Raw genomic sequence first — 53,948 nt, 5'->3', positions numbered from 1 at the left:
CAGAGAAAGATTGGTCAGCTTTCCTGTGCTCAGCTTTTCTACGCCAAGAAAAACAGTTTCAAATAATCAACCCTGACCTGGTTGGACTTTACTCCCAGAAAACAAATACTCTGGAGTCCAGCCCTGAGAAGATAGCTTCTTTCACATCAGCCCAACCAACCAAAGGCTGGGAGAAGCAATCAAATAAGGCCTCCTGGATGAACTGGTGGAAAAACATGTCTGTGAATGACTACTTCAAGTACCTCACAAACCAGGAGTCAGATTTCCTCCATGTAATTTTCCGAATGCATGAAGAGGAGGTTCCTGTAGAGGTAGCAGCGCCTGTCAAAGAGACCTTAGTGATTCAGCGTCCTCCTCCCTTAATAGAAGATGAAGAACCAGACTTTGTGCCAGGAAAGTGGGATTGGAACACAGTGCTACAACACAGGCTACGAGCTGGGAAGCCCAATATCCTGAGCCTGCAGAAGCATCTGGAACAACTGTGGTCCATACTCGAGGTCCCCAACAAGGTCCGACTGGACATGGCCATTAAGTACAGCTCCAATGCCCGCCTGCAGCAGCTGCCGTCACTAGTGAAGGCCTGGGAGCAGGCTGTGAAGTCCATTCAGCTGCGGGAGATAATTCTAGGAAAACTGGAGGTGTTTGAGCGACAAGCCTCTGACCCCAATCGTTTCTTCCAAAAAACTAACTTGGACCTACATCACCTCCTGGAGCAAGATCAGTTCCGCAGCTATATCCATAAGCAGCTTAATCAAATGGAACCTGCCTTGATTTCCCTTCTAGAGGAGATTGAGCAAATCTTTGATGAGCCAGTGACCTTCAAGGGCCGGCGCTACCTGGACAAGATGAAGCGAGACAAAGTGGAGATGCTGTATTGGCTCCAACAGCAGCGGCGATTTCGAAACCTGATCCAGGCCCAGAAGACCTCCCTCCAGTCATCCCTGTTCAGAAATAACAGCAGCCAGCCTTTAATTGCTCCTGAAAATACTCCCACTAGCCTTTAACCAAGCCCTGTACCCTCAAATCCCTCCCTTACCCCAACTCTTCACTTATGACAACAGCTTTACACAGTAAAACTAAAATCTTGTATCTCAAGAACAGAGATGGTACCTCAGAGTTTTTTTGTAATGGGAAAGTCAAACAGAAGGAAAAACATCACTAATTTCGGAATAATCCAGTTTAGCATTCTTATGACATTAAATTGATGGTTAGAGATCCAAATCAAAAGGCTCAATGCCAAAATAGTTAAAAACTAGGGCTCCAGAGTTAGTCAGTATGGGTTTAAATCCTGGCCATTGTGATCTTAGGAAAGTTACCTAACTTCTCTGCACTTGGGTCATCATTTGTCTAATGAAAGAGCTGGTCCAGGTTGTCACTTCTTCCAGTTTTGCATATTATTGGTTTATATTAAACCAGGCTTGAGACTCTATCTCAAAAACAAAAAACCTTGATGCATTCACCCTTGATTGTGCCTGCTCTCATCACAGGATGCCCCCCATGCTACTACTAGCTTGGAAACTCTTTTTTTTTATCGGTACCGGAGATCGAACTCACGACTGCCTGCTTCCAAAGCAGGCGCTTATGCCGCGGAGCTAAATCCCCAGCGCCCTAGCTTGGAAACTCTTGAGGCTAGCTCCATGTATTACTGTGCACAGCTTAGGCATTGTAAGAAGAGGTCTACTTCTTCGCAGTTGGCAGCTATTGTAAGATTGGGACATCTTGGAGCCCACTTAAACTTTTAGATGTCAAAGTGTTCTACCCTATTCAAATAAGCATCCAAGCTCATTTTTTTAAATTTTATTTTTAGTACTAGGAATCAAACTCAGGACCTTGTGCTTGCCAGGCAGGCACTGTGTGATTGAGCCATATCCCCAGCGTGGCCCATTTTTAAATTGATTTTTTTCTTGATTTTTCAGAATTCTTTATGTGTACAGGATCTCCTACTGCTGACTTTTTATGAGTTCGGTAAATGTAATAATAATGATAATTAACATTCACCCATGCTTTTCACAACTGCTTTACAGTTGAATGTAACTTGCCCTTAGCAGTCTGGGGTTTTCAGGTTGCTTTGATCTGGTATCAAGCTGTAGTGGGCCATTGCCTTACGCCAGGCCTCCATGCAGCTGAAGGCACTGTTCCATTCTGGCAAACTCAGGTATGTTGAGAATCAACACTTTGCCAACATCGTGCTGAAGTGCATTAAGAGGATGTTATTTAACCCTTGCAGCATTCCTGCACAAAATGAAAAGGTATTGTCACCTCGCTCTGGGAAACCGGATTCTGACAACTGGATAAAAATCAGCCTCTAAATTATTAACACTTTTTCATTAAGCTTTAGTTTTGTTCCAACCACAGATCTGGAAACCTTTAGACAAACAACTCATATCTGGGCTAGGGAGGATTTATTGTAGCCCTCTTGCTACCCAGGCAGGAGCAGAGCTTGAGTCTACAAGAACATGATGTCTTCAGTTTGCTATTGCATTAAAGAGACAAATGGCCAGGTATGGTGGTGCACATCTGTAATCCCAGCACTTGGGAAGCAGAGGCAAGAGGATTGCTGTGAATTTGAGCCCAGCTGAGGCTACACAGTGAATTCAAGGCCTGCCTGAACTACATAGTGAGACCTTGTCTCCAATAAATAAATAAATAAATAAATAAGTTAATTTCTTTGTATATTTTAAAATATATTTATAAGGCTGGGGATTTAGCTCAGTGGCATAAGTGCCTGATCGTGAGTTCGATCCCTAGTACCAAAAAAAATTTTATATGTATATATATATATATATATATATATATATATGACTGAGGCCATAACTTAGTGGCAGAACATGTGCTTAGCAGCTATAAGCCCTGGGTTTGACCCTCAGTAGCAAAATTTATGTGCCTATTTATTTAAACTAACCCAAGTTATATCACATGTTAACAGAAATAGTATATTTTTATGAAAAATGAGGATATTTTCCAGTCTTATAGTGGCACAGACCGAGAGACTGAGGCAGTAGGATAAAAAGTTTGAGTTCAGCCTGGACATTTTAACAACTTTGTGAGATATGGTCTCAAAATAAAAAATAAAAAGAAGCAGCATGCCAGTAATCTTAGCATTTGGGAGGCTGAGTCAAGAGAATCATTGTGAGTTTGAGACTGTGTGGGCTACAAAATGAGTCCAAGGCCAGTTCAAACTACATAGCAAAATCCTGTCTCAAAAAACAAAAACAAGAGCTGGAGATGTATCTCAGTGTGAAGAAAAAAGTGTATTTTCTAAAACAAAAAAATGTGAAAAGTGTGGCTGTTTTACGCTTTTGCGAATCTTTTCAATGTCTGGTTTAATAGAAGACAGTGATTCTCAGTTCTGCTTTTGCATGCAATCTGTTAAATATCACACATCATGTGTCCTCTGGGAAACACTCTATTTGGGGAAAAGGCAGTATTTTATCATGTTGTGAAAATAGCTTTGACCTCAAAAAAACCCAGAAAGGTGCCAGAGGACCCTCTTCGTGTTTTTGTTTTTGTTTTTCTAACAACAAAGGAGCAGGGATGAAAAAGGCAGAAGTGTGAGTTCTGGTTGAGGCAGTGAAACACCCTAGGACAGGGACAGTAGAAGAGGGGGAAGGGTGGCTGCCTAGGAAACCTTGTTCATTTATGAAGTTCAAGGGCAAGCCACAGGTAAAATTACAATTTAGAAAAACAGTGGGGGAAGCTTTTCATTTTTGTTTTTTGAGTCAGGGTCTCACCATATAGCTGAACCTGGCCTTGAGCTCACTATGTAGACCAGTATGACCTCAAACTCTCAGTGATCCTCTGCTTCTGCTGCCCTAGTGCTAGGAGGTTATAGTGCTTCTTATCAAGCAGACTGGCCTTGGTGATCTGGCTGCTCTGGAAGCTAAAACACACAGAGCTAAAGCCAAAGGCACACAGGTGCTAGTGGGGAGGGGTGGAGCCCAGGTGTAATAGACCACACTACACCACTAAGCTCACAGGCGTCACTCCCTCCTACCCCAGAGTTTTTTTGTGTCCAGCCATTGTTTTTGTTTTTGTTTTTTACTGGTACTGGGAATCAGATTTAGGACCTCGCACTTGTCAGGCAGGTGCTGTGCTGCTGAGCTATGTCCCTGGCTCTAGACCACTTTTATTTTATACCATCATCTTCCTTAAACTGACCCACTTTTAAAGTTACTTAAAAAGGAGATTGTACCAGTCATAGTTGTGCATCCCTGTAATCCCAGTACTCAAATAGCCCGAGACAGAAAGATTGCAAGTTTGAGCCCAGCCTGGGCAATTAACAGTTTAGCAAGACCCTATCGCAAAATAAAAAAATACAGCCAAGCATGGTGTCATATGCCTGAATGCCATAATCCTAGCATTCAGGAGGCTGAGGCAGGCAGAGTGCTGCAAGTTCAAGGACAATCTGGGCTATAAAGTGAGTTTAAGCCAGTTTGAGCTATATACTGAGACCCTTTCTCAATTTTTTTTTATTATTTTGAAGGTAGTAAAATACAACAGAACAAAGCCAATTGAGACAGTGTAGTGAAATTGGTACAGAACTTCACAGCAGGTTATTGGGATAACAGTAATATCACAGTATATCTTGTTTTCTTCACTATACTTGTTCTGCGAGACCCTATCTCAAGAAACAAAGCAAATTAATTAATGAACTAATTTAAAAGGATGAGCTAAGGATGTAGCTCAGTGTGAAGACCCTGGTTTCTTCTTCTTTTTTTTTTTTTTTTTTTTTTTGTCTTTTTGAGACAGGGTCTCTCTATGTAGTTCAGGCTGGCCTTGAGCTTACTTTGTAGCCCAGGCTGGTCTCACAATGATCCTCCTGCCTCAGACTCCCAAGTGCTGGGATTACAGGTGTGAGCCACCACGCCTGGCTAAATTGTGCTGAATTTTTTTTTTTTTAATCGGTACCGGGGATCGAACTCACAACTGCATGCTTGCAAGGCAGGCACTTATGCCACTGAGCTAAATCCCCAGCCCCAAAGACCCTGGTTTCAATTACCAGTGTCAAAAAAATTTTTAATTATATTTGTTCATATTTATACAGTGATTATCATCAGGTCTTCTCTAAACACCTTCCATGTAGTAATTCATTTAATGAATTACTGACAATACAATACTATTATTACTTCAAGGTCCAGATGAAGAAACTGAGGCACAGATTGCTTCTGTAACTTGCTTATGGTCATACAATTTGGAATGTGGCAGTCTAGATTCAGACCCTACTGGTCTGGCTCTCAGTCCAAGCTCTCAATCACTATACTGTCACTTAATGTAAAATAAGGAAACCAGGGCTCAGCAGCCCAGCACCAATCTGGCAAGCATGAGGTCCTGAATTCAATTCTCAGTACCAAAAAAAAAAGAAAGAAAATATGGAAACTACCCAGTTTAGGCCCTTTGGAAGAAGCAGAACATGATCAGATTTTCAGCTTTGGCTATTGTCCTCATGGGAAGAAAATCGTGCTTTCTCCCAGCCAGTTTGATTCCCATCAACAACTGAGGCTCACATCATTTATCAGTTCATGTACATTCATTAAGCTCCTCCTGATGCTGTTCATGTGGGTATGGGGAAGGGATCAAAGGAAGCCATGGAGACCCAGTGTTTGTTGTCAAAGACTTTAAGGTTTAGTGAGAAAGATAATTTCAATAATATGTCAACCAAAGGCTTCAGTGGGAGCCCACTAAGGGGACATTTGACAGAGCCGGGAGGTGAGGGATGCTGGTAAGGGAGGGTTTCCCAGAGGAGCCACTGCCCAAGTGGGATCTGGATGCTAGCAGGTTGAGCCGGAGTTATGAGGCTATTCTTGGCAAAGGGAAAATACTCACCTGGGACCTAAAATATCTGTCAGGATGATCCATTTAACATTTAGGCCAAAGCCATGCTTTTAAAAAAATCCATTACTAAATACAAAGTTCATATTCAGTGCCATTAAAATATATTCTGGCCAGGCAGTTGCAAGTCCCAGCTTCCCCATTCGTTGTCTGAGTGACCTTGGGCAAGGGATTCCAGCTCCTTTTCATTCATTTATCACTTTTTTTTTCAAGGGATAGGGATGTAACCCAGGACCTTGACCATACCAGATAAGCACTGTACCTCTGCACTCTCTCCACGCCCATGCAGCGTATATTAGATGAGCACACTATTGGGGTCTGGCACTGGGCTAGGCACTAAGGACACAGCAATGAACAGAGCTGACAAGTCTCTGTGCCCAAGCAGCAGATTTGGATAAACACCATGCCAGCATCTAGCAAGGAAGAGACTCGGGGAAGCTTGTGGATTACCTAGCACCCCAAGCCTCAGAGATACTCTTCCAAGAGCCTCAGCGGGAAACAGGTTCCATCCAGGCTGACCAAGCTCTGGGATCTGGGCATTACATGCCTCATTGATATGTAGTTTTATCTCATACCTTCAAGATATCACAGTTCTGTCTGTACAAATGCAGAATCCTGAGACTCAGAGCAATTTGCTCATGGTATTTAATGATTTGCTCAAGTGAGAAATCAATCTTTAAGACTTGTGCTGGGTAATGGTGGCACAGCCCTATAATCCTTGCACCCTGGGAGGCACTGTCACAAGTGCAAGTCCAGCCTAGGCAACTCAGTGAGACGCTGTCTCAAACTAAAAAGAAAATACCGAAAAGAAAAATTAAAAGAGTGGGGATGTAGTTCAGTACAAAGGCCCTGAGTTCAAAGTCCCCAGTGTGGCAATAAATAAATGAACAAAAAGTGTTTGATGAAGATGTTGAGATATTGAACTCAGGCTCTGCTAGTGGAATATAAAGCATTGTCTTGAGGGAAAATGGCCCAGCAGTTCCTTAAGAGTTAAACATGGAAGCTGGGTGTGGTGGCACACTGCTGTTGGGAGGCTGAGGCAGAAGGATCACTGAGACCAACCTGGGCTACAAAGTGAGCTCAAGGCCATCCTGAACTGCATAGAGAGACCCTGTTTCAGGAAAAAAAAGGGGGGGGGGGCTAGGTATATAGCTCAGTGGCGCTGTGCTGCCTGGTAAGTGCGAGGCCATGAATTTGATCCTTGGTACAATAAAATGAATAAATAAATAAAATAGAAAAGAAGGAAAAACAAAAAAGATGGATTTAGCTTAGAGGCATAAGTGCCTGCCTGGCAAGTTCGAGGTTGTGAGTTCGAGCCCTGGTACCAAAAAAAAAAAAAAAAAAAAGAGTTAAACATGGTGTATTATATGGTCCAACAATTCCAACTCCTAGAAACAGATCTAAGTGAAAACATATATTCACTCACAAAAGTTGCACCTGAATGTTTATACCAACTTTTTTTTTCTTTTGAGACAGTCTTTTGCTATGTAGCCCAGGCTGGCCTTAAACTCACTGTGTAGCCCAAATTGGGTTTGAATTCATGGTGATCTTCTTGCCTTAGCTGCCCACACCCTGGGATTTACAGATGTACACCGCCTCGCTCAGCTAACTCCTTATTTTCTTTTTGTACTTTTTTTTTTTTTTTTTTTGGTCTTTTTCCTTTTTATCGGTACCAGGGATTGAACTCATGACCACCTGCTTGCAAGCAGGCACTTATGCCGCTGAGCTAAATCCCCAGCCCCAACTCCTTATTTTCACAACAGCCTACATTAGAACTGCTAGGCCCTATTCTACAGATACAGACACAAGGGACCAATAATGGCAACCTCTCTCGTTCAAGTATAGATATCCTGGGGCGAGAGAAAGGACTCAGACCTATGAGGTTAGACTTGCTGTGGACCTTGGACAATTAATCTCCAAATCAGAGTCCACAAGGAAGTAGGTGGTGACCAGGGAACTCAAGATTGAGCCATAAGACATGACTGGCTCAACTATTATTTCACCCATCCCTGGAATGCCCTCCTGCCCTGCTCCTCCCTGCCCATTTATAGTGAGACATCCACTGAGGTCTATCTTTAATCCCTGGGAGGTGGGGTAGGGAGGAGCAGGGCAGGAGGGCATTCCAGGGAGGGGAGAGAAGACTGAGACGGAAACACCCCTCTATAGCCAAGAGAGCCCAAACTCCGAGGCTCTGGGCCAGGAGATTTGATGGAGGCAGCATACTCTGCTTGTCCCCAGCAGATGGAGTCCAAGTAAGGGGCCTTGCCAGCTTCTGACTCTGACTACCATCACCCATATGTCTGTATATCCCACCACTCCGCACCCCTGCCCTGCTCCCTGTGGAAGCCTGTGGCTGACTCCTGATATAGGACGTTGGGTTCCCTTGGACAAACCAAGACTCGTGCATCACAGCTTCCACACATGCTCTCCACCCCCGCTCCACAAATAGTGGTTCCAGCCCAGGCTCGGGTCTAGTCTCAGGTTTTGAATTGCTAAACCACATCTAACTCTCCCTTCGCCAGTAACAACAGCAGTGGATTAAGGTAGAAATTTACTGGATTCCATCGAGGGAGTGAAGAGGTCAGCCCCTCCCTATATCTAGGCCTGTGATCACCATTGATGACCTTTTGAAATTAAAAGATCAGCACTGGGCACAGAGGAAACACTGGCTCTGCATTATTACTATTGTCAGGTGAATCCTCTGATGGACAGAAGGAATGGAGAGGTGCAAAGGTGAGGTGATGGGAGGTCATTCTGGGATTAGGGTGTAACAAGACTCCTCCTAAATTGCTGTAGCTTGAGACCTTCACACAAAAAAATTAGTGAGAATGTGGATCAACTTATGCATTGAGACCCTGAGGCCTTTGGGATGGGGGTAGGAAGGCCAGTACTGTAACTCTTAATTTAAGGAAGACCTGGAGGTAAACCAGAGCTGCCTGCCCAACCAAGGCTCTGGGATAGCTACTGAGTACATTCACTCCAGGAGAGAAGTCTGGGCACAACACTTGGGTCTTAGTGCTTGCTTCCACAACACAGAGACTAATACTTGGATCTTAAAATCTCCATTCCTTCTGTCCATTTACCTGCCTTCCACCCCATCCCTTTACCCATTCAAGCATCTTTCCAAGCATCCATCCATCCATTCATCCGTCCAACCACCCAACAAAATAAAGTCAACTAAGGACCAAGCAGGACCATTTTTTGACTCTTTTTTCTTTTTTTAGTCTTTTTGAGACAAGGTCTCACTATGCAGTTCAGGTTGGCCTTGAGCTCTGTAACCCAGGCTGGTCTCGAACTCACAATGATCCTCCTGCCTCAGCCTCCTGAGAACTGCAATAATAGGTGTGCGCCACCACACCCAGCCATTTTTTGACCCTTGTTGACCTTAGTTTCATAAACTTTTGTGGTTTCCAATATTATCATACTTAATGCCACTTACATATTGCAATAAATACAAAATACGTTACTGCAGGGCTGGGGATTTAGCTCAGCGGCATAAGAGCCTGCCTTGCAAGCAGGCAGTCGTGAGTTCGATCCCTGGTACCGATAAAAAGGAAAAAGACAAAAAAAAAATGTTACTGTAATACTTTTACAAGGAACTTTATAAGTTTTAAAAATTTGTCTGGTTTCTGTAACTCAACTTGCAATTTCCTGTGATGTTTAAAGTACCATCTTGAATCCTCCAGATGGTCTTGGGTTGAGAAATCTAACTTTCAATCTTTTTCAGTTTGAGCTGAAATCTTTATGAATTTTAATAATCAAGTCAATAAAATGAATTTATTCTGGTGACATTCAATTAAATTAATAGCAATTAAAAATTTGAAGTCAATAGAATTTTTTTCTCAGTCTCCAACATTTTCACAACCCCCAGAAAGTTCAGCAGCCTATGGTATCGGATGGAGAAAATGGTCCAGAGGCTCAGGTAGTGTTACCACTCTGGGCAAAGAACAGACAGAATAATCCAGACAGGCCTCTATTACAGTTGACTGACTAGTAGGACATAAGAACAATAAGGACAGTAATAGGTGCTGGAAGACACAGAGTATTCCGAGACTGAGCAATGGAACTTCCTTTACTGGAACCTGTCCTGTGACCTTTTTAGCAGCTAGGAATGAGCCTGAGTTCTACAAGAGCAAAGAAATATCTTCAGGTAACAACTATTGCAAAGGCCTTGGACAGGAAAGTACCTAGCAAGAAGACAGAAAAACAGCCACTGCAGCAACAAGAGAAGCAGGAGATGAACAGACAGGAAGGCAGGGACCAGCATATGCCAGGCTCGCAAGCCACCATGTGGAGTCTGGATTTTATTCTATGTGCAGGAAGGGCTGCGACGTGTCCTGAGTTGGCCTCCCCAGGAAGCAGACTCTGTGAAGACAGAGATCAGCAGGCAGGTCTGTAGAGCAGGGCTCTCAGGATTAGCACTTGGGGAAGAGAAAGGAGGCAGACGGGGAAAGGAAACTGAACTACATATGATCTCAATAGACATTGCACGGAGTAGGGAAACTGGAATGGCCTTTTAGATTTGTCATTAGATACAGCTGCCTGAGCCAGGCATAGCGGCTCATGCCTGTAATCCCAGCACTCAGGAGGTTGAGGCAAGAGGAGCCTTTCGAGTTCGAGACCATCTGGGAGGCAGAAGAGGATTTTTTTTAGGCAAGCAGTAGTTGGTGGTGGTTTGGCCAGGAATAGTGGCCATAGGAATGGAGAAAAGTGGACTGATTTGGGCAATACCAGGAAATGAGATCCAGGGCACTGGAAGATGAGCTCCACATGGGGAATGAAAGGAAAAGGGAAATCAAGGACACAGCCAGATTTCTGGACTAGACAGCAGGGACAGCAGTAATGCCATGTACAGGGATGGGAGTCTTTTTTTTTCCCCTTAAATATTGAAGTGCATGTTGAATTTATTTGTACCTTATTGAATGTTTGTACTTTTTAGATTTTTTTTTTTTACTGGGGATTGAACTCATGACCTAATGCTTGCCAGGCAGGCACTTATGCAGCTGAGGTAAATCCCTGGCCCTGGGAGATTCTTGAGGTAGGGCAGGGATGGAAACATTGTGCAGTTTAATCCAACCTGGGCAACTGTGAGACCCTGTCGCAAAATTTAATCCAGCACTCAAGAGACTGAGGCAGGAGGATTGCCACAAGTTTGAAGTCACCTCCATAGTAGGTTCAAGGCAAGCATCAACTATATAGCAAGACCCTATTAAAAAAAAAAAAAACCCAAACATCTGGGCAACTCACTCAGGACCCCTTCTGTCTCTCTCTTAGACAGAAGCTTTCTTTCTCTCAAATATATTCTGCTCTTTAAGAAAAACCCAAAACAAAATAAATAAATAAATAAAAATTTAAAAGGGCCGAAGTGTAGCTCAGTGTGACAGTACTAGGCAGCATGAGAAAGGCTACAGTTTCCTTCCCCAGCGCTGCTGCACTACCCAAGAAATGTGGTTGTAGTTAATTTTGAGATCTAGGGATTTATAGCAAGTGTAGAACACAGAGGTCAGATCTCTGTTTCAATTTTTTTATATGTTTGGTTTTTGCTTCTTGCAACAGGATATCGCTGTGTAGTTCAGGCTGGACTTGAATTCACTATGTAGCCCAGGCAAGCCTCAAACTCTTAACAATCCTGCCTCAGGCTCTGAGTGCTGGGATTATAATCACATGCCACCAAACCCAGTTCTTTTTCAATTTTTGTGGCTCGTAGGATTTTCTTTCTTGCCTTTTTTTTTTTTTTTTTTTTTTTTTTAGTCGAAACTGGGGATCTCACGACCACGCGCTTGCAGGGCAGGCGCTTATGCCGCTGAGCTAAATCCCCAGCCCACTTTCTTGCCTTTTTAAAGACAGGGAGTTGCCGTGCAGTTCAGGCTGGCCTTGATTTTACTTTGTAGCCCAGGGTGGTCTCAAATTCACAATTTCCTTCCTGCCTCAGCCTCCCCGAGTGCTGGGATTACAGGCGTGGGCCACCACGTCGGCAGAGACCTTAAATTTCAAACAGGACAAAAAAAAAAAAAAGAGTGCCCAGGGGCTGGGGATTTAGCTCAGTGGCATAAGTGCCTGCCTGGCAAGCACGAGGTCATGAGTTCGATCCCCAGTGCCGAAAAAAAAATAAAATTTAATTAAAAAAATTTCAAACACGACTCAGACAGACGAACCATCTAGTCTCAACAGCGCCACCTCGTGTTTTCAAAAAGTCACAATAGCTGTAGACCCCAGAATTCCGTTGCCTGATTTGGAGGGTGGAAAGGTCAGATTAAATAAATTACTATAAGGGACTGGGGATTTAGCTCAGCGGCATAAGTGCCTGCCTTGCAAGCAGGCATTCGTGAGTTCGATCCCTGGTACCGGTAAAAAGGAAAAAGACAAAAAAAATTACTATAGCCTTTAAAAGACTTAGAGATAAAAGAACCTTCAAAATAAAGATGTAATAGCTAGCCTATGGGGTTTGAGTAATTATTTAAGAGACATAGGTGCGGGCATGGTGGCACACAACTATAATCCCAGCTACCCCTGTAACTCAGGGAGGAGGATCATGAAAATTTGAGCAAACGACAACATCAAAGTAACAACAACAAAAGTTTGAGCAGTCTGGGCAATTTAGCGAGATCCTGTATGACAATAAGAAATAGAAAGATCTGGGGATTAGTTCAGTAATAGAGAGTCCTGGGGTTCAATTCGAAGTATTACAAAAAGTAAATAAACAAAAAAAAAAAAAAGAAAAAGAAAAAGGACTGGGGACGTCTGGTGTAACTCAGTGTTCCCCGAGTTCAGTCCCCAGTACACACACAAACTCAGCAGCTTTACGGTACCTGTGCCATTAAAAAAAAAAAAATCAGTGTAATGATGTTGACAGCTGCCCTTCAATAAGCATACAGGAAGGCAGGCATTGTGTCTACACGATTTCATGTAATCTATGCACATGCAGCTCGGAGAGATACGTCCTGGGCTTCAGTGGATGATGGCAGAGCTGGGCTTCAGTGGATGATGGCAGAGTAAGGGACTCTGATCCGCGTCACAGGGGATCCCATTCGTATCAGATGCAACATTCCCTTTGAGCAAAAATATTTGACACTTGTTTTTACACATTGAGATCATGCTTGATGTGTGGCATCCATGTGGTCAATACTTACTGAATGAACCAAATACAGTTAATAGGTAATATCTTAGGAAAAGTAGCGTATACCTGTAATCCCAGCACTCAGGAGGCCGAGGCAGGAAGATGACTGAGAGTTACAGCCAGCCTGGGCTACAACATGAATTCAAGGCCAGCCTGAAATTCATAGTGAAACCTTGCCTCAAAAAGAAAAAGAAATCAGGGCTGGGGATTTAGCTCAGTGACTTAAGCGCCTGCCTGGCAAGTGCAAGGTCATGAGTTTGATCCCCAGCACCAAAAAAAGAAATCAGGGAAAAACAAAATGAAAATAACTTATACTAAAGAAATCTGCATTTCCTTATACACATGCTCAGTTGAGATCACACTAGAAGACAAGTGATCAATGTGAATTAGAACTGCTTCCGAGGCGACCTGATGCAGACATACTGTGTCAGAGACACAAATTTCTAAACAGGTGAACAATCCTTCAGAAAGATCTGAACTCCCACAAGGAAAATTCTGCCTTTGAATTGCATGTTAATAGCTTTCCAGGGAAATTCAGTGTATACTAAGACTGTGTATATAACAGTACATGTTAGGGGCTGGGGATTTAGCTCTGTGGCATAAGCACCTGCCTTTCAAGTGTGTGGTTGTGAGTTCTATCCCTGGTACCAATAAAAAAAGAAAAAGACAAAAAAAAAAGTACACGTTTAAATCCATAACAGAGTTCAGGTTCTTAGCCCAAATTTTTCGCTTGTATAAATAACCTGTGGTACACTGGAAAGTCATATGGGATGTGGGACAGTTCTATTATGTAAGACTGTCCCAACTATAGGTAGATGTCGAGCATCCTTGGTCCCATCTACTACAGATCAGAAGACTTGATAACTCAAAATGCTTATATACCTTTCTAAATCTGAAATTTAGGGACAAAAACCTCCCTTCAAGGGTTCTGCTGAAGCTCATCTATCCAAGCTCTGCTTTTCTGGTCTTCTCCCTGTGGGTTTCAAGAGATCTAGGTTTCTATATCCTCCTTCTTAGGACGCTGCATATGTATTTTTTGTCCTAGAAAGTTGAAACTGACATAGAAATGAGGCACATTTCTATCCTCTTTATACTTCTATAAAAAGGTTCAGAGAGGACTGGAGTGCAGCTCAACGGTAGAGCAAATGCTTTGAATGTGTTAGGGTTCAATCCCCAGCATGGAAAAACACAACAAAACAGAGACCTAAAGAGGACCTGGTTCATGGTCTCAGGATCACACAGCCACTCTAAAGGAGCAGAACCAGAATTAGAATCCAGGTCAGGTGCCTGCATGGTGGTGCACACCTGTAATCCCAGCACTCTGGAGGATGGGATGGGGATTGCCAGGAGTTCAAGGCCAACCTGGGTGACATAGTGAGTTCAAGGTCAGTCTGAGCTACATAGTGAGGGGTGAGGCCTTGTCTCAAAAACAAACAAGAAAATTCAGAAATCATTAAGAAAAACTTGATGGATACACAACTTTTTTTTTTAAAAAAGAATCCAAATCAGTTAATATGACTTTGATTTACATAGTAAATCTGTGATTCTGCCTTCTTTTCAAATCCCTCCTTGTTACCTCCAGTCCCAGAAAAAGAGATATTTTTTTAAAAATTCTGGGAGATGATGGCTGGGAAACCTGAAAAAGCTCATCTGCTAACTTTTTTTTTGTCTTTTTGAGATAGGGTCTTGCTCTGTAGACTGATCTTGAGCTCACTTTGTAGTGTTATGGTCTTGAATTTACAATGATCCTCCTGCCTCAGCCTTCCAAGTGCTGGAATTATAGGCATTTACGCCCACAACTGGCTTTACTGGGTAAATTTTTTTTGTACCAGGAATCAAACTCATGACCTTGTGCTTGCCAGACAGGTGCTTATGTTGCTGAGCTAAATCCCCAGCCCTTTAAAAGTCACCAGGATAAAAAACAAAAAAGAAAAAGAAAAAGGGGCTGGGGATTTAGTTCAGAGGCATAAGCACCTGCCTTGCAAGCAGGCAGTTGTGAGTTCGATCCCTGGTACCGATAAAAACGAAAAAGACAAAAAAAAAAAAAAAAAAGTCACCAGGATATGTCTAGGTATTGCTCTTTTTTTTTTTTTTTTTTTTTTTTTTTTTTTGGTACTGGAGATTGAACTCACAACTGCATGCTGGCCAGCAGCACCAGGCAGGCACTTATGCCACTGAGCTAAATCCCTGGCCCCTAAACTTTATGTAAATTGTCAATCATTCTTGCAGGGCAGGAGGTATATCCAGAGGGATGTGGGATAGATTCAGACCATCAGTCATTAACTACCACTCACATAAATCAGGGCAATGGAAACGCTGTAGCTTGTCCCATTTTGGTCTGGAAAGGTTAGTTCTGGTTGGCCATGACCTGAGCGCTGGGCCACCCCTACCCATTTTTATTCTTGTTTGCCTCCCAACCCCTGGGCTATGGACCAGTGCTAGTCTGTGGCCAGTAGGGAACGGAGCTGCACAGCAAGAGGTGAGTAGTGAGTGAGTGAGTGAAGCTTGTTTGCATTTAGTCTCCTCCTCCTGAGCTCTACCTCCTGTCAGATCAGCAGCAGCAAAGCTTCTCACAGGAGCATGAACTCTACTGTGAAATGTAGGGGATCTAGGTTGTGTAATCCTCTGACTCATCCTGAAATCATTCCCTCCATTTATCTTCCTTGAAACTGATATCTAGTGCCAAGAAGCTTGGGGCTTCCTGATACAAACCTTCTAAAGTCCTAGCAGCAAAAGAGGGTGAAATCAACCTTTACTCTGGGCCCTGGGGTCGAGCAGCCAGCAATTACCATTTAATTGCAAATCCACATCTTAACAGACATGCAACAAATTTTGTGTACTTCAAATATTTTGGATGTATATTCTAGTAGAAAATAAACTAACAGCCAACCCACGCTCTCCTGTGAGCCAGAAGCAGCCATGCAGGCTGTGAGGAGAACTAAGAAGCCAACCTGCACCTTCCTGTGAGCCAGCTGGCAGGGCTGGGAGACAAAAGAGCACTGCTGCCTCGCCCCACCCCAGTAAGCAACCAGCTGATTTGGAGGAACACACGCTGAGATGATAGCATCTGAAGTAAAAAAAAAAAAAAAAAAAATTTAATGCCTGGATTGTTTGATTTGCAGGCCTAAAGTTGGTAGTCTGAGCATCTATTTAGAGGATAGCAATATGCAACACAGCAACTATGGGAGATTTCCTTCTATCTTGTTTTTGAAATCCAATATTGTTCTCACTGTTCTATTTTGTTCCATTTTATTATTTTGTTTTATTTTCTTTAAAATTAAAAAAAGTAAACTAAAAATTAACTTCACTTTTATGTTGGGATCTCATGTTCGGTCAGCAGATCTATGTGGACACTTGACCCCTGTGTAAAAACTGATGTGCAGCCAGACATGATGGTACACACATGTAATTTCAACATGCAGGAGGCTGAGGCAGGAGGATGGCAGAACCTGGACTACATAGCAAGACCTTGTCAAAAAAGAAAAAATACACAAGGACATAAAACATAAGCATTCGGGGCTGGGGGTTTAGCTCAGCGGCATAAGTGCCTGCCTTGAAAGCAGGCAGTCGTGAGTTCGATCCCCAGTACTGATAAAAAGGAAAAAGACCAAAACAAAACAAAACAAAACAAAAAAACAAAAAACATAAGCATTCCTAGGATTTGTCAGCATATGTCATAGTCCTAAACCAAGTGAAGCAGAAGTCAAGGCTGCATATCGTCAACTACCCCTATACCCTGTACCTATCCCTATATCCTATACCCTGGGGTTAGGTGACTGATTTACTTAGTGCCTTGAATGTGATTGGCGAAGCAGTGCTCTGTTATCTGCTGGCTTTCAGTGGCATAGCAGTGTGCACCAGGGTGTCTGACAAGGCCAGGTTTTTTTCCCTTTTCTTTCTTTCTTTCTTTTTTTTTTTTTTTTTTTTTGGTCTTTTTCCTTTTTATCGGTACCGGGGATGGAACTCACGATTGCCTGCTTGCAAGGCAGGCGCTTATGCCGCTGAGCTAAATCCCCAGCCCCTCCCTTTTCTTTTTTTTTTTTTTTCTTCTTTTTTTGAGACAGGGTGTCACTATATAGCCCGGGGTGGCCCTGAACTCACAGCAATCTTCCTGCTTCTGCCTCCAGGGTTCTGGGATTACAGGCATGCATCACCACACCTGGATAGAGGCCAAGTTAAGAAAGAGAAACATTATGAATATTACAACTGGAATTTAACTCTGCTCCCATGTTTCAATAGCTCTCCAGTGTGGGAACCCAAATTACTGCATATCTTTTTGCTTCAGTTTTATTTTCTGCACCAGACCTATCTCACAGGGCCACGTGGGGTTAAAAGACCAATACTAAGAACTGCCCACGCTAAAAATACTGGGTGCTAATAAATAAATAAATAAATAAAATAAAAAAAATATTGGGTGCTCTGTTTGTCACCATACATATTAAATGTTAGACAACAGTGGGCTGGGGATTTAGCTCAGCGGCATAAGCGCCTGCCTTGCAAGCAGGCAGTCTTGAGTTCGATCCCTGGTACCAATAAAAAAAAGTTAGCTAACATTACTGCCACTGATAATATTTTTATGTGCCAGGCAGTCATAGAGGGACTGGCAGTCTTAGAAGGCATGATCCCATATCCCAGTATTTACAGCCTGGTGTGAGCCCACACCTTGGGTGTGGGTGGGGACTGTGATGTCCCTCTTTCTGAGCAATGGAACAGCAGAGGAGATGCATCCATGTGAGGATGTTATGCGAGACTGGAGTACCCTCATCCTCTCTTCCTGGCTTTGAGGAAGCATGGGCCATCTTGGGACAGCCAATGGGGTAAGGAGCTGCCAGTAGTTAATAAGCAACAGAGGCTCCGAGGCTGGTGGCCCACAAGGACCTGCATGTTGCCAACACCACAGAGCTGGGCAGTGAATCTACCATGAGTTGAACCTCAAAAGAAACCGTAGCTGGGTATGGTGGCTCACGCCTGTAATCCCAGTACTCAGGAGGCTGAGGTAGGAGGATCATTGTGAGTTCGAGACCAGCCTAGGCTACAAAGTGAGCCCAAGGCCAGCCTGAACTTCATAGAGAGACCCTGTCTCAAAAAGATAAAAATAAAATAAAATTTAAAAAAAAAGAAAAGAAAAGAAAGAAACCGTAATCCTGGCCAACACTAGGATTGCTGCCTTCCAAAAAAATCAGTGAATTGGTTCCAGGACTCCTGATCTACAGAAATGGGTGTGACAAACATGTGCTGCCGTAAGCCACTAACTTTGCAGGAATAGATAAATAACACACTCCTCGGGGCTGGGGATTTAGCTCAGCGGCATAAGCGCCTGCCTTGCAAGCAGGCAGTCGTGAGTTCGATCCCTGGTACCGATAAAAAGGAAAAAGACAAAAAAAAAATAAATAAATAACACACTCCTCTTCTCTGTCTCCAGATCTTTGTTCCTTCAGTCCTGCTCTATGTTGAATCACCAGTATCTCCATTTTTCTTCTCATCAGCCTATCAGCATGCTCTATTGACTCCATCTTAAACACACTCTTTTTTGGGGGATGCCAGGGATCAAATTCACAACCATATAGTTGCAAGGCAGGCGCTTATGCTGCTGAGCTAAATCTCCTGCCCTTAAATATACTCTTAAACTGGGTATGATGGTGCATACTTGTGATCCCAGCACTCTAGGAGGCTGAGGCAGGAGAATAGCAAGTTCAAGCCCAGCCTGGGCAACTAAGTGTGAAAACAGAAAATAAAAAAAGTCTGAGGATGTAGCTCAGTGTGAAGGCCTTTGTATTGCACAAAACAAAACACAAAGCAAAAACAAAACAACAACAAAAACACTTTTTAGTTGTCTCTTAGCCCTCTAATTTGTTTCTCCATTTTCCAAAGCAAAACTTCTTGAAATCCTTGTCTCCAGTTATTGGTCCCATGTCTCATATTCGCTCCTCAAACCATTTTTTTTTTCTTTTTGAGACCAAGCTGGCCTCAAATTTGTAGCAATCTGCATGCCTCAGCCTCCCAAATTCTGTGATGACAGCTGTTCGCCTCCACACCCAGCCAAACCAGCACACCCAGTGGGCCTCACAGGGCCCAACGTGTTACCCAATCCAGAGATCATGTCTCCTCTCGCTTGCCCTCTGGACAACATTTGACACAGCCAGCCCTCTTTCTTGAAATGCCTGCTCTTCTGGTTTCTGCACACTCTTAGCTTTCTTCCTCCCTTGGCTCAGTCACTTTCTCATTGTTGAGACACAAGACCCAACACCCACAATGTAAAGGAAGAGAGGCTTAATTTGCTCTTGGTTTCCATCTGATTAGCCAGCTCTGAGGCACAGACAAAATGGCAGAAGGGTATGGAGGGGCACAGCCACTTAGTTCATGGCAGCTGGAAGTAGAGTCAGGCAAGAGTGCCAGCATGGAAGGGGTGAGGGACCAGACATAGGCCCCAAGGGCATGCCCATTCTTATTTATTTATTTATGGTGCTGGGAATCAACCCCAGGGCCTTGTGCATGCAAGGCAAGAACGCTCCACTGAGCCTCGTCTCCGGCCCTCCAGAATCCATTCTTTTCTTATCTCCTCTGCTGCCCCCACTTTCCAGCTCAGCCTCTGGACAGGGTCACGCCCCTGAGCCTCATGGCAGTTACATCACTTACCCCTTGCAGCGCTGTGAGAGTTGCCTAAGGTAATGAATGTATGGGCGTTTGAAAACCATTCCTTCCCCATGAATCACTCGGCCTAGACAGCCGCCTCTCCCTCCCCACACATTCTTGTCAGGTGGCTCCAGACTTAGGGGGAGAAGACTGCTTCCCACAGAGGCTGAGTATAGCACCAATGCTTTCCCAAAACCTTGATCTAAGAAAAGTCCTGTGTTTTTGCAGGGCCTGCTTTTAATTCATTCAGCTTAGAGCTTTCAGGAAATGAAGTATGTGTGAGTGTGGGTAAGTGACTGTCCAAATACAAGTCCTATGGCAATGAGATAAGGCATTTGTCGTTCTGTGCCTGGCATATTTTTCTTCTGAGATTCTGCTCTGAGGACCATACTCATAGTCTTTGTCCTTTTACTAAATGAACCAGGCACTAAACAGAAGTTGGGGTGGATATGGCGGTGCACACCTGTAAACCTAGCACATAGGCGCTGAGGCAGGAGGATCTTCTCTAGATGGAGGCAAGCCGGGTTACATGATGAGTCCAAAATCAGATGAACTACAGAGCAAGACCCTGCAGCTCTAATTTGCACACCAAGGGAGCCATTCATTTACCTAATGAATATTTATCAAGCAAGTATCCAGGTATCTACAACCCTTGGTCCCTTACAGGAGATCATCAGTGCTGAAGAAAAAGCAGTGAGTGAGATAACAAGCAATGAACTCCCTGCCCTGCAGAGCTCTTGGACAAGAGCAGGACATCACTCCTGTGGGAGAGGAAGTTCAGAATGACTGGGAATTGCAGTGACAGCTGCGACAGATCACGAACATCTTCCTGAAAATGACTTAAAAGCTGAGAACTAAAAGTGTCTGTGACCTAGCAATCCCACTTCCAAGTATTTACCCAAAATATTTAAAATCAGGAGGATTTCAAGAGTGATTGGCACACCTGTGTTTGTTGTGGCACTATTTATAGCATCAGCCTAAAAGTCCATCAATGGATAAATGAATATACACAACGAAGTACTATGCAGTCTTGAAAAAGAAAAGAAATTCTGTCCTCTGTGACAACAGGGGTGGAATTAGAAAACATTACACCCAGAGAAATAAGCCAGGCACAGGAAGATAAATGCCTAATGTTTCTTTTGTACATGGAATCTACAACATTTGAATTCACAGACGAAAGTGGCATGGTGATTACTAGAGGCCAGTGGAGGGGGAAGTGGAGAGATAATGATCAAAGATACAGAATGAAGTTACACAAGAGGAATAAGTTTGATTTTTTTTCCTTTGAGGGCTGTTGGCCAGCACAATGAAGACAGCTAATAATCAAGATGCACATTTCAAAATTGATAGGAAAATAAATCTCAAATGTTCTCATCACAAAAAATGTCAAGTATTTGAAGTGAAGTGTAGGTTAATTGCTTTGATCTAACCACTTGACACTGTACTAAAGCACATAACATCACTTTGTACCCTAAAAATATTTACAGCTTAATTTGCCCATACATAATTTTCCCCTCTGAGATGGGGGTCTTGCTCTTTTGCTCAGCCTGGTTTTGATATCCTTGGCTCAAGCCATCCTCCAACCTTAGCCTCTCCAGCCTCTGGGACCACTGGGGTGTGACCACACCCAGCTCTGTCAATATCTAATTTTTAGAAAGATATCTGCAAATTGGGCTGAGGCAAGATCAAGTGCGAAGCTTTAGGCAAGAACCTGAACCTCTGAAAAGGTGCAAACAGAAAGGCTGGAGTGGGAGTGAAAATGGATCTTGCTGAGGCTGAAACTACCTTAAGGACCTAGGATGATCTCCTGTAAGGAACTCGGGAGCCTCAAAGAGCTTCCTTGTCCCAGGGGAGAGACACAAGCACCTGCTGGGATCCCATAGGCCCACTTGTCTCAGACCTCCGTTGGTGGCTAGGAGCATTCTGTTGGCTCAGTTGCTAATCTTCAACTAGTAATAACCTCTGCTGTCATTAAACAAAACTATGTGATCTTCAGTATCAGTTCTCCCCACCTCCCCACCCCCAGACTAACCCCTTGCTCCCTTCGGTGATTTCTCCAGTTCTCTTAAACTCTCCCTTCCCTATTTCCTCTCCCCTAACTGGGGACATGTACCAGGACGGCACCCTCTTCTCACCTCTCCCTAGACCATGACATCTGAAACACAGAACTACACCTACTACATTTGCATGTTCCTCTTGGCAAAACCGCTCATCCTGAGATGAAATCGTTCCCAGGCAAAATTCAGAGCAAGAAAGCGCAAACCCACAGGATAGGGAGTTGGGAAAGCCCATGGTTTGTGATAAGAACTGGTCTTCTTTTTAAAATAATACCCAGGGGTCAGGGGTTTAGCTCAGTGGCACAAGCACCTCCTTGGCAAGTGTGAGGTCATGAGTTTGATCCCTGGTACCAATAAATAAATAAATAAATAAACAAACCTATCAGAGAGTCTTTCACACACTCCATGTTTGCATGCCTTACCTGAATGTCTGTAACAAATTTATTTTTAATATCTTTAATGGCAACAATTCAGACAGGATGTTCCTGGCAACAGCACCTCCGCCAATGAGTTAATCCTGCCTGCATTCTCTAAGACCAACGGCTTTTGTTTATTTGTTTTTTCGTACCAGGAAATGAACTCACAACCTTATCCTTGCTATACAGGCGCTTTTGCTACTGAGCTAAATCCCCAACCCCTAACCAATGGCTTCCGTATCCAAGCAATTTATGTGAATTTCTCCCTTTTCATAACAAAAGCCTCCCTCAGCTTCCCTCTTTGGCTGCACCCGCGGGTTGCCATAATACGCATCTTGGACTGTTACGCTTTTGCTAGTTCCTGAATGAACTCTTTATACTCGGGAGATATTTTTCCTCTGCTGTTTCTTTTCGGCTTTGATATGACTGAATGCCTGTAGGAATGACCACACCCTGTGCACACTACATTGCTTGGGTTACTAAATGCATGCATGATTGCATTTCAGCACAGCCCGAGACACTGCTAGAATCTGGAAGAGTACCTGCCCGGCCACTGGTGAGAAGAAAGGCCTCAAAGGGGCGATCAAGCTGCAAAGCCAGGCGCTGGAGTTCATTGCCTGGGTTGGAGTTCTGCTCCAAGAGACGTTTGACAAACCACTGATCTCTATTTCCTCGCCTGTAAAATGGGGATAGCATCTGCTTTAAAAGATTGCCATGATGACCAGAGGGAGATGACACACAATGCCTAACATGATCAGGGTGCAATACCTGCCACATCAGCTTTCTAGTCAAACCAGCGCCCCTTCCTCGCCTTACACCCCCGCGTATCCCACGTGCCTCGCGTAAATAAGCGAGCGCGCAGGCGCCCGGGGCCGACAGTAATTGGCCACCCGGCCCAGGGGCAGTGCGGGGACACCAGCCTCGGCTCCAACCAGCCAGTCAGTTGCTCGCGGTGTCTGCGGGTTGGTGTCCGGGCCGCCGGCTTCGCGCTAGCCATGGCGCCCTGGCTGCGGCTCCTGTGGCTGCTTGGGCTGCTCCCGGGCGCCGCCCCCGCGCCTGCACCCGCCGAGCCCCGGGCCGCCGGCGCGGTGGTCTGGGAGCCTGCGTCCCGGGAGCTTTTGGGGCCCGCCCGCTTCGCGCTGGACGCGTACAACCGCGGCCGGGCTGCGGGGACTCAGGCGGTGCTGGAGACCGTGCGCGGGCGAGTCCGTCGGGTGAGGACGCGGGGCCGGGCGGGCGCCGGGCCTGGACCCGGGGATGGGGCCTCTGGCATACACTGGGGGTGAGGGCGGGGATAACCGAGCGGACAGCCTCTGGGAGCTGGGAACGGGCAGGGGCTAGGGGGGCGCGCGGGCCCAAAGAAGGAGGGGGTTGGCGGTGTCCACCTTACTCGCCCCTCCATTCAGGCCGGCCAGGGTTCGCTGTACTCCCTGGAGGCCACCCTGGCGGAGCCGTCCTGCGAAGACCTCATGTTGTGCCAGATCCCTGTGTCCAAGATAACCTTGGTGAGTAATTTCTGCCCCAGGCCCAAACAGCAGTTGGGATAATAGGTCTAGAGGCAAGGGCCTGAGGTAGCAGCAACCTCTCCCTGAGTTGCTTCTGAGGTCTCCAGCTCCGGAGACCAAGAGGTTTTGAGATGCTGGCTATGCTTCACTCTCCACTGTGGGGCAATTGCTCTGGGGGCCTCTAAGAAGCCTCTAGCTCCTTTTGCCTAGACCTTGTTCCCATCCCAGTCCCCATACTGGCTTATTCCTCTTTCTCCAGCTCTGCAGCTTCGAAATCCTGGAGGAGATGGGAAAACACATGCTGTTGAGGCGAGACTGTGGCCCTGTGCATCCCAAGGTTTCAGGTGCTAGGATATACCCCAAGGAGGCTGGGATAGCCTAGGTCGCTGATGGCGAACCTTTTAGAGCTTTCAGTGATAGTAAACAGCCCACTGCGGGCACGTGTGCCATACATTCACCACCATTGGCCTAGATCATACTTCACTCAGGGTTCAGCTTTGATTTTTCTCTCTGTTCCAACCCTATCCAGATCTCAAAAATGAGACTTTTAGTTCAGTCCTTCCACTGTCAAGCAAGGATCCCCTTCCCAAGGTGAGGAGCCTGTATCTGGGGAGCTAGCTGCTGCCTGATTCCCCATCTTTTCTGTTTACCCCCGGAGGAGGGCTACTGGGTTAGGCCAAACTTCTTATAAAGATCCCCCTGTGTTTCCAGAAGTTTGCTATGAAGATAGCTTCACTCTTCAAGAAGTTTGTTGCCACCTATAACCGAACTTATGAGTCAAAGGAAGGTAAGGACTCAGCTGTGGCTGTATTTGTCCTAGTCAGATTAGGGTCTTACCCCAACGAGTTTGGGAGGGGAAGGACACAAGAGGCAGTGCATCCTTTCAAGGATGCCTCAGCCCCCAAGTTCTTTTCCAGCCCTCCAGGACTGGTGAGTCATCCCAAGTATCTGTCTGCTTCTGTCTTATCTTCCTGATCAGGAAAAGTGGGTCTCCATTCTTCTAGGGAGCTTAGGATGGGGCAGAGGCTAGATTTTTCTCTGGGGAGGGCCTTCTGCACCATCACCTTTCCTGTGCCTTCTCCTGGGGATGCCTCTTAGGGTCTAATTCAGTTCCAGTTTTCACTGCAGCACTTGCAATCTCACCCACCCCAGAGTTCTGTCCTTAAAAAAGAGCTTTAGGGCAAACCCAGAATCCATCTAATCCCTTGCTTTTTAGTCCCACTCACACAACGGCCCTTATGATTTGCTCGGGGTCTAAGCTCCTCCTCTCCTGCTCTTTGGTCCTCAGAAACCCAGTGGCGCTTGTCTGTCTTTACCAGAAACATGATACTAGCTCAGAAGATCCAGGCCCTGGACCGTGGCACAGCTCAGTATGGGGTCACCAAGTTTAGTGACCTCACAGGTAGGGCTGGAGCCTAGGAGAGAGATGGTCTGCTCTTGAGGCCCCTGGCCAGGGCTGACCTATAGCTCTCCTCCCTCCATGTTGTGCCCTTAGAGGAAGAGTTCCGCACCATCTACCTGAACCCCCTCCTACGAGAGCACCCTAGCAAGACGATGCGCCAAGCCAAGATTGTGCATGACTCTGCCCCACCTGAGTGGGACTGGAGGAAGAAAGGGGCTGTCACCGAAGTCAAGAATCAGGTTGGAGGCCTAGAAGTGAGGGTGGCCCTGCACACTGCTTTGGGCTGGGGGAGGGGTCCTCCCTGGATGCCGTCCATCTCTTGCAGGGGATGTGTGGGTCCTGCTGGGCCTTCTCTGTCACAGGCAACGTGGAGGGCCAGTGGTTCCTGAAGAAGGGCACTCTGCTTTCCCTCTCAGAGCAAGGTAAGCGTCCTGCTCCACCCTCCCTGTCCCCAGTTCAGCCCCATCCTCAGCACCTGCCTTCTGTCTCCTAGAGCTCTTGGACTGTGACAAGGTGGACAAGGCCTGCATGGGTGGCTTGCCTATCAACGCCTACTCTGCCATCAAGAGTTTGGGTAGGCATTAATGGAATCAGAAGGGAAAGTAGGTGTCTCTTGTCCCTCTATAAGAAGCCAACTTACAAGGGGAAGAGACAGGAGCATGGAACTGGATTTAAGACTTCCTGCTGACCTGCTGGGTATGGTGGTGCTCACCTCTTATCCCAGCTCTCTGGGAGGCTGAGGCAGGAAGACTGCTGTGAGTTTGAGGCCAGCCTTGAGCTACAAAGTAAGCTCAAGGCCAGCCTGAACTGCATGGCAAGACCCTGTCTCAAAAAGACAATAGTTAAAAGAGAGAGAAAAAAAAAGTAAATTCCATTTGGGTAACAGGGACTCGGTGAGCAAGCAGTAGCAACACAGCATCTCCTGACAGGAGGCATGGCCCCAAATTGGCAGTTCAGTTCCCTGATGGGCAGCAGTGGAAGGTTAAAGGGTTGGACAGAGTCTGGCCCAGTAGCCTGGCAGGATGTGGGCTGGACTAAGAAAGGACTGTCAACAGGACAAGCTTTCCAAGGTCCACAATCCAGGAAAGCTGGATGGGCCCTCAGCACAGGTAGAAGCTCAGAGTTGAGTCCCTGCTGCTGGTTTTGCTGGTCACTGGCTGCTCTCCGCAGGCCCCCCGCTTCTCCCTGTGTCATCTCTGGAATCCAGAGGTTCCTCAGAGGGGAGGGCCTGTGGCCTAAGGTGGATGAGGAATGTGGGACCTTAGGTATCAGGGGAGAAAGTCAGCGAAAAATAAGTGGAGTCCATTCTCCCTTTGCACCCTCAACCCACCCACATTGTTCCCCAGGAGGGCTGGAGACAGAGGACGACTACAGTTACCAGGGCCACATGGAGGCCTGCAACTTCTCAGCAAAGAAGGCCAAGGTCTACATCAATGACTCAGTGGAGCTGAGCAAGAATGAACAGTGTGAGTGAGGGGCGGGAAGAGGTTAGGCTGGGTGTGGCTGGCCCAGGTGCCCACTGATGTGGCCCCTCTCCCCTCAGACTTGGCGGCATGGCTAGCTGTGAAGGGTCCCATCTCCATTGCCATCAATGCCTTCGGCATGCAGGTGAGGTCCAGGTCCTGGCCCTCTGCCCCATCACTAGCTCATCACTCCCTTGATCCTCCTTGGAGCTGGCTCTCCATTCCTTATTCTCCCCCTAGTTCTACCGTCATGGGATTGCCCACCCACTACAACCCCTCTGCAGCCCTTGGTTCATTGACCATGCCATGCTGATCGTGGGCTACGGCAAACGTGAGTTCTGCTGACAGTCTCCCCTTACCACAGGCCGGTGTCAGACAGCAGCATCTCCGGACCTCTGGGAAGGAGACCGAGGGAACCCCTAGGAACCCCTAGGAACTCTAGCTGGGAAAGCTGGGGCTAGGGGAGGAGGAACAGTTTTGCTGCAGGCTGTGGCTGGTTCCCTCCCAGTGCCCCAGAGCTGCTCCAGGCCTCCAGGAGTGGCAGCCTGCTCTTGTTTTCTAATCTTTTCCTAGTACCCATCATATAGTAGGTCCATTGCAGGTATGCAAAAGATACAAAGTAGTTGAGGCTGTGAATGGAGAAATGGGGGCCCTGACCTCTTGCCCTCTACACTGCTCCCAGGCTCTGGTGTTCCTTTCTGGGCCATCAAGAACAGCTGGGGCACTGACTGGGGTGAGGAGGTAAGTCTCATCCACTTGGCCCTCTGGTCCTCCCACCCCCCTGCCTGGGCCTCTTATCAATCCCTCTCCCTCAGGGTTACTACTACCTGCATCGTGGGTCCAGGTCCTGTGGTGTGAACGTCATGGCCAGCTCAGCGGTGGTAGAGTGAGGAGCCAGTGGTGCAGGACCTGGTGCTGACCAGAGCAGCTCCTTCCCTGGCCTGACCCCATGTCCAGGTCCTCCCCAGGAGGCACAGCTGCCTGATGGAGGGGTGGGTGCTGGGAACCTTACATCGAACAGGGGGGTGTTCTACTTTTGTCTAACCTGCTTCTGCCGGAAGCCCCCCACCCCCAGATGTACTTTTGTTGAATTGTGGTGTGGCAGCTAGGACCCTGGGGTGAAGAATGTTTTCAGAGCAGCCAAAGCTGAGGCAGGTAAGGAGCTGGGCTTGGGTAAGGAGCACAATGAAAATATTCCCATTGTAAACCCAGCTTGGTCCTCAGCAAGCTCTGGCTCTCCTCTGATGCTGTAAATATCCTGATCCCCCTGGATTTGGGGATACTGTCCCTTCCACATCCAATAGCCACCCTTCTCTCACAGCAATAAAGAGGTGTTCAAGTTCCCAGTACATTGTGAGTGCTCCGTGTCTGAGGCCAAGGAGAGGTAGTGGGTACCCCTGGTGAGCCAGGGTGGGATAGCTGGTCCTGCCCAGGGATCTGAGGGCCCAGCTTCTACTCTAGGAACCACCATGAGATGGGAAGAGGCCCAAGGATGGATCTTTATTCAGGAACAGTTGGCTGGCCAGTCTGTGGGGCCCTTGTTCTGAGGGACGGATAGGATCAGCTACATCGAGCACCCTGTCTCATCTTCCATTGAGAACCACATAGGTAGGGGTCAGAGATCGCTCTCCCCATAGAGGGCATTGGAGAAAGCCACATAGTCCAGAGCTCCAGCTGGAGCCCCAGATCCTTTGTATGGTGCCATCCGGTGGATACAGTATTCAGCCTGCTCAGCTGGGAGCTCCCGCCTCAGTTCCTCAGGGGTGATGTAGTTCTGGGGAAGAGGAGGTGTTGAGGTCTACAGTCCCGTGCTCTGCCACAGGCCACCAGTTCCCCTATTCCCCAGGGCTTACCTTGTCTCCTGCCAGGATCTTGAAGGAGGCCATCACTTGTTCAGCTGTGTCTGTCTCAGCTGTCTCTCGGGTCATGAAGTCAATGAAAGCTTGGAAGGTCACTACCCCAGTGGCATTGGGGTCCACCATGGTCATGATACGAGCAAACTCTACTTCTCCCTGCAGAAATAAAGGCCAGGAGTCATGTCCATAGGTGCTAAAGCCAGGAGGGCTCCCAAAGTCTCCTCTTGGGGACTTTCAAGCCTTGGGTTCATAAATCTTGGGACAGGATGTGCTCTTCTCCAAAGGCCTCAATCAGCCTGGCTTTAGGAAGTCTGTGCAGGCCCAAACTTGCTCTATGCCCATAGCAACTCTGCATTTTGCTCATCGGTCCTGATGTTTTCCCTGAGGCCATATCTCTCTGTAGAGCCCTTTGTTTAAGGTAAAAACATTGCAGGTTCAGACCTTGGGGTCACCCAGAACAAGGCCTAAGTTACTTTACCTGTGAGCCTTTGCCAGTCCCCATGGGTGTGATGAGAAGTAGAGATGACAACACACATGAAGGGAGGAGGCACACGGTAGGTGATCATTACAGAGGAGAGGGCACCAGTGGCATTCCTGGGAACAGGTGTGGGGATACTCACCAGGTCGTAGCCCATGGAGATGAGGCAGGCTCGGAAGTCATCAGGTTCCATCATCCCATTCCGCTTCTGCAGGGAGTGGGTGGACGTAGGCTTGGTTCCTAAACCCTACCAGCCCCCCAGTCTCCTAGCCCAACAGGCTGGGCCCCTGCTGACCCGGTCAAAGTGGTTGAAGGATGCCCGGAACTCGTTGAGCTGCTCCTGGCTCAGGCCTTTAGCATCTCGGGTCAGTACCTGGTTCTCCACCTCATTGATTGTGCGGGCAATGGAGGTAAGCAGCTGCTCCCAGCCCACACGGATGTGCTAGAGAGTGGGAGATGGGCCAGTCAGTGGGTGGCTGGTGCCTGGCCACTATTATAACCCCATGCAACCCTCTGTTTGTCCTCCAACAAATCCTTGCCCTTATTGGGTCCCTCACCCATCACTGAGTGACCTCTCTAGTATGCCTTTGTGCTTTAAAGTTTGATGGTTTATTATGTATTCAATACTGATCAGCCAGCTATGGCCAGTCCTAGCCTGACTTTAACCTGCTTTGTGACTCTGAACTTGTCATTGTCCAGCATTCGCATGGGCTATGCTGCCAAGTCGAACTGGGGCCTTTCTAGAACAGACATGCTCCATCCAGCTGGGATCACGCCAGCCTTCCCCAGCCTATGTAGACTTCCACTCTCCCCAGGGGCTGGGGCCCACCTCCATGCTGTAGACCGTGTGCTTATTGTCAAAGACCAGGCTCTCCTGTAACAGCTGATGGTCACCCTCCAGCCGGTCAATGTTGCTCTTGTAATTGATGATGTTCTGCTCCTGCTGCCGCAGCCCTGCCATCTGCTCCTCCAGAGAACCAGCCAGCCCTGCTGCCAGCCGTCCCACCTCCTGCGGGGGTACCCATGCAGAATGAGGGCTCTCAGCTCCCGGGGACTCTGCCCTGGCCCCAACCCCAGGTTGGCCCCACTGCCTAAGCCTTTACCTCCACCTTTGCCTGGATCCAAGGTCCCACAGCATTGGCCTGGGCAGCAAACTGTCGCCGGAGCCTCTCATTCACCTGTTGTCGTGACAGCTCCTCCTGCAGAGTCTGGTCACGGCTAGGCACCAACTTTCGGACCTGATAAGGAACATGGTTAAAAGCAGTTCTGGGAGCCAGGAGGTAGCTTTGAGGAGAGATGGGCCCTAGTCCCTCAAACTTCAGCCCTGTTGCTGTGAACCAAACTGGCCCGTGTGAGCAAGCTCACAGGCACATCACTTAGGCTCATTTTTGCTTTATGTACAAAATGGGTGTGTGACATCACTCATAACTTAGGTGGTTTTATGGACATATAAACTTTAATCAGTCCTGGTGGGAGATTCTCCATTATACAGATGAGGCCATGACAGGCGAGGTGGTTTATCCCATGTCATGTGGAGGCAGTGACAGACCTCAGATCTGGAGGTAGATACTATTGCACATAACTTGAGACACCTGAGGTTTCTGGGTGTTTTAAGAGTATACATGAGGGGTCAGGGCACAGGGCAGGATTGCTGGAGGCACTGACCATGTCCCACTTGGTGTTGATGTCCTGTGGGGTGAGACTGATGTAGGGGTTGGTAGTTGCGGGCCGTAACCCATACGTTTGGCAGATCTTCTGGATCTCGCCCTGGATGCCCAGGATGGCACCTCGTTCTCGATCAGCCTCAGGCAGCGTCGCCTTGAACTGGTCATGTGCTGTCAGCAGGCTCTGGGGGTGACAAGCAGGAAAGATCAGTTCCTACAGAGTAGGAAAAGTGGCAGTGCCTGTCAGGCCTGGTCCTACAGCCCAACTTAGCACTCTAGAAATGGACTTTTCTACTATTCTCATTCCCCAGGAGCCCAAAGGAGTGGCTGGCAGGATTTAGGGCTAGGTTCTCTCCCCACACACACTAAAAATTGAATCCATGATCTTTTTTTTTTTTTTCCTTTTTATCGATACCAGGGATCGAACCCATGAGTGCCTGCTTGCAAGGCAGGCACTTATGCCGCTGAGCTAAATCCCCAGCCCCGAATCCATGATCTTTGCATTGAGCTATATCCCCAGTCCTTTTTTATTTGTATGTAATATCATTTTATTTATTTATTTATTTATTTATTTATTTATTTATTTATTGAGACAGAGTCTCGGTATGTAGTTGAGGCTTTGAACTCACTATGTAGTCCAGGCTGGCCTCAAATTCATAGTGATCCTGCTGCTGCCACACCCTCCTGGTGTTTTTCTTGTTGTTGTTGTTTTTTTTAAATAGAGATTCTAAATTTCTCAGATTGGGATTGAACTTGTGATCCTCCTGCCTCAGCCTCTCAAAAGTGCTGGGATTATAGGCATTGGCCGCTGCATCAGGTTTTGGGGCCAGCTTTCCTGCCATCCAACCCAGTGTCCCCCAGGACTGTCCTCAGAGCCCCGCACCCACCTGGGTCTCCTCCACCGAGTGCACCAGCCACACATCCTGTAGGTCCTCCACTGCTCCATCCAGCCAGTTGTTGAAGGGTGCTGCCCGCCGCGCAAACTCCAGCTGCAGCTGATCGATGGTTTCCAGGAGCTTCTCCATCCGCTACGGGCCAAGAGGATAGCGGATCAGTGCCTCCTCAGCGCCTCACTCCTTGGCCTCAGCTACTTGGCCCCAGACTTCACCTCTAGCGCATCCCGTCTCTTCTGGGTCAGAGTGCCCAAGTTATCCCATTGGTCACAGATGGCCTGGCAGCGGCTGTTTACTGAGGCCGCCTCGTGGTAGTCCAGCTCACTGCGGGTGAGAAGAGGTCTGAATCCTCCCAGGGCTCCCAGGCCTTGACCAGGGCCCATGGTGGTAGTGAAGGCCTAGGTGACCCAGGGCAGGAGAGGGATAAGGCAGAGTTTCTGCAGGAGGACGTCAGGTAGGCATTTGGAGTTCTCCAGTCCTTGGCTGGAGGAGGGGCCTGAGGAATCAGAGGCAGGATTATGCGAAAGGAGGTAGGTTTGCAGAAGGCGATGGAGTCCAAAGCTGAGGGCGAAGTTTAGGGTAGGAGTCTAGGGCCCAAGGTAAAAGGAGCGGCCAGGTTAGGAGTTACACCACGGAGTGGGACAGATGCAGCGCAGCGCGGTAAGGAGGTGGAGCTGGGGTTCCAGAAAGGGAGGCGTGAACGGTGCAAGGGCGTGGGTACAGATGCCAGTTAGGAAACCAGGACAACCGAGGTCTTGTGGAGGACATGGTGTGAAGAGGTTGGTAGCGGGGCGGGGCCACGAAGGGGCATGGTCTCTGGGGGGCGGGTCAGTCATGCGCACTTGAGCTCCTGGGCTAGGGCTGCGATGTGCTCCACGCGGTCCTGGTGCGCCGCCAGGTCGCTCTCAAAGGCTTCGTGACGCCGCAGCAACGCCCGCACCTCCTGTAGCGAAGCTGACTCATAGTCCCGCTGGTTTAGCATGTCCTCCTTCCCTGCTCAGAGAGAGGTCCTGCTCCAGTCACCTGGTAGCGGTCGCACCAGGAGCAGGGGGTTCAGTCGGGCTGCAAGACCCCTGATGATACCTGCCCAGCCAACCCTAGGGCTCTTCCTCTGAGATAACAGCACAAGTGAAGCTCCTGACCACAGCATGAGGCTGCCCCTTGGTGCCGTTTTGGAATTATTTGGATGCTAACTACCTCTCAATGTCTCTGTGAGTTCCGATTTTCTCGTTCCCCACTTTCTCCAGAGCTTGGCATAGTTATGGGCCCTTGGTAGCCCTTAATGAACAGAATATCCGTTGGATGAGTGCATAATGAATGTAAAAGTGCTTTGTGAGTGATAATTACCTTAATTTTGCAAATAAAGACCTGCATAATCATAGTAGCAGTAGAGCCACTTTGAATGCTGCTATATTGCTGCTATAGAGGAGAATGCCATAGAATGCTGCTATAGAGGAGACACCTGAATTGTAAAGCTTCAGAGAGCTCTTCAGCACCACATAAGTAGCTGTAATTTTAAGGATTTCTTAGTCCAACTATTGTTTTTTATTATGTTTTATTATGTTTTGATTGTTTTCTATTATTTTATTATCTATTTTCACTGTTCGTTCATTATTTTTGGCAGGATTTATTTGTCTGATTAAAGTCTGACAAAATATTGAATGAGTGACTTTCTGCACAATGATTTTTAAAAAATAAATGGTAGACTTTATGATGTGAAAGGTAAAATAACAAAGCTTCCTCCAACATTTTTTTCTTAAAAGCCACTCAGTAAATTAGTAGACATGAACCTCCTCAACCTAATAATAGATGTCTTCACTTAAACCTAGCGTTATTGGGGGCTGGGGATTTAGCTCAGCGGCATAAGCGCCTGCCTTGCAAGCAGGCAGTTGTGAGTTCTATCCCTGGTACCGATAAAAACAACACACACAAAAAAAAAACCCTAGCATTATTGTTATACAATGTAGCAGTTTTGCAGAGTGATGTAATTGACTCATGCAATATTTCACATCAGTAGGACATAAGTAATGTTGGGGTTAAAGTGGGCTCATCCTTGGACACCTACTATATATACAAACACAATGCTTCTTGACAAATTAATCAGAAAAGACAGGACCAGCATCTGGAGGGAGGGTTAGAGGCTGAGTTTGCAGATAAAGAAACTGTGGTCCTAAGAGGGGCCAAGGTTGCAGCAAGTTAGAGTGGGACTAGAAATCTGGTCTCCAGCTTCCCTGAAGAGGACTTCCCCTGTCCTGACATTTTGCTAGAATTCCACTCCAGGAGGAAGTCCAAAGCCATGAAGTACACCTACCCCGGGTCCAGGCTTCATGCAGGGAGGCCTTCTGCTGGAACTTCTCAGCCAGGTGCTGCAGCCTCTGTAGACGCCGGATCTCGGAGAGCAGCCAGTCTTCATAGCCCTTTTCCACTTGCTCCAACCCTCGCCACGCATTGGCAATGTCCTGTGGGGCAGGCAGACGTGGCCTCCATCACGGTTCACCCATTGCACAGATGGGGATGCAGAACTGAAGGTCCCCAGAGTACGTGGGCAGAGCTAGGGCACCCCCGGGCCCAGCCTAGCTCACCGAGACCAGCTTGCCCTCGGAGGGCATGAAGGCAGGCCGGTGGCTCAGCCGCAGCTTGGTCTGCAGGGTGTTGAAGTTGATCTCCAGCTGGCACTTCTCCTGAACACGGGGCGGCTTGTGCAGGCGCCGGTAGTCCCTAAAGTCCTCCAGCTTGCGCTGCATGGCACTCATGCTGGGCTCACCCACCCGGTTCTCCAGCCATGGGACAGTGCGGCGGATCCACTCCAGCAGCTGTCACAGTGAGGCAGGGACAGAGCAGAGAGTGCTGAGCTAACTGCCTACCTTACCTACTCTTTTCCACCCACACCAGGAGGCTGGGCCTCCTGGAGTAGCTTTCACAACTATAGAGGACAGAATGCAGTAATCCGTCCCCTTTGTTAGGAAAAGAATAGGATAGTTAACTTTTTTAAAGTGCTGGGGTATCACAAACCTGGGGCTTCACGCATGGTAGGCAAATGTTCTACCACTGAGCTGTACCTCCAGCTCAGGACAGTTCATTTCTGGGCCTTGGGGCCTGTATTGGTTGGCATAGAACAAAGGGCCAAATGGCTGCCTAAATACAAGGGAATGCTGAATGATGAGTGGATCAAGGAACACCTGGGAACTCAGGCAGGCAGAAGGGCAGGTGATGGATAGGCTGGAATAGGAGGAGGCTGCGGGTAGCCAGGGCCACTCTAAGAAGAAAGAGGCTCTGCAGGCCCATGTAGAGGGGTTAGCAGGGTTGGAAGGCCAGCAGGGCCAACAAGGGGAGAAAGCTGAAAGGGGCCCTCTGGTGCCAGACTCACCTCACTGGCCAGCTTCTCATACTCCTCCATCAGCTTCTCATTCTCCTGGTTCACAGCTAGCACCTTACAGATCCTGTTGGCAGCTGTCTCTGCCTGTGATGCGGTGGGCAGGAGGGTTGGCTTTAAGACAAGGTGCCCCAGACACCCCTGACCCAGCCTTCCTCTTGATAATCTGGACTGGTGGGGAGATGAAGGGAGCAGATCTCTTATGCTGGAGAGGGAGCTTCTAGGCCAGAGGCCCCTGTTCCTGAGCGAAGGGAAACTGCTTGTACTTAGGACAGTGGCACCCTTAGATTTACATGATTAGGCACCTTCAAATATTGGGCTGCTGTCAAGATGGGGCTCTGGAGCCTGGCCGGAAGTAGACATGAAGCTCCTTAACCTCCTCAACCCCAGGGGTTCAGCATCAAGGCCCTCCTTACCTGCTCAGCCCCAGCAAAAGCATGGTAGAAGCAGGAAACGTAGGTCATGATGGCTTTCTCATCTGGCTTGGGGGTGTTCACGATGTCTGGGGGAGGGCAGCAAGGTGTATACTGACCAAAACCAGGGAAGAGAATGAGCTGAGCCCCCTTGCCTCCCATGCAGAGAAGCCCCTCGGGATGGTAGTGATGGAGACATCTACTCACCAGCTGCCAGCTACTCCAAGCCCAGAATCCTTCTCTTCTCTGAAGCCCTCTCTGGTCACCCTGGGGCCTGGCAACCTCCCCCTCCATGGGTTAAGCAAAGCATGAAGCCATGGTGCCTAAGCAGATACTGGGGCCCTCATGTGGCATCAGTTACAAGGCCCAGTACCCTGACTCTGAGTGTCTTCCCCATATCTGTGAGCTCTATGCCCAGAACCAGTCTCCTCCATTGGTGCCCACACAGCCAGAGTGCTGGGGGATCCTCAGAAAATTTTGCTGCTTCATTAAATGCTTTGCTCAGTCACAGTCAGAGGTAGGATGTGCCCCAGAGGGAATGCCAGTTTTGGGAGACCAATGTTATCCCCAGTAACCCAGAGAACTGGATATGAGTCAGGGGTAGAGATATTTCATGGTAAGAAGCAGGACAGAGTAGAGAGACCCTGCAGAGGGCTCCTGGAGAAGGAGGCCAGTGAAAGGAAGGATTAGAGCCAGGGAGCAGGATGAGGGCCGGAGCACCCCAGGAGGAAGGAAGAGCAGGGTTGCAAGGGTGAAAACTGGACCACACCTGCCTGTGAGGAAGAGGGTGTCCTGGCCTGCATGAGGCTCAATCTTACCTTCTGCATCCAACATCTTGGGGATGTCCAGGTATTTCTCTGCCACCTCAAAGGCAGTGTTCAGGTTGCCAATGGGGTCATCCTAGATGGGTGTGACAGGGAGAGGTCAAAGGTCAGCCGAGAGCAGAGGTTGAGGAGTTGGGGTTGGGGTGGGGCAGAGGCCCACCTTGCGCAGTTTGGCGTAGTCGATGAGGTCGGGCCGATGTCGGTGGATGAGAGCACAGAGGGCCAGGCCATCCTTCCAGCTAGACAGAGACAGGGGGTGTCGGGCCTATGGTAAAACTGAGGCCATGCCCCTCCCTTGGCCCAAGAGCACCTCAACAGGCTGGCTTCATCTGGTGATGGGAGTAAAGTACACACTTCTGCACTCTGCAAGTGCCCCTCATTGCCAGACTTAGCCCATCTCCTCCGGGCTCCCCGGATCTCTTTTTGTACCCTGTGCTTTTTGTACCCCTGGTTCATTTCTAGCTGCATTTGGCTTCCACACCATCACCAATCGGAACACCCTTCCAGGGATGTCTCATATGACCCCTGCCGCAGGATTTCTCGGTAACCTTCCTGGATTCAACATTTACCGAGGCCTCCTATTTTTAGACACAGTGATCCCTCCTTGGCCTGGTGCTTGGGACAGAGGCCCTGCTCAATGCCCTTCCTGACCATGCAGGGTCCCCTCTGTTCCCCAGTGTTGATGAGCTTACAGACCTGGTGTGAAAGTTCTGCACATTAACATTTCGGTATGGCGCGGTCTTCCGCTGGCACCACAACAGCAGGCCTTCCTTGGCAGAGGTTTCTAGAGGGGGCATAGGAATGGGAGCATTAGCTGGGAGGTGATCTGAGCCAGCCCTCCCCTTACCCTGGCCTTCTCTCTCACCACTCACCCTCCACAGAGATGTCCTGGATGGCAAAGCGGAGGATGATGGTCCAGATCATGCCCAGGGTCATCTTCAGGTTCCCATCAACAATTTCTGGAGGTGGAAGAGAACAGCCTCTGGTTGGCACTTGAGGCCTGTGTGCCCAGAGCTGGCACCTTATAACTGAGCGCCTAGCAGGTACTCAGTAAGCTCGTGTAGTTATTTATTTGTATGTTTGTTTTGAGACACTGCATTACTATGTAGTCAAGGCTACATTCTCCTTCCTCAGTCTCCCTACTGCTAGGATTACAAGCATGTGCTGCCTTGCCCAGCTGTACTGTTATTTTAAAATGATTTATCAACCACCTACTAGGTGCCAGGTGCTGTGCTGGCATGCACTTAGGGTATATTTATTCCTTTTGGTCTCTTTCACGAGGCAGGGATGATTATGCCCATTGTCGAAATGAGGAAACTGAGGTTCACAGAGGTGAGGCCAGAAGAGCTTCCCTCCTCCCCGCAGGTCTTCTCCTGCCCCTTCTCACCTTCAGCACCAATGGACACCAGCTTCACCCCCTTGCTGGCAATGAAGTCCAGGGCCTTGTTGACATTGGCGATTTTGTGGAAGCGCATCTTGCCTTTGTCTGGCCTGGGGAGCCTCTCTCCTGAGGAAGAAAAAACAAAGGTTGACCATCATGAGAAGCAGCTGAAGACACTGTCCTCAGGGACCCCTATCCTGCCAAGTTCCCTCCAGAGTTCCTCCCACCATGGTCCCAGCTCCCCTATTCCCCTGGGTCCTGGGGCACTGAGCACAGATGTCACCCTCACCTGAGATGACTTCCAGGAGCAGCATCAGTTTGAGGCCGTTGCGGAAATCCTCCTCGATGTTCTCAATCTGGGTGCCTGCCTTGCGCAGGTGTGAGTTGCACCAGGCAGTGAAGGTCTGGGGACAGAGGAGAGTGCTAAGAACCTATGACTGGCTGCTCAGGCAGGGCACATCTCAGAGCCCAAGGCCCTGAATGGATTTCTCATCTCAGTGCTAATTTGCTGTAGGTCCTGGGCATCCCCCCCACCCGCCCTGTCTCTGTCTCTGTCTCTGTCTCTGTCTCTGTCTCTCTCTCTCTCCCTCTCAGCTTTAGTTGTCATAAAAGGGGGAGAAAATTAGATTTGTGCTAGTTCTACAGCCAGCATTCTAGCCTTGGCTGACTTTTAAAAATTTAATTTAATTCAATTTAATTTTTGAGACAGGGTCTTGCTATGTAGTTCAGGCTGACCTTGAACTCACTGTGTACCCCAGGCTGACCTTGAACTCACAGTAATCCTCCCAAGTGCCAGGATTACAGGCATGCACCACCATCACCATACCCGGCTTGGCTGATTTTAAGGACTGGAAGGGACTTAAACATTTTAACATACCCCAGAGTGTGGGGTCCCCTAAGTTGAAGGGGTTAGGTCAGAGATACAAACTCTGAGAAATTCTAAATGGAGGCACATGCACACTGAGGCCTATGGATTGGCTTCCAGGGAGATTCAAAGTATACAAGGCTGTGGAAGATTCACCAAGCACCTAGGCCCAGCTCCATCTGGCTTCTGGAGTGAGTTTCCTGTCAGTGGAGTTGTATAAATGTGTACTTAGTACTACCCAGTGGGGAGGCAAGCACCAGAGAGGGCATTTGTCTCTGCAGTTCTTTCTAACCTGAGGTCTGGATGCTCTGGGTCTCACTGGGGAGAACAAAATTGGTGGGGAGGGTATATGTCAACCCCTGGAGGGAGGGGCTGACACTTGATCAGAGTTGCAAGAGAAGGGCAGGAACTACCAGAGAAGAGCAGGCAAGAACTTTCCAGGCAGGGGCAGCCACTTGCTCTGTTTGTGGGGCTTAACTTTCTGGGCATTGCTGGAATGAAGCCGGAGGTGTTGGGGCATCAGTGATGAGAGGCCGACCGGAGGGGCAACAGAGGCCAGGTCATGCACGATCTTGGATGTTAAGCTGGGGAGTTTGAACTTGATCCTGAGAGCCACAGGGAATCAGCAAAGCTTCGGGCAGGAGGGAGGTGGGTAGAGCTGTGCTCCAGAGAGCTCCTTCTGGTTGCAGAGTGGAGACAAAGGCTTGGCACAGCCGCAGGGACAGGCGAGGAAGAGGTGGCAAGGGGTGGGGGGCAAGGGCAAGAGAGGAAGGGTGTTGCGGGGGAAGGGGAAGGGGTTGAGGTAAGAGGCAGGGGCTTTATTTTGTCTCTTGCTGAATCCTGGCACCCAATAGCACTGGAACTTCTTAAGAAATGTTTATTTAACAAATATTTTTGGTTTTTTTTTTTTTTTTTTTTTGAGACAGTAATCCAGCTGCCTCAGCCTCCCGAGTGCTGGGATTACAGCATATGCCACCATGCCTGGCTTACAAATGTTTTCGTATGAAGAGCAGGCATCAGTTGTGAGGAGGGAGGTGTGTTCCAGGTCTGTGGAAATGATTGGATGAAGGAGGTACTGCTAAGAAAGACAGCACACAGGAGCAGGGATGGGGCAGGTTTAAAGTGATGATTAAAGGTATACGAAGATACTTTTTTTGTTTGTTTTTTTCTTTTTTAAACCGGTACCAGGGATCGAACCCACGACCATGCACTTGTAAAGCAGGCACTTATGCCGCTGAGCTAAATCTCCAGCCCATGAAGATACATACAACCTTGTGATAAATAACCTTGGAAGTGAAGGAATGACCCAAATGACCAACAATAGGGGGGTGCTAATTGACCAAGAGATCTACCATGGGCAGCTGTGGGAAGAATGGATGGAGTGGGTAATTGTAAGCTGGGATAAATGGATGCCTCTGATATTTTAGATGACAAAGACAAGATATAGACTGGCATGTGTCCCATGAGGGACATGTGGACCTGCACATGGGAGAATCCTCAGCGGTGGGGGTGGGAATAGGAATTATTGCAAAGCAAATGACAGCTGGAGCCAGGAGCAGGGATGACATCACCGGAGATTACCAAATCCAGGGACCACAGCCAATGCTGTGAGACAGGTGCAGGAGCAGCCTGGGGCGGGGTATATCCCCCAGGACACGCCAGGAGAGTCTGCTCAGCCTCACAACCCCTGGGATCAATTCCTGACACCTAACCCAGCGGAAGTCCTCTGATTCTAGATTCTAGGATTCTTAGATCCTGTAAATTCCACACAGCACCCAGTGCCCTGCCCTTTCCAGGAGCCCCGCTCTGCTGCCAAACACTGGGCAGTGCCTGATGACCTCATGGTGCCTCCCTACCCCTCCTCTGCCACTCCTCAAATTTTTCTCTCAAGCTGGGATCATTTTCTCTTTAGGGAGCCCAGGTGTTCTGCCCCCTCCTCTGGGGAAAGTCTGGGAATGAAAATAGTTCAGGGAGGGAGGAGGGCTCAAGTGCCCTACAAGGCTGGGCAGGGCTGCAGCTGCCCAAGGGCTCCTCTTAGGCTCCTCCAAGGTGCTGTCTCAGCACAAAGTGCCCATCTGGCTGGAGTATCAGGTTACCCGGTAAGGGGACCCGGGGCTCCCCTCCTCCCCAACCCGGTGGCCTTTTCAGCAGACTCAGGGCGACTGAAGCAGAAGGGGCATTTTGGAAAAGGGTGGGAGTGGGACAAAGGATCGAGACAGAAGGCTCCTGTTTTCCGACAGTGTATGATTTCGAACCTGTCTCTGCCTCTTTCTGAGCCTCAGTTTCCTCAACTGTCAAATGAAATAGAGTGGCTGCTGACCCTGGAAAGTATACAGAGAAGAGGGTGGAGTGGGATTTGAGATATTCCCTTTCCCCACACTCTCAAGTCCCCCAGGGTCTAGGGTGTCTCCTTTAGAGTGGGGTCTCAGAATATTTAACTAGAGAGCAGAGTGGGTGTGGAGAAAGAGATTATTCCTCCTGAAACCTGTCCCCTCAGCTTGCAACTCCTGGGCTTTACCCAATGTGCTTTTCGCCAGCAGAAATGGGGCAGTAAGCCCAGAAGAATAAGCCTACGATTGGGGGGACCCTGGAAGTCTTTGACATCCTAGACCCTCATGAAGGCTCCCAGCCTGCATTTCCAGCCCTAGGGGACAGCAGGAGGCCGGTGGGCAGCGTCTGTGCTGGGCAGTGGCAGATTGGGTTAGGTCAGGTTGTGCCCCTGCACCACTGAAATGCTCCAGAACTACGGCTTGGTCTCTCAGGCCTCAGTTTTGCCGTGGGGAAATGGGCGAACACTCACTTTCCGCTGCTGTTTCTCCCAGGCAGGGTCCAGCAGCAGGTCGCGGTCCCAGTCCTCCTCCTGTTCCATGTACTCGCCGCCCCCACCGCCCGCGAAGGGGCTCTCCCCGGCCCCCAGACCCTCGGGCTGCATAACCATCATCATCTTGCCCTGGCTCCTGGCTCCGCTCCGCTCGGCGCGCTCTGGGACACCCCGGCCCGGTTAAGTAGGGCCCAGCCCAGCCCCGGATCGGGTTCGCACTAAATATGGGGGAGGAGGGTGGGGCCGGACAGGGGCTAGGGTTTTCGGGTCGGGACCAAACTAGAGATTGCATTGGAGCCAGGGGTTGAGGAATTGGGAGATGTCAGGGTGGGTTTCGTGGCGGAGATTCGGGGTTCGGTCCCAGTTCCGCGGCTTGGGTGCTGTGTGACCCCAGGGGAGCCACAGGCCCTCTCTGTTTCCACATCTGTAAAACTGAGATGACTACCACGACAGTGGTTGCAGAACGTCCTAAAAGCTGCCCTCGGGGCTTTTTCCAGAACCTCTTCCCGCGCCTCGCGGATGGGGAAACAGATTAGAAACATGGGGGCGCCGAGCTGTTTTAATGTTTTCTGGGGTGATGAAGGAGACACCCGAGCATAGATAGGGGCTCCTAGCCAGCTGGATGGTCCTGCCCAGGGCTATTAATATCGGGGCAGCTGTGGGGTGATAGGGCAGAATGTGCTGAGCCGGGAAACCCCGACGCCACAGAGTTTGCAACTCAATCTCGTCGGAGCGTCAGCCAGCTCCACCGGCGGGCGGGGCTGCCGCTGGAGGGGCGGAGCTGAGAAATGGGCGGGATGATGATTTAGCTGTGTGGTCTGGACTCTAGCACCAATCAGATTTTGAGCACCGCCTGGCTCGTTCAATTGACCAATCATCTCTTTGAGTCTAGCGCTCAGCGCACCCCTTTCGAGTCTCTATTGGTCGCTGAAGACGTCCGTCTGCCGCTATCCCTACCCTAATGCGGAAGCGGCGGGGTCCTAAAGCTCCCAGAGCCAGTGGGTCCAGGCCATGGGGCAGCCGTGGGCCTCGGGGAACGCAGAGCGCTCGCCCGCGCGGCTGCCTCTCGTGTTCACTACGCTGTGGGTTGCCGCGGTGGTCCTGGAGCTGGCTTATGTGCTTGTGCTGGGTCCCGGGCCGCCCCCTCTGGGACCCCTAGCCCGGGCCTTGCAGCTCGCGCTGGCCGCCTTCCAGTTGCTTAATCTGCTGGGCAACGTGGGGCTGTTCCTGCGCTCGGACCCCAGCATCCGGGGCGTGATGCTGGCCGGCCGCGGCTTGGGCCAGGGCTGGGCGTGAGTGGGGCGCCGGGTTCGCGGGCACATGGGGGAGCCTGGGGCGGGAGAGGGGCCTCAGACCCGAGATGTTAGAACCAAATTACGTTTCAGCTGGGTTGTTAGATCCACAAAACTTGGGATGAAAGAGCAAGAATGAGGCATTATTTTTTCCACTCAAATATTGACCATCTCCAATGTGCAGGATACTATTTCAGGGACTGGGGTACAATAAAACTGATTCTCCACCGCTTAGAGTAGATCTCAGTATGGGGACAGGATAAACTATAGATCTGATAAATATGTAAATTACATAAAATGTCAAACATCAGTGGTGTGGGAACAAAAGTCAGAGCATCGCTATCTGGTTAACTTGCTGAGACCTTGGCTCAAAATATAATTTAAAAAGGGTTGGAAGCCAGATGTAGTGGTGTGCCCTGTAGTCCTGTCACCTTGGGAAGCTTAAGCAGGAAAATAGCAAGGACCTAGATAATTTAATGACTTAGTGAGAGCCTATCCCAAAAATAAAAAGGACTGAGAATGTTGCTTAGTACTAAGGCCCTGGATTCAATCCCCAGTACAAAAAAAAAAAAAAAAGGGGGGTGGTGATGCTGGAGATATAACCCACTGCCCTTTGGATTCAATCCTTGATGCATAAAGAAAACACGCTAAAGGTATTCAGGTTTCTGTTTTAAATAGCCCTCACCACCAGAAATAACTGAGTGGATGGATTGGTTAATCACATTGATTTAATAATTCTGCATTATATTCAGAACTTAGTGTGAACATTGCAATTAAAAGTAAATGCTGGGAATTGTGGCACATGCCTGTAATCTCAGCACTCAGTAGGCTGAGGCAGGAGGATCCCCTCAAAGTTCAAGATCAACCTGCACTGCATAGCAAGACCTTATGTCATTGCCCTCCCCCAAAAATAAATAAATAGGTAGACAAGGGAGACCTCATTGAGGCATTTGAGAAAAACTTGGAGATGACTTAGATTTGTGGGCATTTGAGGGCAGCATGTTCCAGGTAGAGGGTCCAGACCATGCAAAGGACCTGAGGCAGTCGTGTAGCTAGCATATTCCCAGAACAGTAAGACATCTTGAGTGATAGGGGTGGAGTGAGAGATGTTAGAGCCATAAACACCTTCCACCACATTGAAGGCTTTGCTTTTCACTTCAAGAAAATGGACAGCCATTAGAGGGTTTTGAGCAGAGTAGGGACATGGAGTAAGCTTTAGATGGCTCAGTCTGGTTTCTGGGGTGAGATTATGCTTCGAGTTGATAGTCAAGAGGCTACTGTGATAATGGCAGGGACAGTTCATGGTGATTTGGGGCAGTGTGGAAGACGTGAGAAGACTGAGGGTTAGTGGTCAGAGAAAGGCCTTAGGCCTAGGGATTTCAGAGTGGGAAGCCATCCCAGATCTGCAGCCCTTGCCCAGCCTGGGGAGCCTTAACCTGCTTTTTCTGCAGGGAACCTGAGGCTTGGCCAGGATTGGGTGCAGGGGCTTACACTGGGTGGGATCTGGGGCACTCAGAGCTGCTGGCCCTGACACTGTCTGTGGCTCCTTTGCTGCAGTTTCTGTTACCAGTGCCAGAGCCAAGTGCCACCACGTAGCGGGCATTGCTCTGCCTGCCGTGTCTGCATCCTGCGTCGGGACCATCACTGCCGCCTCTTGGGCCGCTGCGTGGGCTTCCACAACTACCGGCACTTCCTGTGCCTGCTGCTGCACGCCTCTGGTGTCCTGCTCCACGTCTCTGTGCTGTTGGGTCCCGCCCTATCAGCCCTGCTGCGGGCCCACGCACCCCTCCACACTGCCGCCCTCCTCCTGCTGCCCTGGCTCATGTTGCTTACAGGTAGGTACCCCAGGTGGCCCGCACTGGTCCAGGGATTAAAAACCCTTTTGATGGGAGGTGGAGTTTTTGGCTGGTTTTCCTGGAAGTGCCCTGGGGACCAGTCCTACTGCCATCTGTGGGGCTAAGGGCAGCCTAGTGGGTGTGCAGCCCTGTACAGTACAGCGCCCCCTGGCTAGGGTTGGGTTTTGTCTAGGAGAGCAAGGAAGGATTCCAGGACTTGTTGGCAGAAGAGGAAAGAGAAGCAGGGGCCATGGGGGTGGTGGGTGGTGGAAAGTGTTAAGAGGCACTCTAAGTGAGGGCAGCCGCATGAAGAGAGGCCCGAAAAGGAGCAAAGGCAAGTTGGTGGGGGCTGTGAGATGGAGGCTAGGACAGCAGGTCAGGACTGGATGGTGCAAGGCCTTGAACCCTGGTGTGAGCACATGGCTGTGATTGGACGGGGCAGTGGGGAGCCAGCGGAAGTCCCAGGCAGGCAGGTGCCCATTCATTGGCAGTTGGGAGGAGAAGACTTGGGTCAGGAAGCTAAGATTTGTGTTCCCAATAACACGAGTATCTCTCCCCTGACACTACCCATGATAATATTTCATAGACTTTTTTTCCTTCTCTCTTCTCTCCCTGCCAGGATATGTGGGCTTTCTCTCTTGCATTCTTCTTCCTGACCTTCCTACTATCTTTATAAACTTGTCCTGTTAGTTAGCTCCCCAGCTCTTGAGATGTCACTGTGCCTCTTCATCCTACCCCAATCCAGCTCCCCCCACTCCACTGCTACCACACCAGGGGCAGACTGGAAACCACAGAGGTTGCCTGTCTTCTGCCTTTGGTGGCGCCCTGAGCAGCCCACCTCCACCCTCCGTGATGCCCCTGGGGTGCACTGAGGCTCAGTGCTCCAGTTGCTCCTCCTTGCTGCATCGGGCCTCCAGTCCTGGTTCCCAACTAGCAGAGTCTCAGGCCCCATCGCCTACTGTCTCAGTCCTGGGCCCTGAGAGATCGCGAACGTGTGGAAGTCTGTGAGTGGTCCCATTGGCATCTATATGCCTGTTTCCTGAGGTTCTCCATTTGTCTTCCTCTTCCCGCTCATGTTCACATGCCCATCCTCGTCACAGTCTGAAATGTCACCTCCAAAAGCAGCCCATCAGCCAGCCCTCTTTCTGGCCTCCTCCCCTTCTCTCATTTATCCACTTTGTGACTCCTGGCTGTCACCTCTGTCTGCCTCCTGTTCAGTGTAGAGCCCTTTACTTCCCACCATTCTCCTTCCAACATCTTGAGCTTCCTTGCTTATACTCCTTCTGCCCTACCTTCCTGGTCCTTTGTGTTTGCCTCTGAAATGGTCCCCTGCCACGCTCATGGTCACTAACCTTAATGGGCCTTCAGCTGTTGCTGGCCAGCCTTTGTCCTCAAAAGTTTGCTCCCCAAAGCTTTCCCTATTCTCCTGTCCCCCAGGTCCATTATGGAGAGAAAGGAACTCAGATGCTACTTCCCCGGTCATCCTGTGCTCACTTGGCTGACTGTCCCTGGTGATTGTGTCTGTCACCCTCCTACCGCCTAGAGACCTCCCTCTGTGGTGTCCACTCCTCCCCTGCATCCCTGACCCCTCTGCTGGCATCTTTTGGGGTTTCCTACCTTGTGTAGACGGCCAGGCCCTACATTTTTCTCCTACCTGGCTCTTCTCCTATCCTGTCTGCTGCTTCCAGAATGATTTGTGCAGGGCTCATGGCTGATTTTCCCTTCTTCCTCCCCCTGCTCCAGCCTGGCTTCTGCCCCTCCTGCCTCATCTGAGACCACCACAAGTCCAGGCTCTGCTTCCACCAAATCTGCAGGGTTTTCCAGTTCCTTTTTTACTCAGGGAAACGGTTTAGGCTAAAAAACTGCCAATCATTGCATCCTTGACTTTTGCATCTTTGGCTTCACTGATACTTCTCACTTTAATGGTGTTTCCATCTTCCTTTCTGGTTTCCTACGTATTTATTTATTTATTAAGTTTATTGGTATAATTTATATATACATAAGTATCACATTCATCATAGGGAACTTGTACCTATACATGATCTATCTTAGTTGTTCTTTTTATTTTTGAAGTGGACGTTGGCTGATCGTGAATTCCTGAGCTCAAGCGATCCTCCCAACTGAGTCTCCCAGTTAGCTGGGATTGCAGTCATCCCACACCAGCGGGGCTTGCTCTTCCCATTATCTGACATCTGAGGATGGCCAGCTTCTCCTCTTGCTCCAGGTGCTTGGGCAGCTCCAGGCACCCTGGGGCTTTTGGAGCTCCCAGTTCCCCACCACTCACAGATCTGTGTGTCCCACTTGAGACTATTGTGGACTCTCTCTGTTACCTGTGCATCTCGGTCTGCAAACAGAATGTTCTCTCCCCACTTTATCGAAATAGACCAAATCCTTCTCCCATAAAGTTTGTATGGCAACCTTCCTATCATGGGGCTCTTCTTTACTGAGGTAAAATTCATTTTAGTAATTTTAAAGCATACCATTCAAGCTGAGCATGGTGGCTCACTCCAGTAATTCCAGCACTTGGGAGGCTGAGGCAGGAGGATTGCCGTGCATTCAAGGCTAACCTGGGCTACAAAGTTGAAGACCCCACCTGAACTGCATAGTGAGACCGTAGCTCAAAAAACTAAACATAAAGTACAATCTAGTGGCTTTTAGTATATTTACAATGTAGTATAGCTGTTCCCACTATCAAAGTGTAGAACATTTTCATTCCAAAAAGAAATCTTAGGGCCAGGGATGTAGCCCATCAGCATAAGTGCCTATCCTGGCAAGCACAAGGTCCTGAGTTTGACTCCTGATACTCCCCCCCCCCACCAAAATATATATATACGGGAAGAGGGGCTGAGGATTTAACTCAGCAGCGTAAGCTGGCAAGTTGTGAGTTCGATCCTTAGTACAGAAAAAAAAACAAAGAAGAAAAGAAATCTTAAACCCACTAAGCAGATTCTCTCCATTTCTCCCTAATTTTTCTGGCCCTGGCAGCCATTAATCAGTTTTCTCGTTCTATGCAGTAGTGAATTTGGCACTTCTTATATAAAGGGTACCACATAATGTGAGCTTTTGTGTCTGGCTTCTCTCACTTAGCACAACTTTTCAGGGAATCTTTTTTTTTGTCTTTTTCCTTTTTTTTTTTATCGGTACCGGGGATTGAACTCACGACTGCCTGCTTGCAAGGCAGGCGCTTATGCCGCTGAGCTAAATCCCCAGCCCCTTTTCAGGGAATCTTGCGGTTCATTATTCAGCAGATATTCGTTGCGTGCTGTAACAGAGACAGTGTAAGATGCTGTATTTTAAACCGTGTGCTTAGTGTCTGAGAGCTTCCTAGGAGCAGAGGTACCAGCTCATCTCAGCATTTACACTATCCGGGACTTAATCACCAAGTTTGTGAAATGTGAATGAAGTCCTATCACAGGCAGGGCTGTCTGTCCTGCTCACCAGTATTTCCATAATCCTGCACGGGTTGGCCAGTGAATGACAACTTGGTGTTTGAAGATGAGGGCAGTGAGCTGCGAGGGTAGCGATGGATCCGGGGGGAGGACTGGGCTTTGGGAGGGCTGGGTGCAGCTGCTGCCCCTGACCCTCTCTGCTCTCTCCCTGCAGGCCGAGTGTCTCTGGCCCAGTTCGCTCTGGCCTTTGTGATGGATACGTGCGTGGCAGGCGCGCTGCTGTGCGGGGCTGGGCTGCTGTTCCATGGGATGCTGCTGCTGCGGGGTCAGACCACGTGGGAGTGGGCACGGGGCCAGCACTCTTATGACCTGGGTGCCCGCCACAACCTGCAGGCAGCCCTGGGGCCCCGCTGGGCCCTCGTCTGGCTCTGGCCTTTCCTGGCTTCCCCTCTGCCTGGGGATGGGATCACTTTCCAGACCACAGCTGATGTGGGACTCCTGGTGTCCTGATTCCAGGAGGAGCTAAGACTAAACAGGGTAAAGTGAGCTGGGGGGTAGGGGACTGTTAACATGTTTGCAGCCCCACCTCCAGGCACAGGAGGGAGGCCAGGTTGATTCTTAATGCCTGGAATAGGCAACTCCAGCCCTTTCTCAGCCTTTCTTGCCACTGCCCAGCTTCCAGCTTGGGCTTAGGCCTTGTGACTATGCCTCTCTTGGCAGAGATTACAGAGGAGTCTTGGCTGCCTCTCTGCCAGGCTAATAAAGTGACCACTGGACCCTTGGCCTCCCTCTGTCCTTCACTAGGTCTGTTTGTCTTTCTTTCTCTCTCTCTTTTTTTTTTTTTTTTTTGGTATTGGGGATCAAACTCACAACTGCACACTTGTAAGGTGGGCATTTATGCCACTGAGCTAAATCCCCAGCTCCTTTCTTTCTTTTTTTTGAGACAAGGTCTAACGATGTAGTTCAGGTTGGTCTTGACCTCACGGCAATCCTCCTGCCTCAGCCTCCCAAGTGCTGGGATTACAGGCATGCACCACCACGCTCAGCAGCTTTACCGAGTTCTAGTCCTCATTTTGTTGCCCTGGCTGCTGTTCCTCGTTCCTTTATTAGGCCTGCAGACCACAGGATGTCTGAGGGGCCAGGGTTGTGCCTCCTCTGGCTCTAGCAGAATGAGATACTGGCAGTGAGAATCCAGATATGCTCTACAGGACCAGTCTTTCTGACTGGAAGCATTTCTGCAACATTCTAAGAGCTTTTAACTTGGGAACCTCTCTTAGCTAATGTGGTACACTCAGTGGCAATTATGCTTCTTATTTGTTGAGTGAAAAAGGTAAAGCTGGAGGAGTTGATGTTCTAAGATTATGGGGTAGTAAATGGAGGGAGCAGGGTTTGAACTCAGGTCTTTATGCTTTCTCCTTCCATAGACATAACTGGTGAGAAAAGAGCAGGAAAAGAATCAGGGCAAAGCATCCAGCTAGGGCTGCAGAGGACGGCTGTGCCCCTCTGTGACTCTCTGCAGCTGGATGTTCCACCTTTTTATGTAAATATAGGAAATAGCAGGCTTCAACCTTCAAGCTTTGCTCTTAGAGCCTCTCTAAAGTGATACTGAAGAAATAAAACAGATAGGAATTTACAAGAGGAAGGAATATAGAAGATATCAGTATGTCAACGAGGTTGACAATTTTTTTTTTTTTTTTTTTTTTTTTTGAGACAGGGTTTCACTATATAGCCCAGGCTGGCCTCAAACGCACAGCAGTCTTCCTACCTCAGCCTCTACAGGTATGCACCACCACACCTGGCTCTTGGCAATGCTTTGAAGAGAGAAGGCTATTAAGAGACCTGCTCACCTTCTAGCATGAATTAGAAATTGAAATAGCGTGTTCTGATGGAAGGGTGAGGCCAGCGGAATTGCCCTGTGGAGTGCTAATTCCACCAGTAGAGTAGGCAGGACAGGCTTGGGACCAGCAGTAGGGACAGATGGAAAGCATCCAAGGAGCTGCTAGGTGTACACCCCAACCCCTCCCCATAGCCGAGCAGCTACCTCTTTGGGTGGGGTGGAGTTACTGGAAGCGAAGCTGGTCAGAGGAGCTCTGGGTCTTGCGGGGACTGGAGAATGTGGGAATGTGGGGATCCAAACTGAGGTGAAGTGAAAGACCACAGATAATGCTGGGGCTCTCCTGTAAAATAATAGCCTTGACTCCCCAGGATGCCTAGGGGAGCCCACCCTCTGCCAGGCTCTGCCCAGGCCACAGAGGTGACTGTCTCCTTCTCAGCATGTGCTATTGCTATTTTTCAAAAAGATGTTAGGAACTTGGTGTGCCTCGCCCTATGTGTGCTGTATCCTTCCTGCATCATCCCCTGCCCTCCACATATCTTATTTTCATGTTTTTTACTTAATGGTGAAGAGATGAAAGAGAATATTTATAACCCCTCCACGCACACACACAGAGGAAACCATCATTTCCTCTAAGTCTTCTCTGGCAGGGAACACTGTCCTGTCTTAATCGTTCCCTTGCTTTGCTTTACAGTTTTGTTATGTTTGTATGGTTTTGCTTGTCTTTGAATTTTACGTAAGTGGAATCATAGAGTTTATTCTTCTATGACTTTTTTTTTGTTTTTACTTACTGTTACGTTTCTGAAATATATCCAAATTATTCCACGAAACTGCTGGGAGTTCATTTTCCCTGTTCTCCAGTGATCTACTGGATATACATTTCATTTTTCTGCTTTGTTCCACTGGTCATTTATATACCTGTGACCTTTGGGAATCACCCACTGAGAGCCCTTGCTCTTCAGTATACATTTCAGAATCAGCTTGTCCAATTCCCCCAGTAAAAACCTCTTCAAATGCAACCATATCGAATGCACAGATGAGTTTGGGGAACATCAGCATCTGTGACACTGAATCTTCCAGTTCATGAACATGCTGTATCTCTGCATTGAATATTCTCAATAAAGCTATCCCTTTGCTTACAAAGACCATGCTGCCCTGAATATTTGATATTTTAACACCTTTATATATGACTTAAGTGTCCAGCACATTTAAAACATTATCATTTACATCTGGATTTACAAACAGATTACTTATGGTTTTATTTATCCTGTTTAATTTTTATGTTTCTACTCTTGCCCTTCTGTATGGGTGAGGTCACTATAGGTGGAGTACTGGTAGGGTCCATTCTTGTCTCTGACTTTAGAGGAACTGTTGGGAGCCACCACATTGCCGAGCCGCCGCATATAGCGATCATGCGGCCTGTGGTAAAGAGTAAAGCCTGAGTTAGATTACCCCTCCCATCGAGCACGTTAGTTTCCTGCTTACCGCGTAAACAACCCGCTCAATAATATGTTAGCCAATCAGCTTGCCTTGCTTACTTTAACATGATTGGACACTGTATCCGTATATATACTGGTGCCACCCCTGGGGGGAAGTAGAAGCCCGGAAGGAGCCGCGGAGAGCGGACCGGTAGAGGCTTCGGAGCGAAGCCCGGAAGGAGCCGCGGAGAGCGGACCGGTAGAGGCTTCGGAGCGAAGCACGGAAGGAGCCGCGGGGAGCGGACCAGAGGAGGCTTCGGCTGGGAGCGATCCCAGGGCAGGCTGTACAGAGAGAAAATAAAAGAAAAGGTTGTCCACTGCCAGACTTTGTCGTGTGTCCTTCCTGCCGGCCGGGAGCGACATCGACAAGGAACAACTTTAATATGTTCATTATGGGTTTTTGTTCTAGTAGATGTTACTTATTAAACTGAGCAAATTTTCTTCTATTCCAAATATGTTGTCTATTTTCTTTTTTTACAGCATCTAGCTGTATATTCCAGGCTGGCCTTGAACTCACTGTCATCCTCCTGTCTCAGCTTACTGAGTCCTGGGATTGCAAAGTGTGTACCACTATGCCTAGTCTGTCTGTTCACTTTCCATCTTTGTCTCTTAACAACAGCCCTGCTGAGTAAGGTATCCCATGCCTGTAAGCCACTTACTTGGGAGGCTCAGTCTGGAGGATCACTAGTTTGACACCAGCCTGGGAAGAAGCTTTTTTGTTTTTTTGAGACATCTCATTATGTAGTTCAGGCTGCTTTGAGCTCATTTTGTAGCCAAGTTGGTCTCGAATTGGCAACGATCCTCCTGCCTCAGCCTCTTAAGTGCTGGGATTACAGGTGTGCGCTACCATGCCTGGCTTAGCCTGGAAACTTTTTAATGACACCATCTTAAAACAAAATTAAAAAGACTGGAGATGTAGCTTAATAGTAGAGCACTTGCTTAGCATAACTAAGGCCAAAGGTTCAATCCCCAGGATGGAAAAAAAGATACCTTAGTTGGTTTTTTTTGGCAGCAGTGTGTGTGTGTGTGGGGAAACACCGCTATGTGGTTCAGGCTGGCCTAGAACCTGACCCTCTGCCTCATCCTTCTGAGTGCTGGGATGACATGCATGCACACCACACCTAGCTAGACATGAATTTTTTTTTTTTTTTTTTGGATACTGGGGATCAAACTGATGACCTTGTGCTTGCCAGGCAGGCACTTGTGCCACTGAACTAAACACCTGGCCTAACGAATTTTTAAAAAAAATCTAGATAATATTATCCTTTTCTTCTAATTGAAACATTTGACCTCTTTTAATGTAGTTCATTTTATGGTGGTTATATTTCTAACATTTTATTTTCCTTTATTGATTTAAAAATCTGGATTACCAGTGTCTTCTGAGATCCACACCGTGTTGGAACTTAGGATGCTGGGAAACCAAGCAACCAGCCTGCCTCCCTGCTAAGCAATAGTGAACCTACTGGTGTAAGGCCTAGAGTCAAACATCTCACTTCCCCTGCCCTCCTTCCCGTCCCCCCATTAGCAAATGGGAACCAGAAATCTGAGCATCTCTTGGGAGGTTGACCATAGCAAATAAGGGGGATTTCCTTCTACCATCTCTTTGAAGGCAAATATTTTTATTACTGTTTTGCTTTATTCTGATTAATGGTACTGCTCTATTCAATATTCTGTTTTGATAAGTTCTATAATGTTCTGTATTTCATTTTATTTTGATATACATAATTGAAAGAACAATTATTATAAAGACAACAAAATATACTGTGATACCTATTACGTTAAAAAATCTATCTGGATTAATTTGTAAGAATGAAATAAAGAAATTTTCTTTAAAAATCTTTTTTTAGTTAAAAATAGTTTAGTTCCTACAGAGAGGAAATGTGTTAGTTGACTGTCACTCCCCATGTGCAGTTATGGGTTTTTAGGATAAGCCAGGCATTGTTGATTCAGGATGCAAACTTACTTGGTGGCTGATTTGTGGTTAAAACTTCTTGAGAATGGGCCAGGGATATATTCAACAGTAGAACATACCCGAGGCCCTGGGTTTGACTCCAGCACCAGACTCGCAGAGGAAGTCTTCCCACCCCTTTTTACCCAGCATGGAGTTTCCCTTGCTGATTCTGGAGGGATAATGGTGAGAGTGGTTTATTACGAGTTTACACTGAGCATGTGAACTCTTTATGGTCCTCAGTTACCCACCTTTTGGAGTAACAGGAAAAATACCTTAGAAAACAAAACATTGAAACTCAGGGAAAACACTGGTAAATTAAAAAATTATGTGGTAAAATAAGAAGCTAATCTCAATTAAGAAAAGAAAGTCCAGTTTTGAAAAGATACCTTAAGACAGAACCAAGAACCAAAAAATTGAGATATAACAGAAATTTAAAAGTCTAGAAAATAGGCTGGGGATTTAGCTCAGTGCATAAGCACTTGCCTGGCAAGCTTGCACAGTCATGAGTTTGATCCCTGGTACCAAATAAAAGTCTAGAAAAGTTGACAAGCCAGATATGGTGGTACATGCCTGTAGCCTGTAATCCCAGCATGCAGGAGGCTGAGGCAGGAGGAGGATCACTGCAAGTTTAAGGCCAGCCTAGGCTACATAGTGAAACCCTGTTTTTTAAGAAAAAAGAAAAGTAGAACCAAAAAAACTGAACCAAAACATGAGAGGAGAAAATCAGGATCAGTGAGGCCTCTCTCTGGGATAAATCGCCTTTTATCAGACGCTAGGCCTAACTGGGGTTCCAGAGAACAGAGAAAATTGAGGATGACACGATCCAATGAGCAATCGCGGTACAATTTCCCGAGTCATAAGGATGCACATCTATCTCTGCTGTGCAAGAAATAATGACAAAAAGTCATGCATGTTACAACATTCAGTACTTCTAAGAGAAGAAAGACAACTGGAAGTAGCAGGATACAGAACTTAAAAGACAGAGAACTGCCTGCAAAATGATTTTCAACTGCAAATTGTATGATCCAAAGTACCAGATGTATTTGAAGAATTAAAGAAACAGTCAGACCAGCAGTGCCATCCAATGTTTACCTCTTAGCCACCTTTTAAAGGCTTGGTGGGTATGTTTCACCAGACAAGGCTGAACTAAAGTGACCTGGAATCCAGGGTTCAAGGATC

The 53,948-nt window shown here is 48.1% G+C and overlaps 4 protein-coding genes across 8 annotated transcripts in view; 3 read left to right on the top strand and 1 right to left on the bottom strand.

Annotated features, from left to right (window-relative positions):
* Ccdc87 (coiled-coil domain containing 87) overlaps positions 1 to 2,566 on the top strand; it is a 4,193-nt gene extending 1,627 nt beyond the window's left edge. Inside the window, exon 1 of the mRNA XM_003468096.4 lies at positions 1 to 2,566. This exon is cut by the window's left edge and continues 1,627 nt beyond it. Coding sequence (XP_003468144.1) covers positions 1 to 1,004 — 1,004 coding nt within the window. The 3' untranslated portion in view covers positions 1,005 to 2,566.
* A 20,388-nt stretch (positions 2,567 to 22,954) lies between these two features.
* Positions 22,955 to 27,771, top strand: Ctsf (cathepsin F). The gene is made up of 14 exons (XM_013150792.3): positions 22,955 to 23,266; positions 23,459 to 23,557; positions 23,817 to 23,901; positions 24,087 to 24,148; positions 24,269 to 24,344; positions 24,846 to 24,959; positions 25,053 to 25,198; positions 25,285 to 25,381; positions 25,453 to 25,533; positions 26,306 to 26,425; positions 26,503 to 26,567; positions 26,663 to 26,753; positions 27,105 to 27,163; positions 27,238 to 27,771. The coding sequence occupies exons 1-14, from the start codon at positions 23,048 to 23,050 to the stop codon at positions 27,310 to 27,312; spliced, it is 1,389 nt and encodes a 462-aa protein (XP_013006246.1). The 5' UTR covers positions 22,955 to 23,047; the 3' UTR covers positions 27,313 to 27,771.
* Positions 27,772 to 27,897: 126 nt separating this feature from the next.
* Positions 27,898 to 41,161, bottom strand: Actn3 (actinin alpha 3). The gene is made up of 21 exons (XM_063227567.1): positions 40,970 to 41,161; positions 37,594 to 37,708; positions 37,311 to 37,430; positions 36,796 to 36,882; positions 36,620 to 36,707; positions 36,084 to 36,162; positions 35,918 to 35,999; positions 35,103 to 35,188; positions 34,681 to 34,773; positions 33,896 to 34,126; positions 33,625 to 33,772; positions 32,156 to 32,306; positions 31,529 to 31,637; positions 31,308 to 31,448; positions 30,422 to 30,604; positions 29,860 to 29,994; positions 29,586 to 29,765; positions 29,052 to 29,198; positions 28,899 to 28,964; positions 28,276 to 28,434; positions 27,898 to 28,196 (listed from the first exon to the last, which is right to left on the bottom strand). The coding sequence occupies exons 1-21, from the start codon at positions 41,111 to 41,113 to the stop codon at positions 28,038 to 28,040; spliced, it is 2,703 nt and encodes a 900-aa protein (XP_063083637.1). The 5' UTR covers positions 41,114 to 41,161; the 3' UTR covers positions 27,898 to 28,037.
* On the top strand, positions 32,306 to 50,485 carry Zdhhc24 (zinc finger DHHC-type containing 24). Of its 5 annotated transcripts, XM_063227576.1 has the most exons (4): positions 41,950 to 42,282; positions 43,840 to 44,117; positions 47,721 to 48,043; positions 49,221 to 49,354. In XM_063227576.1, exons 1-3 carry the CDS (start codon positions 42,002 to 42,004, stop codon positions 48,014 to 48,016), a joined length of 855 nt encoding a protein of 284 aa, XP_063083646.1. In that variant the 5' UTR covers positions 41,950 to 42,001; the 3' UTR covers positions 48,017 to 48,043; positions 49,221 to 49,354. The 5 variants fall into 5 exon arrangements, with proteins under 5 accessions (XP_063083649.1, XP_003468139.1, XP_063083646.1 ...); XM_063227579.1 differs by lacking the exons at positions 41,950 to 42,282; positions 49,221 to 49,354 and adding an exon at positions 32,306 to 32,524 and having other exon boundaries at positions 47,721 to 48,282; XM_003468091.5 differs by lacking the exon at positions 49,221 to 49,354 and having other exon boundaries at positions 41,947 to 42,282; positions 47,721 to 48,282.
* The last annotated feature ends 3,463 nt before the right edge of the window (positions 50,486 to 53,948 follow it).

The sequence above is a fragment of the Cavia porcellus genome, unplaced genomic scaffold, assembly GCF_034190915.1.
Source record: "Cavia porcellus strain 051 isolate PalLab524CR breed Dunkin Hartley unplaced genomic scaffold, mCavPor4.1 scaffold_17, whole genome shotgun sequence".
Lineage (NCBI taxonomy): Eukaryota > Metazoa > Chordata > Mammalia > Rodentia > Caviidae > Cavia > Cavia porcellus.
The sequence above is the reverse complement of the archived record's forward strand: the minus strand, read 5'-3'. Positions and strand labels throughout refer to the sequence as shown.

What these genes read in the sequence shown, in the direction of transcription:
- Zdhhc24 (XM_063227576.1), top strand. Translation starts at nt 42,002, where the DNA reads ATGGGGCAGCCGTGGGCCTCGGGGAACGCAGAGCGCTCGCCCGCGCGG. An exon ending in GGCTTGGGCCAGGGCTGGGC is followed by an intron (nt 42,283 to 43,839) that starts GTGAGTGGGGCG and finishes CCTTTGCTGCAG; the next exon opens with TTTCTGTTACCAGTGCCAGA. An exon ending in CTGGCTCATGTTGCTTACAG is followed by an intron (nt 44,118 to 47,720) that starts GTAGGTACCCCA and finishes CTCTCCCTGCAG; the next exon opens with GCCGAGTGTCTCTGGCCCAG.
- Actn3 (XM_063227567.1), bottom strand. Translation starts at nt 41,113, where the DNA reads ATGATGATGGTTATGCAGCCCGAGGGTCTGGGGGCCGGGGAGAGCCCC. An exon ending in GCCCTAGCCCAGGAGCTCAA is followed by an intron (nt 31,638 to 32,155) that starts GTGCGCATGACT and finishes TCTCACCCGCAG; the next exon opens with TGAGCTGGACTACCACGAGG. An exon ending in TCTCCATGGGCTACGACCTG is followed by an intron (nt 28,435 to 28,898) that starts GTGAGTATCCCC and finishes TTATTTCTGCAG; the next exon opens with GGAGAAGTAGAGTTTGCTCG.
- Ctsf (XM_013150792.3), top strand. Translation starts at nt 23,048, where the DNA reads ATGGCGCCCTGGCTGCGGCTCCTGTGGCTGCTTGGGCTGCTCCCGGGC. An exon ending in TCACCGAAGTCAAGAATCAG is followed by an intron (nt 25,199 to 25,284) that starts GTTGGAGGCCTA and finishes CATCTCTTGCAG; the next exon opens with GGGATGTGTGGGTCCTGCTG. An exon ending in GCTGAGCAAGAATGAACAGT is followed by an intron (nt 26,426 to 26,502) that starts GTGAGTGAGGGG and finishes CTCTCCCCTCAG; the next exon opens with ACTTGGCGGCATGGCTAGCT.